This window comes from Heterocephalus glaber, unplaced genomic scaffold, assembly GCF_053883595.1.
Source record: "Heterocephalus glaber isolate CG9 unplaced genomic scaffold, H.glaber_assembly_v1.0 deba00001531, whole genome shotgun sequence".
NCBI classification, from domain to species: Eukaryota; Metazoa; Chordata; class Mammalia; order Rodentia; family Bathyergidae; genus Heterocephalus; species Heterocephalus glaber.
This window is the reverse complement of record NW_028258329.1, coordinates 2,385,358-2,455,237: the sequence shown is the minus strand read 5'-3', so window position 1 is coordinate 2,455,237 and position 69,880 is coordinate 2,385,358. Positions and strand designations below refer to the sequence as shown.

At 39.4% G+C, this 69,880-nt stretch overlaps 1 long non-coding RNA gene across 2 annotated transcripts; it reads left to right on the top strand.

Annotated features, from left to right (window-relative positions):
* The first annotated feature begins 18,884 nt into the window (after window positions 1–18,884).
* LOC106009997 (uncharacterized) lies at window positions 18,885–53,521 on the top strand. 2 transcript variants are annotated; one of them, XR_002397439.2, is made up of 3 exons: window positions 18,885–19,698; window positions 35,586–35,735; window positions 48,873–53,521. It is a non-coding gene; the product is annotated as an uncharacterized LOC106009997 (long non-coding RNA). The 2 variants fall into 2 exon arrangements; XR_002397438.2 differs by having other exon boundaries at window positions 48,869–53,521.
* The last annotated feature ends 16,359 nt before the right edge of the window (window positions 53,522–69,880 follow it).

Genomic DNA, 69,880 nt, shown 5'->3' with positions numbered 1-69,880 from the left:
GGCCATAAAGAGGCTGCACCATTGCCTATGTTGTCTCCACCTTTGCTGCTGATATGCACACTGCCTGTGTTCATGCAGGTGATCTGCCAGAATGTGACAGCAGACTATTTCGAGGCAAATTCAGACAATGAAATCAGTGACATGGCCGCTTCTAGGGAAGCAGCAGTCAGGATGATTTCTGAAAAACAAAACCATACATGGTAAAGTGAATAAAATGGGATAAGTCACAATAGTTCAAAAATATCGAAGAGTGGGCCAGGGATGTAGCTCCGTGGTTCTGCCACCTGCCTTGCAACTGCAAGGACCTGAGCTCCATCCTCAGGACCAAAAAAAAAATATTGAAGAGTAAATGTTTGAGCTGAGTCTTTGGGAACAAGGACATTTTTATGTGGTCTAAAAGGGCAAAACGTCCAGCAGCAATAAGAAGGTGTAGAGAAGACAAGAAGCACATGATCCTTCAGGGGTCTGCACAGTGGCTGGACAATGGGGAGACAGAGAAGAGACTGAGGTGGCAGCCGGGGTCCATGTTCATGAGAAGGGAAGAGAGGAAAATAAGAAAAGTTAATCTCCCGTGTCAGTCCCTACGTGGAGTAAGAGCAGTGATAGTTTACGCTCAAAGTAAGGATTTAGGGGAAGAGTTTGAAATATTTATTAATATATATTGAGCATCAGAATAAAGGATTATCTCTGTCTACTGCACATACGGGCGCACGAGGGAGCCCACTGACAGACATTCATATTCTGAGATTTCAGTCCTGGGGCATTCAGAAAATCCAATGGAAACGTAAAATGGAACCTGAAGAGCTGTACTCGGAACTCACACAAAAGTTTCAGCCCTGGAATGGGACAGACAAGGGTGGTCTCTTGGAGGAGGGCCATAGAGGGTGTTCTCAAGAGCGAGGAGCAGGGCTGGGGATTAAGCTCAGTGGTACCGCGCCTGCCTTGCAAGCACAAGGTCCGGAGTTCGAGTCCCGGTACCAGAAAAAACAAAAAAGAGCGAGGAGCAGTGGGCAAGTGGGGGGAGGGGTGCATCTGGGGCACAGGCCTGGCAGTGAGAAGAGGTCAGCAGCTTTAGAGCACATTCATTGCTGAGGATGGCAGAGCAAGGACCCTGGGCAGGAGAGAGAGCAGGCTGCGTGGCAGAGGACTGCACCCTAAGCTGAGGAATGTTGAGTGTCTGGATCGATGTTTATAATGGTGCCCCAGCCTCTGGAAGACAGTCAGAGTGCATAAAGACAGCCTCGGCCTTGGGCTGGGCCCAGGGAAATTTCAAGGGGGCTCGGGTCTGGGAAAGAGTGAGGCTGGTGAAGGCGGGGAAACCGTACGATCACAGACAGGCTCAGGGATCCCGGGGGCTCCTGTGCACATTCATGTAGCCATCCCTCTGACCTCCAGCCTAGTGCAGGCTCCTATCTCCTTAGGCAATTTACAGGTGTAGGTGAAATCCCTGATCAGAAATGCTAAGATGGAAGCAGCAGAGCAGAGCATGCTATGTGTGGGCCTTGATCCAGGGTATGTGTTCCTCCACGGATAGACACAGGTTCACGCTTCCGTACCTACATAGCCTCTTACATGTTACTGCTTATTCTCATATAATCTTTTTTTTTTGGTATCAGGGATCGAACTCCGGACCTTGCACTTGCGAGACAGGCGGGGTGCTGCTGAGCTAAATCCCCAGCCCTATTCTCATATAATTTTGATGGCTTTCTCATGTGCATCATAGCGGGTCATATCCACCTTCATTTGTGCACGTGTTTTGTTTTACACTATGTATGTAGCAAGAGTGGCTGCTGTAGTTTGGATCTGGGGTGTCCCCCCAAATTCCCATGCATTGACACAGCCCCAGGTTGAAAAAGTAGTAGAAAACTTCAAGAGGTGGGGCCTGCTGGGCCCCTGTTCCTGGGGGCACGCTCTTGAAGGGGGCAATAGGGCCCAGCCTGTCCTCTTGTTTATATGTCTCAGCCATGAGGTGGACAGGCTTTGCTCCATTGTGCTCTGTGGCCATGGTGTGTGGCCCCAGTGCGGGCTCAGAGCAATTGGTCATGGGCTGAAACCTTCAAAATCTATGCTAAAATAAACATTATCTGTTTAAGTGGATTATCTCAGTTATTTATTGTACTAGTGGTTTATTATCTGAGATACCCTCACCTAATAAATAAGGTTTTTAACTTGCATGCAGTTAATTTCTCTCTTTGCATAATAAAGTTATTTACAACTTGAAAAACTGTATCATGTACTCACTGAGTGTGATAGCATAGAATCATGCAGAATAATTTCCCTCCCCTAAAAAAATCCACTGTATTTCAAATGTTTGACCTTCTTCTCCTCCCAGAATCTGTTAATCAGAATTCTCTTTATGGTGTCTGTATTTTGACTTTTCCAGAGTATCGTATAAACTGAATTGCCTATCATTTCTGTCTTAGTCACTGTGTTAGTTACTTTTCTCAATGCTGAGACAAAATGCCCAATACCCAAAGTTAAAGGAGGAAAGATTTATTCTGCCTCACAGTTTGTAGAGGTTTCAGTTTATGGTTGGCTGCCTCCCAAGTAGGCTGGCATGGCAGAAGAGAAACAATTCCTCCAGACAGATGGCAGAAGATGAGTATAGCAACCCCAAGACCCAGTAATCTTCCAAACAAACACCAGAGGCTTTGGGTGACATTTAGACCTATACCACAACTTGCTCTCTTTTTATCTGTCACTTGTATTAAAAACCATTCTTTCAGCTAAGGCCACAGAGATTATATACATGTTCTCTGGTATGATATTTTTAAAGTTTACCTCTTACATTTAGGTTTATGATCCATTTCGAGTTAATTATATAGATCGTATCAGGAAGGAGTCTACTCTGCATTGGATACTGACTTGCCCAAGCAACATTTATTGGGAAATACATTTTTTTTTCAAACTGATTCATTTGGCAACTTTTTAAATGCAGTTCACCATAAATACAGTGGTAATTTCTACAATTCTTGGATATTCCGTTCTATTGATCTACGTATCTTTCCGTATGCCAGTTCCACTGCATCTTGATTCTTGTAATTTGTAGGAAGTTTTAAATCAGGAAGTATGAGTTTATTATTCCCTGTTACTTATTTGCAAGATTGTTTTGACTCTTCTAGGCCTTTTGTATTTCCATGTGGATTTTTTTTTTTTTTTTTTTGGTACCAGGGATCAAACTTGAGTCCTTCTGCTTGTGAGGCAGGCGACGGAACCACTGAGCTAAATCCCTGGCCCACCATGTGGATTTTTAAACCACCTTACCAATACAGTATTGGCAAAAAAAATAAAAAGTTAGCTGGGCCTTTGTTAGGGATTGTGCTGACTCTATAGATACATTTGGGAATTATGGCCATTCTTAATAATATTAAACTTTCTACTCCATTAACATGGATTTTTCTCCATTACTGAGTATTTAAAACTTTAAAATACATTTTGTAGATTTCAGTGTACATTGGTACGCAAATTTTGATAATTTTCTGAGTATTATTTTATACTAAGGCTATTTTATTTATTTATTTATTTATTTATTTATTTTTGGTACCAGGGATCAAACTCAGGTCCTTGCGCTTGCAAGGCAGGTGATGGAACAACTGAGCTAAATCCCTGCCCTACAGCTATTTTAAAAATAATAGTTTTCTGAGTTTCATTTTTGGTTTGAAAATTGCTGGTGTATACAAATCCAATTGATATTCTATATCGACCTTATCACTACAATCTAGTTAAACATCTGTTATTTCTAATCATATTTTAGTAGAATCATTAATTTTCTCTATACACAAGATATTGTCATTTGGAAAGATATCTGTTTGCTTTTCAGTTTGGATGTTGTGTTTTTTTCTGTCATAAGTCCCCTGACTTTATTTTCTAGGAAAAAGTTTAATAAAAGTGGCAAAAATGGACATCCCTGTCTTGTTATTTTTCCCAGGGAAACGTCCAGAACTTTTCTATAAAATGTAAGATGTTAATCTGCATTTGTCATGATCAAACTTTTTATTGTTTTTATAAAGTTCCCTTCTAAACTGGGCACAATTATGCATACTTATATTCCCAGACACTCAAGGGGCTGAGGCAGGAGAATCCTCAGTCAAACTGAGCAACTTGGAAAAAAAAAAACCCTATCTCAAAATGAAACAAAAAAGCAAAAATTTAAAAATCTCCCTTGTTTGTCTAATTTAATAGGATTTTGTTGGTGTTTTTGTCATGTATCAGCTTTGGATTTGTCAAATGTTTTTTCTTCATCTCATCTGATGCTCGTGTGTTTTGTGTTCTTTATTATGTCAGGGCATTACAAGAATTGTTTTCATATGCTACAAAACTTGCATTTTTGTGATAAAAACTCCTGACCATAGTGAACAATGCATTTTTTAATGTCACCAGTTTGTTTTGTTACTATTTCCCCTAAGAATTTCTGCCTCTGGATTCATAAGGCATCTTAGAGTGTCATGTGTTTTTCTTGTTATATCTTTGTCTAGCTGCAGTGTCTGGGTAAACTGACAGAGGATCTATTGGGAAGTGCTATTTTCCCTCTGCTTATTTTGGGTTCTTTTTTTGGGGGGGGTGGTACCAGAGATCGAACTCAGGACCTTCAGCTTGCAAGCAGGTGGCAGCACCACTGAGCTAAATCCCCGGCCCCTCTGCTTTTTTCTGATTTTTTTTGTTTTGTTTTTACTGATGTTGTTGTACTGTTTGTTTATTTTGGTTTTCTTTCATTTTTGTTTTTGTGTGTTTGTGAGGGTTTTTGTTTTTTTGGTTTTTTTGGTACCGGGGATTGAACTCGGGTCTTTGCACTTGCACAGCAGGTGGCAAAACCACGGAGCTAAATCCCCTGCCCTGTGTGTTTGTGTTTTGAAAGCATTTTGAAGAAAAAATAGTAGTTCTTTAGAGATCTGGAATGATTGTCTCTTCTCTGTTTCTATGAATATAAACATTCTAACCACAACCACACCAACAAATTTCATAGACTGTCCTCCTCTTTCTTTTCATCATCTTCTTACCATTATTCAGCAACCAGCTTGAGTCTCTGTAACCTCTTTTTCAAATATAGGTACCTGTATCGCCATGTCCTCAAAATCCCACTCCCAAACATTCCCAGGTCATGTATCTTCAGGATCCCACTAAAGACATTTTGGGATACAAGAAATATAAGCATTAGAAGCCAATATTTAAAACCACCATGGACAAGAAACATCATTCATATTTCTGCATTCAAGAGTTTATTCCTTGTATAGGAGCAATGTCTTAAAGTTTTCAAAAGATGACTATCTGTTCAAGACTTTGAAGGAAACTGACAATTAAGTTCTTTTCCTTCTCTGGATCCCACTTGAATTATTTGGGACAGTAGTTGCTTCTGTTACCAAGCCCCAAAATAACAAAATCAGTATTCACATTTGTCCATAATGGACAAGGTGTAAAAACAATGTAATCATGATGGTTTAGGAAATTCCCTTATCATTAAAGATCTTGATAGCAAATGTTATAATATAGATCTTGAATGTCCCCAAAGACCATGGGTTAAAGACTTAGATCCTGGCCTGTGGTACAGCTCAGAAAGAGTAAAAACTTTAAGAGCTGGGAGACTGGTAGGGCAAAGTTAGGTCCCTGGGATTGTGCCTTTGAATCAGATATGTTCCAGGACCACAGGAAGTGGATGTGATCCAGGGTGAAGAAGGGCTCTTCTGCAGAAGAAATTGCCAGAAAGAACAAACAGCTGCAAATACACAGGCAACAGTGCTCCCAGCTGTTGTGGCTTTAAGTCCTTGAGGTCCTCCAGGTTATGTGGGACCCTGACCACTTCATTTCTCTCTCTTGACTACCATGAGGAAAGGGCTTCCTCCAGCACATATTCCCTCCATGGTTTGCTGCTTCTCCTCATGTCAAAATTAATACCAACTGACCATGAATTTAAACCTCTGACCATGAGCCAAAATAATCTGTTCCTCTTCTAAAGATTGTCCATCTTGGGCCAGAGAAGTAGCTCAGTGGTACTGTGCCTGTCTGGCAAGTATAAGATCCCGAGTTGGATCCCCAGTACAAAAAACAAATTTTTTTTCCATCTGCCAGGCGTGGTGATGCACACCTGTGACCCCAGTACTCAGGGGGATGAGGCAGGAGAATCACCAGATGTTTGAGGGCAGCCTGGGCCACATAGTGAGTTCAAGGCCAACCTGAACTACATAGCGAGACCTTTCCTCAAAGAAAAAACTATATTTTTTTAAATTGTTCATCTTAGCCGGGGATATTGCTCAGTGGTTCCAGCACCTGCCTCCCAAGTGCAAGGTCCCGAGTTTGATCCTCAGTACCAAAAAAAAAGAAAAAAAAATTGTTTATCTTAGGTTTTTGGGTTTTTTTGTTTGTTTGGTTGGGGTTTTTTGTTTTTTTGTTTTGGTACTGGTGATTGAACTCAGGACCTTGCACTTGCAAGGCGGGTGCGGTGCCACTGAGCTAAATCCCCAGCCCTATCTTAGGTATCTTTTGGAGTAAAGGACACTGACTATCATAGAAAATTGGGACTGAGAAATGGGATCATTGCTGTGACTATATCTGAGATAAAGTAGAGAAAACTTTCTACAGTAATTGGCTTGAGGGAGTTTGGAAAAGCATGCAGAAGTGGGCTATAAAATCTCCAGAATGCCAGGCATGGTAGTGCACATCTATAATCCCGGCTTGTAGGACGGCCTGGCAGGAGGATTGCTGTGAGTTTGAGGACAGCCTAGGCCACATAGTGAGTTCAAGATCAGCCTGGACTGCACAGTGAGATCTGTCTCAAAAAACTAAAAGGCCCCGAGTTCAATCCCCGGTACAAAAAACCCCACAAAAACTAAAAAGCACTGTAAGTGAAACTTTACGGGCATCTTTGGTGAAGACTCAGAAGACCAGAATTCATATAGAAATGTTGTCAGTAGAGGGTATGTTCTTAGGGTTTCAGATGCAAGTGAATACTCTATTGGAAACAGACCTAGAGGCCGTTCCTATTATACATTGGCAAATCATTTCAATGCAATATACTCATGTTCTGAGGCTCTGTGGGAGGTCAAGATTAAAGACAGTGGAGGAATTGTCCAGGCAACCAGGATTCAGGTAGTGGAATGAGTCTTAACAGCTGCTTTTAGCTAGATTTACAGTGAGAGTCAGCAACAAAGAAGATCAGTGTGGAAAAATTTGAACATCTTGGTTTGGCCAAAAAAAGTGCTGCCATGGAGAGGGTAGTGGCCAGACATTAACACCTTTAAAATGAAGCCGAGAACTTTGCGACATGAGAACAGGAAAGCTGCCCTAAGCAGATCTCAGATATCATCAGCAAGACGCCACTCAGAGCAGACTCAAAGGTGGAAAAGAACAAACTTACTTCAAGACTTCCTTTGAGAAGAAAGCCCAGTGGTGCTGTCTTGTACCCCTGTGTCTCCCAGATTTGCTACTTAGCCTTCAGCTATCAAAGCACTCAGAGGCTCTTGCAACCCTGTTTCCAACAAGCTCAGGTATAGCTAGAGCTCAGGCCATGAGCAGATCTTGGTGTCATGCACATGACGCTGACTTTGCAGGCATATCAAATGCTAGAGTTATGGTGTCATAGAACCTTAAACGGAGGTTTCAAAGAAACCCTGTGAGTCCAGACAGTGTGCATTAGGGCCAGAGTTCCTGCAAGCAGGCATTGAGAGAGCAATGCGTGAAGCTATGAGACTGAAGCTAAAGGTGCATTGGAGACCCCAGGAATTCAGAGCTGCCAGGAACATAGGATGGATAAAAACGGAAACTGCAGACAAAGAGCAGAGGCAGCCTGGAGAATGCCTAGGCAGTACAGGCTGCAGTCAAGAAGGCCGTAGTTCAAAGGCTGCCCACGTCCTTGGGCAGCCTCATTCCAACACAGTGTACCAAGGAGGTGCGACGTGGAGCACTGGTGTTTACTTTTCACAGGAATTGGTCTTGCTTTGGTCTGATTCTTCTTTCTTATACCCTTACTGCACCCTTTCAGAAAGGTAAAATTAATTGTATTTTGGAATTATATTATTGTTCTTTTGGTTTTCATACGAGCGCACAGGTAGGAGTTTGTGTTACACTTGAGAGGAGAATTGGGCCATGGACTTTTGACCAATGCTGGAACTTTTAAGAACTGGAGGATTCTTAGAGAAGGACTAGATTCACTTGTTTATGAGATGAACCTGAGCCTCTGGGATTTAGAGAATGAATGTGACAGTTCGAATTCTTTCCCCCCCATTAAGTTCATTGGTACATTTTAGGTATAAAATACAGTTATATTCATCATTGGGATCTTGTACCATTACATGATGTATCTTGGTTCTTATTTTTTTCCCCTTCCCCTGCCCTCCCTTCACCCTCTCCACCCTTCCCTATTTACAAAGACTTTGCTTCCATTTTTTCCTTTTCTCATATTTTTTCTTTTCCCTTCTTTCCTTTCCCCTACCCCTCCCACTTCCCCTGCTCCTTTAGACCTTTTCTTCCTATTACACAATATCAATTATACATTTTTTAAATTTCAATATCAAGATCTAGGAGACATTACCACAGATTTTACAGAATTTAAAAGGATATAGAAAGTATATTACAAAAATCTTTTTTGAAATAAATTTGACAACTTCTAAGAAGTACCTTGGAAGAATTAATGAAACTAACTCTGGAGAAAATATAAAATTTGAATAGCACCTACTAAAGAAAGTATATTCCTAGCTTGAAAACCTACCTATATGACAACAACAGGCTCATATACATTTTAACTGATGAATTATATCAAATATTTAAAGCATAAAAAAGAAGGAACACTTCTCCCCTACTTTTTTTTTTTTTGGGAACTGGGGATCGAACTCAGGTCCTTGCGCTTGTGTAGCAGGCGGTGAAACCACTGAGCTAAATCCCCTGTGGAAAAAAAAAAGGAACACTTCTCCCCTAGTTTTAGGAAATCAACATTGTGCTAATCCTAAAACTGGATGAAGATAATAGAAGAAAAAGGTATGAACATAGATAGAAATTTGTTTAGCAAAACAAACTATTAGAAGTCAGATCTGGCAGTACGTAGAAAGTGATTTTATTCCAGGGAAAGACCCAACCCAAAAAGAGAACTACAGGCCAATCTCCCTAATGAACATAGATGCAAACGTCCTCAACAAGATACTGGCAAACAGAATACAGAGAGTCATCAAGAAGATCATACACCCTGACCAAGTTGGATTTATCCCAGGGATGCAAGGATGGTTCAATATTCATAAATCCATAAATGTAATACACTATATTAACAAAGTCAAGGACAAAAACCATATGATCTTCTCAATAGATGCAGAAAAGGCATTTGACAAAATCCAATGCCCATTCATGATAAAAACCCTACAGAAAATTGGCATGGAAGGTCTTTATCTCAACCTGATTAAGGCTATCTATGAAAAACCAACAGCCAAAATCATACTAAATGGTCAAAAACTGAAAATTTTCATACTAAAATCAGGAACAAGACAAGGATGCCCACTATCACCACTCCTGTTCAATATAGTTCTGGAAACATTAGCCACAACAATTAGAAAAGAGAAAGAAATACAAGGAATAAAGATAGGAAAGAAAGAAGTTAAATTGTCATTAGTTGCTGATGATATGATACTTTACATGGAAAACCCAAAAAACTCTGCCAAAGGACTTCTAGACTTAATTGACAGATTCAGTAGAGTAGCTGGATATAAGGTAGGCACTCAAAAAGCAATAGCCTTCTTATACCCAAATAGCAGACTCACTGAGAGAGAAATTAGGGCAACAATTTCTTTCACAATAGCACCCAAAAAAATGAAATATCTAGGAATCAATCTAACAAAGGAAGCAAAAGACCTCTACACTGAAAACTACAGAACCCTGAAAAAGGAGATTGAGGAGGATATAAGAAAATGCAAAGACATCCCTTGTTCCGGGGTAGAAGAACAAATATAGTGAAAATGGCCATACTTCCAAAACTTCTATATAGATTCAATGCAATGCTGATTGAAATTCCAACAATATACTTCACAGAACTAGAGAAAACAATCCAAAATTCATCTGGAACCAGAAGAGACCTAGAAGAGCAAAAGCAATTCTAGGGAACAGAGACATGGCTGGGGGTATCACAATCTCCAACTTGAAACTATACTACAAAGCTACTGTGATAAAAACAGCATGGTACTGGCAAAAAAAAAACAGACCCAAGGATCAGTGGGATAGATTAGAAGATGCAGAAACAACTTCACACGTACTCAGCCACCTAATCTTTGACAAAGGAGCCAACCACCCTCACTGGAGGCAAGAAAGCCTATTTAATAAATAGTGTTGGAAAAACTGGATTTCAACCTCCCAGAGATTAAAACTAGACCCATACCTATCACCATGCACTAAACTAAGATCGAAGTGGATTAAAGACCTAAATATTAAGATGGAAACACTAACCTTGCTGGAAGGTAAGTTAGGTAGAACTCTTGAAGACATTGGCATAGGAAAAGACTTTATGAACAAAACCTCAGTAGCACAGGAACTAGCACAAAGACTCAACAACTGGGATCTCATCTTATTGAAAAGCTTCTGCACTGCAAGACAAACCACCAACAGAGCTAAGAGACAACTGACAATGTGGGAAAAAAAAATTTAGCAGCTGTACCTCAGAAAAAGAAATACTATCTAGAATATATAAAGAACTGAAAAAAATAGACCACTCAAATTCAAAGACCCAATTCAAAAATGGGCATCTGAAATGAACAGACATTTCTCAGAAAAGAAGTAAAAGCACCAAAGAAACATATGAAAAAATGTTCAACATCACTGGTCATTTGAGAGATGCAGATGAAAACAACACTGAGATTCCACCTCACCCCAGAAAGAATGGCTGCTATCAAGAAATCAACCAATAACAAATGCTGGTGGGGGTGTGGAGAGAAAGAAACCCTTCTCCATTGTTGATGGGAGTGCAGACTGGTGCGACCACTATGGAAATCACTGTGGAAATACCTCAAAGAACTAGGGCTGGAGGTCCCATTTGACCCAGCTACTCCCCTACTGGGTATCTTCCCAAAAGAATTAAAAGAATCATACCACAGAGATATATGTGCATCCATGTTTATAGCGGCATAGTTCATAATAGCTAAAGCTTGGAAACAGCTCAAGTGCCCATCAACTGGAAACTGGATGAAGAAGATGTGGTTTTTTTAATAAAATGGAGTACTACTCAGCCATAAAGAACAAAAACTAGAGTCATTTATAGCTAAATGGATGCATATTGAGGCTATACTCTTAGGTGAAATAAATAGGACACATACGTGTAAATACTGAATAGTTTCTCTAATGTGGGAAACTGAGAGTGTAAATAAGGATTAAAAGGATTAATAACAAATAAGTGACGCTTTGAAATAGGAAAAGGTCCAAAGAGGTCGGGGTGGTGGGAGGGAATGGGAAAAGGAAAGAAGGGAAAGGAAAAGTCATGAGAAAAGAAAAAAAAATGGAAACGAAGTCTATGTAAATAGGGAAGGGTGGAAGGGGTGAGGGGTGCACAGGTAATTGGGGGAAAAAATGAAAACGAAGATACAACATGTACAGGTACAAGCACCCAATGATAAATGTAAATGTACTGTATACCTAAAATGTACCAATAAAAGAATTTAAGGGGAAAAAAAAAGAAAGTGGTTTTATTATAGAGATAGCAGTGTTGGTTCAACATTGGAAGATACACACTCAAAAGTCACCATTTTAACAGAGGAAAGAAAAAAGCCATATGATCCTATCACTAGTTGGAGAAAAAATATTGGACTAAATTCTACAGCTGTTCATGGTAAAAGCTATCAGGAGACTAGAAGTAGAACAGAACCTTCTCAACAGGTCAAAGTCATGTACTCCATACTTCCAGAAAAAATGCTTTATATGAATGGAGACAATACAATGCTTTCTCCCTAAGGTGGGGAACAAAGGCAGATACGCTTACTCTTTATCTGTCCATTAAACTTTGAAACCTAGGCCCCACCAAAATAGTCTGGCAATAAAATAACACAATTAGGATAGGATTGGCAAGGTAGAAGCACAATCTTTATATGTAGATGAAATGATCATCTACAGAGAAAATACTAAGAAATCTCTAGGATCCCCTAGAACTTGTATTTGAATTTAGCGGGAGTAGAAAACACAAGGTATATATAAAAATTCAGGTCTATGTATACTTGTTATAAATGAAGAATTGGATATTGAAATTTAAAAGTTATGTAGGAGTACAAAGGACCTAGAAAAGTAAAAAGAAAAAGAAAAAAAAACAATGCTGGAAGATGTTGACTACCTACTTTTAAGACTTCCTCTAAAGCTACAGTAATCAAGACAGTTCTGGTGTAAGGAAAGACATATAGATCATTGGAATAAAACAGAGAATCTAGAAATAGAACCACACATATATGGTCCACTGAGTTTTGAAAGATTATTTAACATTAACATTTTATAGAATATAAACTCAATTCAAGAGCAGAGGAAAAGATAGTGTTTTCAGCAAATGGCAGTAGAATACCTGGTATCCATATATAAAAAATTAACCTCAACCTTTTATTTCCATACATAAAAATAACTTGAAAGGATCTATGAAGCTAAATATGAAAGAGTAAAACTATAAAACTTTAAGAAGAAATTATAAGGGAAAATGTTTATGAATTTAGGGTAGGCAAGAACTTCCTAGGATACAAGAAAACATGATGTATAAGAGAAAAAAATTGATAAATGAGATTCCATCAAAATTTAGAATTTTAAATGACGTCATTAAAATGAAAAGTAGTCCTTAAACAGACCATATTTACAATGCATATAGCTTAGGACCAGAATACATAAAGAACTGTAACAGCTCATTAATAGACAACCCAATTAAAAAATAGACACAAGAAGATGATAAATAGCCAGTACTGCACAAGGAAAGGTGTGCAACCCTAGAATCAGAAAAATACTAACCAGTACAATAATAAGATTGAATTATACACTCATTAGGGAGATGAAGTTAAGAGTTTTAAAAGCCTTGTCATGACTTTTTCTTTTTGTTGGATTCTCCCACTTTGCATTTAATTTGTCATGCTCAATGGATTCATTCTGCTGGGCTTCCTAGGGTTGTGATCCTCCTTGTCTTTTCCTAGGGTATTGTCTAAAATTATTTGGAGTGCTGGTTTGGTATTCATGAAGTTCCTAAGGTGCTCTTTATCATCAAAGTGTCTTATTTCTCCATCAATTTTGAAAGATAATTTTTCAGGGTACATCAATCTGGGTTGGAGGCTGTTTTCCTTTAGGGTTTGCAATACATCACTCCAAGCTCTTCTTGCCTTGAGGGTTTGCATTGAGAAGTCTGCTGTGATTCTGATGGGCTTTCCTTTGCATGTGATTTGTTTCTTTTCTCTCACTGCTTGTAGAATTTTGTTCTGTTGGATTTCTGGAATCCTAACTATTATATGCCTATGTGTAGATGTTTTTTTAATCAAGGCTAGTTGGAGTCCTTTATGGCTCACTTATCTGTGTGCCAAGTTCTTTTCCCCTGCTTTGGGAGTTTTCTCCCATCACTTCTGTGAAGAGTTTTTTTATGTCTTCTGCACTATCTCTTGTTTCTTCATTGACTCCAGTCAGTCTTATGTTATTCTTCTTTGCATCGTCTAGCAGCTGCTGGATTGATTTCTTGTGGTCCCTTACAATTTTAAAGCAATTTTTCTTTTCCTCCTCACTAATTGCAATCTTATCTTCTATATCTGAAATTCAGTCCTCACATTTCTTCATTCTGCTGTGTAGACTTTCAATGGAGTTTTTAATCTTCTGGAAATCTGTTTGTATCTGTTTTATGAATTCCATTTGTTTCCTATGTTGGGATTCCATCATGTTCCGCAGCTCCTCTACTTTTTTCTGTCCTCTCTAGATTTATTAATCATGTCTTGCCCCATGAGCAAAATCTTTGCTGTTATCTGAGTAATTATTTCTGATTTCATTTTTCCCAGATCCCCTTTTGTTGCCAGTTCAGAGAGTCCAGGTGGTTGAGTATCAGAGTGTTCCATCTCATTTCCCTTTGGGGTTGCTGTAGGTGATCTGGAAGTCTGTTTTTGAGGCTTGCTTGTGTGTCTTCTCATTTCCACTGGGGGCGGGGGGTGCTACTTGTGCCCGCACTGCTCACCTTCTCTGCCCTGGGAGGGGTGGAATGGCGGCCAGGGAGCCTCCTCCTGGGCACTGGGATTGGCTCACCTCCTCTCAACAGTTCGAATTCTGAACGTCCCCAAAGGCCCATGTGCTGAGGAAACCTTGGTGCGCAGCCCATGATTGAGTCTGAAGTCAGTGAAAGGTTTAAGAGGCTGTCATCATTCGTGGAAGATAGGTTAGGGCACGTAGTTGAAGAGGTCATCAAGACCCTGGCACTCTCTCTTTCCTTTCAGTTCTTGGTGACCACTGAGTGAGTCCGTTCATCACCACATGCTTACAACCTTATGTCCTGCCTCTTTTCAGGCCCCAGTCTGACATGACTGACCACAGACTGAAAACTCTGAAACCATGAGTGAAAATAAGTATTTCCCCCTCAAAAGCATGTCATTGCAGGTATTGTGTTACAGTGACAGAAAGGTGACTCCTGTACCAGTTTTTTGCCAATTAAGGAAACTGAGTGATTCAAAATATATTCTGTCTTATGGCCCAAATGCTCATCAACTGGAAACTGAATACAGAAGATGGGTTTTTTTATAGAATGGAGTACTACTCAGCCATAAAGAGTGACAAACTAGAGACATTTATAGCTAAATGGATGCATATTGAGGCCATACTCTTAAGTGAAATAAATAGGACACACATGTATAAATACTGAATAGTATCTCTGGTGTGAGAATCTGAAAGTGTAAATAAGGATTAAAATGATTAAAATGAGTAATTGATCATTTGAAATAGGAAAAGGTCCAAAGGGGTAGGTGGAGCTGGAGGGGAAGGGGAAAGGAAAGAAGGGAAAGGAAAATTTATGAGAAAAGGAAAAAATGGAGACAAAGTCTTTGTAAATAGGGAAGGGTGGAGGGGGTGAAGGGAGCACAGGGAATGGAGAGAAAATAAGGACCAAGATACATCATGTACAAGTACAAGCACTCAATGATAAATGTAAATGTATTGTATACCTAAAATGTTCCAATAAAAGAAAATTTAAGGAAAAAATATGTATATATTCTGTCCTGCTTAAGAAGCCCCATCCCTCTATGAAGAGCTTTTTTTCCTACATTACATTCTTTATATCCTATTAAGTTCTATTTGTTTCCAAGTGCAATACCCACTTGGAATTCATTTTTGTGTAGTGTGAGATTAAAGACAAATTTGATACCTTCCAGTGGATGTCATGGAACATTGACTAAAAAAGCACCCTACCCCAGTGACCAGTCTTATCAACTACAGTGGACCCTTGACTTATGAACTTGATCAGTTCCCAAGGGCTGGTTGTAACTCAAGTTGGTTGTAAGTCAATACAGCTGAGAGCTGGATGTTTACCTGGGTACACGTATAGGTAACAAGAGGCAGATGAATCTTCCATCAACCTAATAAGCCCAAGTTATTCGTATGTCCGGTGGTCATAAATTGAGGGTCCACTGTGTTTGCTTATATATACACAGGTCAATTTTAGATCTCTCTTCTTTTTTATTCATTAGTTTCTCTACCTTTGTAAAAATCTTGCATCAGGCACCTGGAAGGAAGCTCCCCCACTGCCATCCCAGGCTCCTAGGGCAGTGAAGCTCAGCTGGTCCCAGCACCCGGAAGGAGGCTCCCCGCCTCCATCACAGGCTCCCAGGGCACAGAGGGTGAGCCGGTCCCAGCACCCAGAAGGAAGTTCCCTGGCCACCATCCCAAGATTCTAGGGCAGAGAAGGTGAGCCAGACCCAGAACCTGGAAGGAAGCTCCCCCGCCGCCACCCCAAGCTCCTAGGGCAGAGAAGGTGAGCCGCACGGGAGTGAGAAGCAGTCCCACCCCTTACCCCCTTGGAAATGAGAAGACATGTAAACAAGCCTCAAAAACAGACTTCTGGATCACCTACAGCAATCCCAAAGGGAAACGAGATGGAACAATCTGATACTCAAACACCTGGACTCTCTGAACTGGCAACAAAAGAGGATCTGGGAAAAATGAAATCAGAAATAATTACTCAGATAACAGCAAAGATTTTGCTCATGGTGCAAGACATGATTAATAAATCTAGAGAGGACACAGATTAAAAAAATAGAGGATCTGAGGAATATGATGGAATCCCAACATAGGAAACAAATAGAGTCCATGAAACAGATACAAACAGATTTCCAAGAGATTAAAAACTCCATCGAAAGTCTGCGCAGCAGAATGAACCAATGTGAGGACTGAGTTTCAGATATAGAAGATAAGATTGCAATTAGTGAGGAGGAAAAGAAAAATTGCTTTAAAATTGTAAGGGACCACAAGAAATCAATCCAGCAGCTGCTAGACGATGCAAAGAAGAATAACATAAAACTGATTGGAGTCAATGAAGAAAGAGGAGAGAGTGCAGATGACATAAAAAAAAACTCTTCACAGAAGTGATGGCAGAAAACTTCCCAAGCAGGGGTAAAGAACTTGACATACAGATAAGTGAGGCATATAGGACTCCAGCTAGCCTTAATCAAAAACCATCTACACACAGACATATAATAGTTAGGATTCCAGAAATCCAACAGAAGAATAAAATTCTACAAGCAGTGAGAGAAAAGAAACAAATCACATGCAAAGGAAAGCCCATCAGAATCACAGCAGACTTCTCAATGCAAACCCTCAAGGCAAGAAGAGCTTGGAGTGATGTATTGCAAACCCTAAAGGAAAACAGCCTCCAACCCAGACTGATGTACCCTGCAAAACTATCTTTCAAAATTGATGGAGAAATAAGATACTTTGATGATAAAGAGCACCTTAGGAATACCCTAGGAAAAGACAATAAGGATCACAACCCCAGGAAACTCAGCAGAATGAATCCATTGGGCATGACAAATTACACGCAAAGGGGGAGAATCCAACAAAAAGAAAATTCATGATAAGGCTTTTAAAACTTTTGACTTCATCTCCCTAATGAGTGTATAATTCAATCTTATTATTGTACTGACTAGTATTTTTCTGACTCTAAAATTGCACACCATTCCTTGTGCTATATTGGGTATCTATCATCTTCTTATGTCTACATTTTAATTGGGTTGTCTATTAATGAGCTGTAAGAATTCTTTATATATTCTGCTCATAGGTGATAGGCATTGTAAACATGGTCTGTTTAAGGACTACTTTTCATTTTAATGATGTCATTTAAAGTTCTAAATTTTGATGGACTCTCATTTATCAATTTTTTCTTTTATATATCATTTTTTTGTATCCTAGGTAGTTCTTGCCTACCCGGAATTCATAAATATTTTCCCTTATAATTTCTTCTTAAAGTTTTATACTTTTAGGCTTTCTTATTTAGGTTCATAGATCCTTTCAAGTTATTTTTATGTATGGAAATAAAGGGTTGAGGTTAATTTTTTATATACAGATACTAGGTGTTCTAGTGCCATTTTATGAAGACACTATCTCTTCCTCGGCTCTTGAATTGAGTTTATATTCTATAAAATGTTAATGTTAAATAATCTTTCAAAACTCAGTGGACCATATATGTGTGGTTCTATTTCTAGATTCTCTGTTTTATTCCAATGATCTATATGTCTTTCCTTACACCAACACTGCCTTGATTACTGTAGCTTTAGAAGAAGTCTTAAAATTGGGTGCTAAACATCTTCCAACACTGTTTTTGTTTTTGTTTTTGTTTTTGGCTTTCCTTGGGTCCTTTGTACTCCTACATAACTTTTAAATTTCAATATCCAATTCTTCATTTCTAACAAGTATACACAGACCTGAATTTTTATATATATCTTGTGTTTTCTAATCTTGCTAGATTCAAGTAAAAGTTCTAGGGGCTCCTAGAGATTTCTTAGTATTTTCTCTGTAGATGATCATTTCATCTACATATAAAGATTTTGCTTCTGCCTTGCCAGTCCTATCCTAGTTGTGCCATTTTATTGCCAGACTATTTTGATGGGGACTAGGTTTCAAAGTTCAATGGACAGATAAAGAGTAAGCATATCTGCCCTTGTTCCTCACCTTAAGGAGAAAGCATTGTATCTTCTTCATTGATACAAGGCATTCTCGCTAGAAGTAGGGAGTACATGACTTTGATCTGTTGAGAAGGTTCTGTTCTACTTCTAGTCTCCTGATAGCTTTTACCATGAACAGCTATAAAATTTCGTCCAATACTTTTTCTCCAACTAGTGACAGGATCATATGGCTTTTTCCTTTCCTCTGTTAAAATGATGACTTTTGGGGGTGGATCTTCCAATGCTGAACCAACACTGCCATCCCTATAACAAAACCACTTTCTACATCCTGCCAGATCTGACTTCTAATAGTTTGTTTTGTTAAACAAATTTCTATCTATGTTCATACTTTTTTCTTCTGTTATCTTTATCCAGTTTTAGGATTAGCACAATGTTGAGTTCCTAAAATGAGGGGAGAAGTGTTCCTTCTTTTTTCTTCTTTAATTATTTGATATAATTTATCAGTTAAAATGTATATGAGCCTGTTGTTGTCATATAGGTAGGTTTTCAAGCTAGGAATATACTGTCTTTAACAGATGCTATTCAAATTTTATATTTACTCCAGAGTTAGTTACATTAATTTGTCTTCCAAGTTACTTCTTAGAAGTTGTCAAATTTATTTCAAAGAAGATTTTTGTGATATACTTTCTATATCCTTTTAAATTCTGTAAAATCTGTGGTAATGTCTCCTAGATCTTAATATTGTAATTTTAAAAATGTATAACTGATATTGTGTAACAGGAAGTGAAGGTCTAAAAGAGCAGGGGAATTGGGAGGGGTAGAGGAAGGGAAAAAAGGGAAAGGAAAAAAATATGAGAAGAGGAAAAAAATGGAAACAAGGTCTTTGCAAATAGGGAAGGGTGGAGGGGGTGAAGGGAGGGCAAGGGAAGGGGAAAAAAAATAAGAACCAAGAGACTCATGTAATGGTACAAGATCCCAATGATGAATATAACTGTATTGTATACCTAAAATGTACCAATAAAGTTAATGGGGAAAATAAATCTTACATCGTCCTAATTAATGACTTCAATTAACACAAAAATAGTCTCTATAGAAACCTTTCTCTTATCCAATATGATGTTCGTTAATGAAGAAGGAAAAGTGGAAACCAGCATGCCTCGCTTGTATTCTCAACTGTAGCTTCGTAATGGAAGAGGAAGGTTTACAAGTTACAGCGTTGCCTTCATGCTTATGTTCCTAATGGCTTTACGACTCAGGTAAGCCACCCAAAACTCCTCACAGCTTTCATTTTTAGCACATCCTCGGTGGATTTCATTAGATGGCTCGGCTGCTCTTTCACCTTCCTGCTTTCCTGATCCTGCCGCCTGCGACCACCAGAAGCGGCAGGAACCTGTAGACTGGGCCCTCGGTACCTCGCGCGGATGCCCTGGAAGGAAGTCCTCCTCCTCTGGCCCCGCCCACCGAGGCGGACGCGCCCGGGCTGCAGAGTGCTGAGCCCGGCCTTGGGGTCCGCTTCTCCCCAACAGCTGCTCCCTGCCCTCTCTGAGGTCTCGCCGACTGCAGCCCTTTTGTGTCAGAACGAATTTTCTGCACAGTCATTCCGCTCGCTGACCAGCAACATGTTATCCCTGCGGCCTGCCTGGTAAATTTGTTCTTGCTTTTTAAAAAACGTATTAGCTTACAAATGTCTTAAATCCATATGCATTTTTCTCTCTTTCTTTCTCTTTCTCTTTCTTTCTCTGTCTTCCTACATTTTTTCATCACATAGTTATCATCTACAGCCAACGTCATTTGCCGTTATGTATTAATGAATGCCATTCATCTCCCTTTTCAAAGTGCATCATTGATCATTTTTTCCAAGAATCTTTTCATTTATTTTCATCCTCTCAAGAATCACTCCTTACTGATGAAATTGGAAAATCACTTCCCCTAGGAAAGGCGGGTGTTATGTACATTCTCTGTTTTATGGATATTCAGAAATTTCCTCTAATATATCTCTGCTTGAAAAGGAGAGACTGATGGAGTTTTTTCTGGGAGCTGTAAGGCAAAATTTATTCTTTCTCATGATTAAAGGGAGCTATGAATATTGTCATCATGGGGCTTTGTTTCTTCTCATTGGGAAAGGTTACAAAGGCATTATTTGTATTCAAAGAACACTGAGGTTTCCATTCTGATGTTCAGACATCTGTCACTTTGTTCATCTACTTTTTTATTTCCTCCTTGACCAAAAGCTACAGACCCTGGGTGGAGTCCATGATTCCTTCCACCTTGTTTTTGTAAATGTCTGCGTAACGTTTCCTTCTGATGGATCATAATACAACCATGGATTATTTTCTCACTCTGATGTATAATTACTAAAATTGTTTTTATTTTTCAGTGGTATAAAAATCTAACTCAAAATACAGATATACTTCCTCAGGCAATGTAAATTTTCTATTTGATCTAGGAAAGAAATTGCAGCTAATATTTTTTTTCAACCATGTAACATAATTTTACTACAAGGTTTTTTTGTGTGATTTTAGATTTTTGTTTTTTGACTTATTCAGTAATGTACCCACCTTCCTATTACTCGGCTCAGCTGTTGCTGTCCATTGTCTCAGGCTGAACTTTGCAGATGGTGTGGACATTTGTGTGTGAGAATGTGTTGATGGCCCTGGCCAGTGAAGATGGAATATCTCCCAGCTTGGGTTGAATGGGGAATTTCTCTCATGAAAACACGAAGAGCTACAAAAGCTTGACAATGGAGAAACAATTCAGGGCTCCAAATAGACTAGGATTTGTGCGGGCCTGTCTTGTCCATGGCACTTCTGCTAGCATGACTGCTGAGAGAAGGAAGGTTCTTACGGGGTGCATTTCTAAGACTCAGTCGTGTATTTCTCATATGCAAATAATGAAATACTCAAAGTCATGGTTCAAGAAGTATTGTGGGAGATATATGTTCAAGATTTATGAATGGTGACCCATCAGCACACCAAAAGCACTGACAATTCTTGCCTACTTTTAACTTCAAATTAAGAGATAGATTTTTACACAGCCCTACAGTAAGCTTTCCTACAATAAGGAAGCCCTCAGGGTCTTCCAAAATGTATCCAGAGAATTTCAGGACCATATATTGGCTAAAAATTATCTTTTATCTTCATCCAATTAGATATTAAGTCGTGGCATAGATAACCTTAATTTTACTGCATATAAGAACACTCTCATACTCTATACAAAGTATATAGGATATAGTATTTATATAATGGAGAAAGGCAAAAGCAGCTTCAAATTATATGAAGAATGGAGGTTTTCTGGAGAAACAAGTAAAGGAGATAAACCTTATTTCTTCTTCATGTAGCAGTAACTATTTTGCTCTTGTTTAATTAAATATTTAATGGTAATTTTTTAAATACAGAGCTTTTCAAGCTATAAATAGACACCACCTTAAAATTTTCAGCAAGAAAGATATCAAAAGATATCAAGTCAAAAATTGAGAAATTAGACAGAGATGCATACTAATATTTGCTCTTATAATAAGAAACTTCTACTTGAATTATTTCAGATTTAGTAAGCTTATCAACCAAATGTTACCCCCCAAAATCATAGGAACACAAGTTTGATTCCAGCTTGTGTGGTTCAAACTCCTAACACACATCCTGTCCCCCATCCCTAATGGGAAGCCCTTCACCCAGAAGTTGGATGTGAAGTGAAGGATTACGTGTTTTTTGTAGTAAGGAACAAGATGAAAGCACTGAAAAAAGTTTTCAATCATACGACTTTTCTGTGTATTTTAGTTTTTACTGCTTGGCTGTTCCCATAGTTCTGGGACCCATGTCTTAGTGGAAAAATAATGGCACATGGTGTCTTTTATGCAAGTGGCTGGCATGAATCCTCTTTTACTCTTGACACTAGGCTTGGAGAATGGCTTGATGAGTTTAGGCTGCCTTGTTCTCCATAATTTAGGTTCCAGCTTCTCAACATATTGTGTTCCTAGGAAGATAACCTAAGATTTTGATGGTGGATTATAAGTTAAATATTTTCCAAAAAAGTATTTGCCAACTCAATAACTGTACGAAATTACCCTATATTAGCATGCCTTTAGTTAATCATGCCAAAGTCAGTAGCTCCTCCTTTTGCTGGGAGGTCATCTTTGTGAACCATTAAACAATAACCCAGTTTGGGATCCAGTTTTCTGTGCTGTATTTTATGCTCTGGATAGTATTAAGTTATCGGTATGCATTCCAAAGTCCTGTTCAATATCTGTTGTTTGTTTTCACTGTCTTTAGAGTATTATTCATTTGCTTCAGCTATGTTGAATTTAATTTGCTCTATGTTTCAGTTTCCTGAAGTAGACTTTTACATGACTGATTTTTAGATTTATTCTTTTCTGCTATATACATACAATGCTATAAATTTCACTGTAAGCTCCCTTATAACATTCCACAAATTTTGATAAGCTGTAACTTTTCACTTTTTAAAAATATATCCTCAGTTTTCTTCTAGTCATGTGTTACTGAGGTGCATGTTATTTAATCTTCCAAATGTTGTAGTTACCTTTTTTTTTTGCTTGATTGTTTAATTTCACTGTAGTGTGAGAGCATATATTGTATAATTTCAATCTTTTACATTTGTTATGTTAACTTTTATGGACCAGAATGTGGTCATCGTGGTGACTGGTCCACATGGGTTTGATAACAATGTGAATTCTGCCAGGTTTGGTGACAACAGTTTATAATCTCAGCCATAGGAAGCCGAGGCAGGATTTTGAGCTCAAGATCTGCTTGGGCAAAATACGAACTTCAAGAACTACCTTGCTTGGAAGGCCCTAATAAAAATAGAATGTGTTTTCTACTCATTGTTGAACAAAGTAGTATGTAGGTGTGAATTTCGTTCACTTGATTGGTGGTGTGCTCTTGAGTTCAATTGTGTCTTTTTTTATTACTGAACATTATAAAGGGGTTCGTTTTGGTCTTTTATACATGTGTATAACATACTTTGGTTATTTTCTATTTACGGTTAGGAGTGTTGAAGTCTTCAACTATATTTGTGGATTCATCTGTTTTCTCTTCAATTTTTTTTCTTTTTTTTTCCGGTACCAGAGATCAAACTCAGGACCTTGTGCTTGAGAGGCAGGTGCAGTGCCACTGAGCTGAATCCCCAGCCCTCTCCTCAATTTTAATCTGTAACTGATCCACAAAAAGCATTAAAGTTAGAGTACCATTTAATATTCAATACATGTGTACATTGAATAATATTTAAATTAGCTTACACATATATATTTATCATTTTCTGGGGTGACAACTTCCAAAATCCTGTCTTCTACCTTTGTAAATGCCCGGTTCGTTGACTTACAGTCGTACTGTGCGGTAGCTTCCCAGAGCTGTTGCTCCTAGGTTAGTAGCCATTGATCAGCCTTTCTTTTCCCTCGCTAACACCCCCCTATCCTTGGCCTCTGGCAAGCACCATTCTGCTCTCACCTTCTCTGAGCTCATACTTTTAGATTCCACATGTGAATGAAGTCAAGCAGTCCTTGTTTTTCTGTACCTGTCTTATTTCACTTAACATAATGACCTCGTTTCATCAGTGTTTTTGCCAGTGGCATGATTTCACTCATTTGTTTTGCTGAATACTATTCCATTGGTATAGGCACTGCATTTTCTTTATCCATTCTTCAGTTGATAGACACTTAGGCTGATTCTCTATCTTGGCTACCATATACAGTGCTGCAATAAGCATGGAAGTCCAGATGTTCTTTGACATGTTGATTTCATTTCCTGTGGGTGTAAACCCAGTGGTGAGATTACTGAATCATATGGTAGTGCTATTTTTAATCTTTGTAGGAAGCTCAGTATTGTTTTCCATACTGACTGTACTAATTTACATTCTTGCCGACGGCATGCAGGTGTCCCCTTTTCCCGGCATCCTCATTAACACACGTTACTTTTTGTCTCTTTAGTACTAGGCATTCAGATTGGTGTGAGGTGATATTTCAGTGTGGTTCAATTTGCATTTCCCTGTACTTGTCTTTATATTGAAATTAGTGTTTTGTAGACAACATTAAGTAGGATATGGCTTCACTCTGACAATGTGATTATTAAATGGTGTATTTAGGCCACTGACGTTCAAAGTGATTATTAGTAGTTGGGTTCCTAATTACCAAATTTTCTACCCTTTTTAGTTGTTCTTCTTTTTTTTTTTCTTTTGTGCTGCTGGTTGAACCCAGAGCCCTGTGCATGTGAAGAATGTGCTCTATCACTGAGCTACACCCTAGGATTGTCCTTATTTTTGTCTTATATTTGTCTTCTCCCTTTTGTGGCTTTCATTGAGCATGTTATATTCTCTGCTAGGATGTCAGTTACCTTTCTTTTTATTTTACTTTTTATTTTTGGCTTTCTTCATAGGTGTCTTATGGAATAAAAACTTTTATTTTTAAATTTTCAATTATGCTAACAAATAATGGTTTATTGAAAGCAATATACTAGTAATGTATTTTATGGCATATTCTTATGTATATGTCCTGGCGGTGTGTGTCTGGGACTGTGTGTGTGTGTCTGTCTGTCTGTCTGTGTGCTTTTAAATACGTGATATGAGTGACGATAACAGTACAGTTGGCCAAAAGAAAAAATAGGATTATTTTCTTGTTATAAGGTGCTCACATTACTGCCACAGTGATAGAGTACTATTTGAATGGGAGCTTGGAATAATTGTGAATCCCGGCTGTATTGCAAACTGTAAGGCAGGCTGTTGCACCAAGGGCATCAGTTCCTTGCTGGTTCCTAACCACAGGCTGCGTTCAGGTCCATGCTGTGTGGGCTTCTCCACAAGACAGAATGCTTTATCAAAGTCATTAAGGGATAGAGTTCACTAATCCGATAGAAACCCCAATTTCATATAACACAACGCTTCCAAGTGATATTTAATTGCCTTTACAGTATTCTATGATTGATGAGCAAGTCACAGGTTATGTCCATACCCTCAGAAAAGGATTAGAATGCAATGTTGCGTATCCAGCATGATACGGTCATTGAGTGCCATCTTAGACTCTATCTGCAAGATCAGGTCTTCTCCAAACTGCAGTCATTTCTCAGTTTTCACTTATTTTTCATAGCCTTGATCTATTTGAAAAATGCAAGTCATTGTTGGTGGGAGTGCAGACTGGTGCAACCACTGTGGAAATCAGTATGGAGATACCTCAAAGAATTAGGACTGGAAGTCCCATTTGACCCTGCTATTCCACTGCTGGGGATCTTCCCCAAAGAATTAAAAGAATCATACCACAGTGATATATGTGTGCACATGTTCATAGCAGCACAGTTTGTGATAGCTAAAACTTGGAAACAGCCCAAGTGCCCATCAACTGGAGACTGGATAAAGAAAATGTGGTTTTTTTATAAAATGGAGTACTACTCAGCCATAAAAAATGAGAAATTAGAGACATTTATAGCTAAGTGGATGCACATTGAGGCGATACTCTTAAGTCAAATAAATAGGACACACATGTATAAATACTGAATAGCTCTCTGGTGTGAGAAACTGAAAGTGTAAATAAGGACTAAAATGTATGATAGGTAATGTGAAATAGGAAGAAAAGGGGCAAAGAGGAAAGAAGTGGGAAGGCTAGGGGAAAGGATAGAAGGGAATGGGATTAATATGAGAAAATGGAAAAATAGGAACAAAATCTTTGTAAATAGGGAGGAATGGAGTTGTTGAAGGGAGGGCTGGGCAAGGGTGAAAAATAAGAACCAAGAGAGACTATGTAAAGGTGCAAATTTCCAATGATGAATGTCATTATATTGTATACCTAAAATGTACCAATGATTAGAATGAATAATCGATAATGCAAAATAGGAAGAAAAGGTCCAAAGGTGTAGGGGTAGTGGGAGGGGCAGGAGAAAGGAAAGAAGGGAAAGGAAAAATGCTGAGAAATGGAAAAAATGGAAATAAAGTCTTTGTAAATAGGGAAGGGAGGGCTAGGAATGGGGAAAAAATAAGAACAAAGATGCATCATGTAAAGGTACAATTCCCAATGAGAAATGAAATTGTGTTGTATACCTAAAATGTACCAATAAAAGAATTTAACAAAAAAAAAAAAAGAAAGAAAGAAAAATGCAAGTCAGGTATATTGTAGAATGTCCCACAATAAGGATTTTTTTCAGATGGTTTTCGTAATAATACTAATGATACACATTAATTTATGCATTCTCAGTTATCTGAGTTTGAAATCAAGAAAAAAATGAAAATTATATTATGTAGAATAAAGAAGTTGAGAAAATATTTTAAAAATAAGGGAGTGGCAAATAGTAAATTCAAAATAATAGTACCTTCATTAAATAAGAATGGTAACAGAATTGGCTAGGTACACTCAGGAAGCATCCAAAACATGGGTAGGGTTTAAGCTGAAAAGGGACATGCCAAAAAGTAAACTTTTAAAACACGTATTTCCCCATATAACTTCTTCCATTTCTGTGAGGTATGTCACAATCAATGACACAATCAATGAAGCAATAGTACAATTAACATCACTAACAACCCTGTTTGGTTCAGATGTCTCAGTTTTCACTTAGCTATTTTCTATTCTAGTATCCTATTCCAGAGACCACACCACACATAGATTTCCTGTCTGCTTAGGATCCTAAATTTGTGTGTTTCTCAGATTTATTAATTTTTTTGACATTGACATCTTAATGTCATTAGAATTATTATAGAAAATTATTAGTTAAATTATGAATTTTAAGCTACATTTATATTACTTTATTTGTACTGTTGCTTATGTTGTTTGAATCTAGACTTTTGTAAGGTCTCTCAATTGAATCATTTACCATTTTGAAATATACATATCAAGTGTCATTTTAGTTTCTTTTTGTTTGGTGTGTTGCTTGACATTGAGCATATTCTCAGCTAAAGCCTATTATCTACTGTTTCTTCAAGGATTCCTAATTTCTTTTACTAGCAAATGGAATTGCAAATGAAGTTCTGGACACCTGGGCAGTTCTTGCTACTAGGGCATCTGTTAATTTGAAGCATTGACAACCAGCAGGGCAAAGAAAATCATATGTGTATCCTGACTCACACACATATTATCTATCTATATCTATATCTATATATATAATATATATATGTTAATATTATGTATATATCTACATTAAAGTAAATATGAATTCCTACTAATTTCCCCAGAACCACATGATATAATCCAGTACCACATCAAATCAGTGTACTGATCATTATGTGCTATCTCCTATTCTAATAGTGAGGAAGTTGTCCCTAGTTCCTTAAACATCAAGTTCAAACTACATGTACAATGGCTTCTGAATTGTTAAATTGGTGAAAGAAATATAACAAATAAATTACAGTTCTTACTTACAAATCCTTTGCTTTAGACTTGAAATCTCCTATTATTTTCTAACTTACTGAGTACATCACCACTGCCTTCACTGAGGTTATTTCTTGTATTTATTTTGCCTGCATTCCTCCCTGGAGTCCTCTACCTATGAAATTTTTTAAAATTTAACACACATATATGTTAACTCTTTGCATTATATAAAGTATTATAGGGTTTCAAAAGCAGTGCCATGCACACACTATTATGTAGAATATTTTTACTGCCTTAAAGAAAACCAACTCCACACAAGGATTGTAAACATTGTGGACTACAAACATACACAAAAATAAAAAAGTAAGGGGATCAACAGATGGAGGAAGGGAGGAGGGAGGGAAGGGAAAGGGACTTAAAAAAGGAATTAAGCTGTGTTATGTACATGTGCCAGCTTCCCTCAAGAAATGTAAACATTATGTACTGCACACTGTATTAATAAACTAAATTTAAAAGGAAGAAATTCTCTCTCTCCTCCTCCCTCCTTCCCAATCCCTCAGAAACCACCAATCTGTTAACGATCTCTTGTCCTACCAGACAATCATGTAAGTTGAATTACATACTCTAAAAGATCAATTTGGCTTAGTTCACTTAAAAATAAATCTCAAAAGGCATTTTTTAATTTTTTCACTATAATGAAAAGATAAATTTTTCAAGAGATTATGTTTACCCTGATCTAAACATTGCAAAACATATATAGTACATGTATAAAAACACAGCATGCTGCCCTATAGATCTGTGTAATTTTGTTTCCACCAGTTAACAAAGTAATAGTGATAGATAAGTTAATAAGTAAATAATTAACCCTGTAATTTTGTAAAGTGTCTTTTATAGAAGTCTAGATTTGAATTTACCTAAAAATTAAAGTCACTAACCACTTTTTCATATGCTCATCAGAAAACTGTGCAATTCTTTTTGTTTATTAAAAAAAGCACTCATTTTTAATTGGGACACTTTTTTTTTATACCGGGGATCAAACTCGGGACCTTGCACTTGTGAGGTAATTGGGATACTTTAATTCTTTCCTTTTTTCTTGAGTTTTAAGAACCTTTTATATATTCTGGACAGCATTCCCTTATCAGCTACATGAGTAGCAACTATTTTCTTCCATTCCTTAGATGTCTTTTGAATCAAAAGAATGTTGAGCATTTTAAACATTTTAAAAAAATTTTTGCTGAACATCAGTGAATCTATTCAGTCTTCTATCACCTGTGCTTTGGTGTCATATCTTCAAAATCAATGTTTAACCTGAGGCCTGTGTCCTATTCTACTGGTTCTGTAATTGTAGCTGCTATGTTTCCATCTGTGATGCATTCTGTTTCAGCCATGTATGTTCTCTGAGACACAAGTCCACCTTACACGTGAATGCCAACTTCTCCCAGCCACATGCCTTGACACCCTTGAGAAATCAGCTGAACATACACAGATTAATTTTGAACACTAACTTCTATTCCATTAACTACTATATCTGTCCTCATACAACTACTGCAAAGTTTCAATTACTGTAATGTTTCAGTGTTTTGCAATCAGATAAATCAAATTTGTTCTTTTTTCAAGATTGTTGTGTTTGTTCTAAATGTCATATGATTCTATATACATTTACACATCAATTTGCTAATCACTGCTTCCAAAAAAGCAAGAGATTTCCATACCACAAGTCAATATAAATCTGCTGGGCAGCAATAGAGTTGAATCCAGGAACCATGTCTACACAGCCTACAAAAACATGGATGAAACTATTGGGAATAAATCCATTGACACATTGAGCTTACATGCTCCATCTCCTGCAATTATAGGAGTGATATAAGACAAATGCACATACAAATGCACTCTACAAGCAAGGAATAGAAGGATATGATGCTTAATCTGTCGCTGTTGAATTCAGTTGTACCGAACGTGTTAGCATGCCTTTTCTGTGGCGCAGAAACTGACCTTTAACTGTCTCTGAAATCTGTGTGGAAGCCTTTCTTGGACCCATGGAGAAAGGCTTGTCTCCCAGTAATTATGGTGCTCCAGTTTAGATCCTGAATGTCCCCAAAGCCCCCGCATTGAAAGCGTGGCACCATTGGGAGGTGGAGCCTAGGGGAAGAAGTTAGGGCACGGACAACATGCCATCAGAGCAGCTGTGGAACCCAGCACCATCTGCTCTGTACTTAGGTTCCTGTCTGTTGCAGGGTGAGCACTTGCACTCCACCTTGTGCTCCCATAGTGACCTACTGTGTCGGCAAATGCCCAGAGACACTGAAGCTACTGACAGTGGACTGAACCTTTCCTAATTTTAAACTGATTTTATCAGGTATTTTATTACAGTGAGGGAAATCTAACACAGGCGATTTCCCCCAAACCTTTAATTTTTCTAGCAAGAGGGCAATTGAAGCAACATTTAGGCCTGAAGTGAGTAAGGGAATGGCAGTTCTCCTTTCCAGCATGAAGACATGCTGACCAGAGGTGTGCCCAAGGTGGCAGCGAGGTCCACACCCAGGCTGAGCTGAGCCAAACTCAGAGCCCTGTGATGCCACGGGCATCCAAGGTGACCTGCTCTTTGCTTTGTGTGGAGATGGTGACCGGGGTGAATTCCATATTGAATGGCAAGACCCAACAGTTTGGAAAGAAGCCCTTTTCAAGCTGTATGATGAAGCAAGGTGGAACTCGGAGTAGGTCCTCCTTCCAATGGGTGATTTAAGAACTTTCCCCGAACACTCACTCATATCTTCTAGCTGCAGAACCAGTTCCAGAGTGGCTATTCCAGTTGCAGGGACTTCCAGGAAAGTTCATAAGGAGTGATACTCTTAACAGTAGTGTGGACTTACAGTACCCTGAGGGCAGCAGCTCACCTCAGACATTCCCTGTGTGAGCAGCTGAGGTGTATGGGCTGAAGATGAGATTTGAAGGCACTGACTTTTTTATCCCAGTGGTCATCTACTACCTTTGGGTGTCGGGAGAGAAGAGGGTATGAGACCACTGGGCCTCCAGTAATGCCTCATGCAAACCCAATGAAGTCCTTCAAGTTCTGCACAGAAGCTTCATTGGTCCCTCTTGGGAAAAGTTCCCTCCACTGCCTTTCACGAGCCATCTTTGAGTACCTTCAGCTCAGCATTCACTGTTTTATTACTGAAATGTTCTCATCCCTGGTAAGCCCCCTTCATTGGAGGTCATCAGGCCTCAAGATGCTCTGCAAGGTTTTGAGGATGTGGTATTCAGTCATCTGTTGCTGTGGAGATAGGTGAGGAAACGGTGCGCCATGAACTAGAAGCTATGGAGACTCAGGCACCAGCACACACTGCATCTTCACCATGGAGATGGTGGAAGGAACATGGGCCCTTCTCAGAGCTACACTGGGAGGTTGAGATGCCCACCTATGCATTTTCTATGTGCTTTCATAATTATAAAACATTGCTGACCAAAAACTCATATATAGGTATCACTGGGAAGCAAGGTTCACACCATAAAGTAGTAACACCATGAAGAACCAGGAACACACTCTGATTTTTTGTGTCTCTCATGGAAGACTTTGGACAAGACACATAGGTCACTGTATAGCGTATAGGTACAGTTCATTGCCAAATGATAGATTTTTCAGAGCTAGAGAGAGAACACACCTTCAAGCATGAAAGTGGGCAGGTGCCAAGGTGGCAAATGCATTGAATATGGTCTCAGGTTATGTTTCTGTAATTAACTGGGTCTTTCAAGAAATAGTCTTTCCTACTTCAGAGGTTATTATTCTTTTAAAAGGAAAATGGGCTTTTTTGACCTAGTAGGTCCTGTGTTTTTCTTAGGTGAATGTTTACCACTCATTTTGTTTTGAGACCGTGAGATCTTTCCAGCCCCTCGCCTATGGTCTGGACTTTGTAGTGGCCTCGGGCCTTAAAAACATACTCAGAGGGTGTTACACTCTCTCAAGCGGAAGTGTGAGTCTATAAGCTTCTGTAACTGTTATCTATAGCTAGCGATTAAAAAAGCTTTTCAAATAGACCCCAGCTGCCTGTCTTCTGACCTGCTAATGTCTAACTAACATTCTAGGTCTAGTTTCAGAAAGTACACCCTGTCCCTTGGCCATGAAGTTATTTTCCTAAATTAGGTTATGAGTAGTGCATTAAATTGTTTTTGCATTTAGGTTTATAAACCACCATGAATTGATTTTGGTGTAATATGAAATCAGAGGTCAATTTAATTCCCCTCCATGGATATCCAATTTCTAGAACATTAATAGAAAAATCCTTCCCTTACACATTATCTTTCCTGTACATTTCTGACTTATCTTGAAACTCAAAGGGCTTCTGGGAAGACCAGAATGGTGGACCATGTCAAATGGGCTCATTTGGTGTATATGTACTGTTTATTAATTACATACTACAGGTGCTTTTGTGAAATGAGCAGAGTGCAGCTGACTTAAAGAAAGCCTTCTTGGGATGTTTGTTTGATCACCTCATAAACTTTTTTTTTGGTACGGGAGATCGAACTCAGGACCTTGCGCTTGCGAGGCAGGCGGCAGAACCACTGAGCTAAATCCCTGGCCCTATCTCATAAGCTTTTTATGTGACAAACACTTATAGAAATCTCAGCCCTTCACCTTGAAGGTGCAGTCCTCTCTTGGAACTTGTCCACTGCTCTCTCGCAGTGTTGCCAATAAACTCTTTACTTTCCTATACTTCTTGAACGTTTGGTACGTTTTTTGCTGCCTGTGGTACCAGCCTTCCACAAGCCACACCTCACATGGCAGTGGCCAGACTCCAAAAATGTTATTACATAGCAGGAAAGCATACTGCCAACAGCTTGTGCTTGGTGAGGAACCTGGCTATCTCTGCTTCTTTTATGGTAAGACCCCCAATTTTATTCCCCTGTACTTCAACTAGACATTCTTCAAACACCATACTGGAAAAGATGCCTTGATAACTCACCTGTGATCCGGCGATAGTTGACAGTAAAACTTTCACATTTACTTCTGTGCGGGCAATGGCCTCAAGCCATGGCCCATGATAGCAAGTGTCGACCTCCAAAACCAACTAATTACCATATGGTGTTTACTGCAATGGCAAGATTTCTGTTTTGTTGTTTTACTTTGTTTTGTATTGTTTTACATCACTGGGGGTCAAAACCACGGGCCTCCTGTATAATAGGCATGTGCTGACCTCAGGGCTGCGTTCTCCACACCTGGCATACCAAGGTTTTAAAGTAAATTATGAGACTCAAGTGCTCTTCCCCATGAAAATCATATAAGGGTGATGTCAAAGATAAAGCTGAAGATGAGCTAAAGTGGTGATAACAGATTATAATCAGTAGTAACTATTGCCATAGGAAGAAGGGGGCAACATGACTAAACTCGACCTTGCCTGTACTGAGGGGAATTATTTTTAAAAGGAGGGTAAGTGAGTGGACAGAGGGCAGATGGGAAGCAGGGCCTTAGAAGCATGAAATTCAAAAGTTATAAAGTTGGTCTGTGCAGGTGGGATTGGGCCCACCTTGGGATGGAGGTTGAGGCATGAGCTGAACTCAACTTTCATTTGCACAGATGTGAAGTCATTTTTAAAAAAATAATAAAGAGGGCCGAGGATTTAGCTCAGTGGTTTCGCCGCCTGCTGTGCAAGCACGAGGACCCGAGTTCGATCCCCGGTACCAAAAAAAAAATAAAAATGAAAATAAAGAAGTAAGTGGAGAGAAGGAGGAATGGGGTCTTAGTAGAGTCAGGGAAATAAGAAATTACAAAGGGTTGCATTATATTTTATATCTAGACGTTCCCCCAAAGCCACATACACTCATAAGTGGGGCTTTGGGGAGGTGATTGGATCATGGGAACGTGATATCATTAGTAGATTAGCCGACTGAAAAGTTTATAGCTAAATGTGATGTTGTGAGAGAAGCTTAGTCAAAAGAGGTGGTCGCTGGAGTGTGGCCTGGAGGGGTGTATCTCTCTCCCTTCTCTCTTGATCTCTTTGTGCTTTCTGTCTGCCATGGCATGAGCAGTCTCTCCTGCCGCTCTGCCAAGCCACCCTGTCTTGGAGCCAGCTGACTGTGGACTGAACCATGTACAAACTGTGAGCCAAAGTAAACCTCTCCTCCTTTAACCTGAGGATGTATTTTGTCCCAGCAATTAGGAAAATAAGACAAATGTTAGTACCAAAGAAGTGGGGTCATTGCTGTGATGCTACCTGACCATGTGGTTCAGAAGCTTTTGGAAATGGTTCACGGGAGATGTTTTGAAAGATTTGGAGAGTTCAGCTGGAGAAGCAGCCCTCGAATGCTAAGAACTGAGCTTGACGGAAGATTCTGGTCAGAGCTCAGAAAGGCAAAATGCTGATAGTAACATAGCTGGTAAATACCGGGCATAGGAGGTTTCAGATGGAAACGAGGACTCCATTGCTAGTTGAACTCCAGGTCATGTGCGTTATGCTCTGGCAAAAGGAAAAAAAATCTACATTTTCTTCCTGTCCTGAGACATTGTGAAAGGCTGAGGTTAAGAGCAGCAGACTAATTTATCTGCTGGAGGAAATTTTAGGACAGTCTCACGTTGAGGTGATGGTATGGCTACTGTTGGGGGTGTTTAGCCAGCTCTACTTTGAGAATCAAGAAAAAAGAAAAACAAAAAAAGCGTAGCTGAATGATTTTAAAAGTTTTCAGTTTGGCCAGAAAGGAAGCTTTGGTAAATGTGGGGCCTGCAAAGAAGGAGCAGAGGAAAGCTGGGTTGCTAAAAAGATTAACATTTTTAAAAAGCCAAGTGGATTGCAACAGGATGATAGGAAAAATGCCTTCAGGAACTATGAGCACTCTCTCTGCCATGCCTGCCCTTTGCAGGTGCAAACTTGCAAAGGTTAAAGATTTTGCTTTGAGAACAGAGCCTAGGGCACTCTTTTGGAAAAGGCCGCCTAAAGAATCGACTCCCTGGGATTCGGTTCACCATGCTCAGCCACCCAGCCACTTGAAGGCTGTACAGGCTTGATGCAGAAGGGCTCACCTACTGCTCCAGCGGGCAGAGACCTCGGCGTCAGGCACACAATGCTCTTTCTAGGCACATGCAGAATGCGAGAGTTGTGGCGTCAAGCAGGCTTCCACCAAGATTTCAGACGAAGGCCTGGAAGGCCAGGCAGTGTGCTCCTGAGAGGGCGGGGTGTGAAGCTGTGGGAGTGAAACGAAAAGCACAATTGGAGACCGTAGAATTTTGGAAGAGCCAAGGACATAGAACCTCTGAGGAGAGACACAAAGAAAGAACAAAGCTGGCCCAAGAGGGCGGCCATGTGGGCTACAACCAGCCACAGTGCCATAGGGGTGGGGCCTGTGCAGCTCACGTCATATCACAGCTTGCCCTGGGTGCTGGATATGGAGTTACGGACAGGATGTAATGTTTGCTCTGCTGGGTTTCAGTCTTGCTTTGGTCTCACTATTTTCTACCCCTCTCTTTCTTCCTTTTGTAATGGGAAGGTTCACCCTATGTCTCTGTACACTGGAAGTGTTTAACTTTCCTTTTATTTTTACAGGGGCTCACAAAAGAGTTTGCCTTAAAATCTCAAAGAAGACTTTGCACTTGGGCTTTTCAGCAGTGCTAAACTGTTAGGAGTTTGGCGACTCTTGGAGACGGACTGAATGTATTTTACATAAACAGATGCGCAGGAGTCTTGGGGGCCTGGAACAGAATGTTACCATTTATATCTGGATGTCACTCCAAAGCCCCATGTGCTCAGAGGTGGGGTTTTGGGGGTGATCGGGTCATATGTACAGGATCCTGAGGCCGGGGACTTAGCTCAGTGGCTGAGCTCACAAGCGCAAGGTCCTGAGTTCAATCCCCCGTACCAAAAAAAAGTACATATGTACATGATACTCCTCAGATTGGCCACTGACGAGTTTCTAGATCAATGTTACATTGGGGGGTGAAGTCTGATAGGAGAAGGCAGATCGCTGGGTAGGGGAATGGACTACAAGGGCACATCTCCCTGCCTCCTCTCTTGATCTCTTTGTGCTTCCTGTCTGCCCTGCCATGAGCACTCTCTCTGCCGTGCCACCCTGCCGTGCCACTTGGAGCCAGCCAACTATGGACTAAAACCACTACAAAGCGTGAGCCAAAATAAACCTCTCCTCTTTCAACTTGTAGGCTTGAGGTAATTTGGCCTAGCCACGAGGAAAGTAACTAAGACAGCTGGCCTATGTAAAAGGGCGTGGGTCAGTTGTGTCTGTTTTCACCCTGTTAGGAGACACTGGGAAACAGATCCTGTTCTTCCAGATACTACATGTGAAAGAATGGCCTCCATCTCCCTGCAGAAGATACTCTAGAGTTGAAACAGAAGCATACACATTTCCAAGGAACAGACGAAGGACTCCCAGTCGTAAACCCTTTTCTTGTAAGTCCCTAAGGAACCGTTGGAGTGGGAGGCTATTCTTGGGTGTTACTTGCAGCAATAGATTCTTTTAGCGACTTTGAGTCATTCTTAGAGTGGCAGCCTTGAGTTATTAGAAACTGTTCTTGGCTATTTTAATGTGGTGGAAGGGGACTGAGTAAAATAAATTTTTTAGAAAGTCTGTATGTTTTATAATCTATGGTTAAAACCTACTCTAGAAAATTCAGAGGAGCCAAGCTACAGTCCCCAAAGAGAGAATCATTGTCAGCATCAAAGACAATATAGAATACCGAATTTATTATGAAATCTCATGGACTCTGAATAACCAAAGCAGTCAAAATAAATGAAGTAAGGGATCTCATGCTTTCTGGCTTCAAAATGTATTACAAAGCTTCAGGAATTAAAACAATGTGGTTTTAATAAAGCCAGGTAAAAAACCAATACCCCAGAATGGACACCCCAGGAATAAATCCTCACACACATTCTTAAATGACTGCCACATTTGAAAATATATCATAAAGATGTACACTTAAGAACAATGATTGGCCAGGGATTTAGCTCAGTGGTTCTGATGTGCCTGCCTTGCAAGCACAAGGTCCCGAGTTTGATCCCTGGTACCAAAAAAAAAAAAGAAAAGAAAAGAAGAATGCTTGGGGGTTTTTCCCCTAAGCCATGAATCCAGGACCTCAAGCATACTAGGTAAACACTCTACCAATGAGTTCATTCACACTTTTTTCACATTTTTTGAAAAATTGATAAACTCAGTATACTTCCTCCATGGAAATTTATTGTGTGTGTGTGTGTGTGTGTGTGTGTGTGTGTTTTGTAGTACTGGAGATTGAACCCAGGGCAACTACCATTGAGATACATCCACAGGCTTTTTATTTATTTAATTATATTTTTTATTTCGAGACAGAATTTCACTAAGGTTCCCAGGCTGACATTAAACTTGCAACCCTCCTGCCTCATCCTCCTAAGTAGCTAGGATTACATGCACAACTTGCATCACCTCCTACAGACACACATCTTTCAAGGAATCGGTGACCTCCATGAAATACAGGTAAACTCCCTAATCAAGGCTGAATGAGTCTTCTCAAAGCCTTTAGCTAACCTGCAAGTCAACACCCCTTTTTGTGATTATAGTACTACCACTTAGAGGAATTTGTTTACCTTTGTAGTTAAACCGCTGAAACTACAAGTAAAGACACACAGATACTGAACACTGCTTTCATACTACATCACTGTCCAGTTTGGTGTTATAATCTTTCCTTTCTTTCTTTGCTTTTCCTTTTCCTAGTTCTGGAAATTGAGCGAAGAGCCTTGCCCAGGCTCTACCACTGAGCTACACTTGCACTCCGGGGGTCACAACCCTAAATCAAAGCTGGTAAATGCTATTTGCTTGTTGAGGAAAATACCAGGAAAAAAAAACTAAGTCTTCCTGAATCTTTAGAATATCCTTTCCTCACATAATAAACACAGCTAGCTGCCTTACTAAATGTGGCATGGGAGGTTGCTTTATCAACTTATTGGTCCTTTGAAGGAAAAACTAAGACACACCCTAGCATGCGACATACACAAGTTCTGTCCACTTATACTGAGAGTGCACTGCTATTGTGCAGAGAAATTAATTCGTTCCACCTTACCTTCCTTACATAATATATTGAATCTTTAAATATAAGCATGTGAGTAGGAACTACTTTAGGGTTTCTTTGCCATTTCTGTAAACAATAATGTAAATAACCATAATGTTGTGAAAATGCCAATGCGTTAAATTTGTAGATTTGCCACATAAAATGCACGATTCCCAGTTAAATTTGAAACGTAAGTAAACCACATCACTGTTTTGTCCATTAGTATTTTAGTAGCATATAGTAACTGTGTATATTCATGGGGTGCGGTGTAAATATGTAGTACATTATACAGTGTGTAATGATCTAGTGAGAATAATTAGCCTTCCCAGTTCCAGAAACAATAATCATTTCTTTGTACTGAGAATTTTCAAACTCCTGTCTTCTAGTTCTTTATGAAATGTATAACAAACTGGTGAAATATAGTCACCCTATTATGCTATAGAATATTATAATTTATTCATTCTAGTTTACTATATTTTGGTACTCTGGCTGCTCCGCTACCTTCCCTAACCTCTAGTGACCACTGCTCTACTCTCTCTTTTTGAGAGATCAACACCTTTGCTTCCACATATGAAATAAGACATGGTATTTGTCTTTCTGCGCTGGGCTACATTCCTATCAAGGGAAGCTGTTGTAGTCTCAGCATCCACATGAATGATATCTTATTTGTACCTATGAAACAGCAAGCTATTGCCATGGTCTTTGTTCCCATGTTGAGGAACCTTTAATAGTCCAGTCATCTGGTGCTATTTTCTTGACCAAAGAGCTAGGCTATTAGGGAAAATCACAAGTCAGTGAAAATGCAGCAGGATGCAATTTTTGGTCTGGATGGCCTGTATAGCCATCACCTCTCCAAGGGGTTTGTCCCGTTGAGCAGAATGCCCATGCTTCATCTCAGTCAGAGACAACGGCAATCACTGGTCATCCCAGCTGACCCCATTGTTCTCAGTGAACATCTCAGATGTCCCTGAATTCTGGGCTCCAAGTAGCCCCAGGAAGAGACAAAGCACACTCTGTGGGTCCCATGTTCTCTTCTGAGAAGCTTACCATTTGTTCATGAAGCACTTGCTTTTGGCCAGGCCACATATTTATGCCCAATTTCCATTTGATAATGCAACTCAGTTACATCTTCCCATTTTTATTAGTGGGATTTGTGAGCACCCAAGTGAGAATGGGAAGTAAGGATTCCAGAGTCACCTGTGATGCTCCCCCCGAGACAACAGTCAGACCTCACCTGTCCAGTGGCAAGCAAGGAGCAGGCCTTCAAAAGAGGCGTGTGTCTGTCAGCTGCCTCGGGTACTTCTATGCACAAGATCGAAGAGCACAGTGTACACTGGGGACCATTCTCCACTGCCACAGATTCCATTCAACATGCATGGTGCTGTGCACCACTGAACTTTCATCAAGGTATCAGTTTTTAAAAGTTTTAAAGACGGTGCCTCAGCTACACCTTGTTCAACAGCTTCCAAAGCCTATTGCTGCAAAGAACTCAGTTGATGTTGCCGGCTTTGCTAGTTACCTTAACTACAGGGCTCAACAGAACACACTGACGGATAAATGCTGTTTTCTAGACCCAACGATGCCTATTAGCTCTTTGCTCCACTTTTTTTTTTCCAGTACCAGGGATTGAACTCAGGACTTTGTGCTTGCCAGACAGGCACAGCACCACTGAGCTACATCCCCGGCTACTCAACTGTTTAATAGTTAGTGCCTCCAGAATTAAAGATTTTTGCTTGGGAATCAGGTGCAATGGCAACTCTCTAAAGTATCAGCTGCTTTCAAGGCTGAGGCAGGAGAATCATTTAATCCCAGGATTTCACGGCCAGTCTGAGAAACAGTGCATCTCAAGAAAACGTTTTTGGGAGAGACTTGAGATACATATTTAGTTTCTTGGCTGAGTGTCTTTGATATCCAGTTGTACCAGAAGCCTTTCTGACCAGCTCAACTGGATAGTTACAGAAACAGTGTGGAATGCAATGTTCTTATATAGCAAGTATGCCTTTGTGTTAATAAAATATAGTCAGCCCTTGTTTCCACTAGCTCTGGGTAGGTGGAGTGCACCAATTATGGATCAAAAATATTCAAAAAAATATTTGCACCTCTGTTGCACATATATGACCCTTTTTGTCATTTTCCCTACATGATACCGTACAACAGTGATTTACATACAATTTACACTGCATTAGGCATTCAAAGTAATCTACAAAGAATCTGAAGCATGGGGAAATGTATATATGCTCTGTGTAAATACTACACCCTTTATTCAAGATTTCAGCTTCTCCCAATTTTCATATTATTGGGTTGTCCTAGATGACTATAGTGAGCTCTTTTCCATGTGATATGTAATGCCTCTTTGGATAAGTGCCCAGCAGGGAGTTAAACAGCTTAGGTGGCAAGCAGAAGTGGAAATGCCCCACTTTCATGACTCATTCCTAGCTGGGAGGGGACACACCACCTCAGTCATTGATGGTATTCTATGGCACAAAGAGTCAAAATTTCAATGCGAAGCACTTGGCAGTTAAAATCACCGTAGTCACTGTCATCTTTGATGCCCAAAGGCCCCTCCTACAAATAGATAACCACTATAAGCAAGAAAAACCCAACAGGTTACTGCTTTTATCCTACACTTCCCAATATCTTCCCAGTATCTTTAGTTTTTATTGCCATGTGGATGCCAGGACCCAAGAACCTAATAAAAGTTTGCATTCCATCCCTGCTTTTCTTCTAAGAGAAGGGGAATTGTTATATTGCTCAGGCTGGCCCTGAACTCCTAAGCTCAATGATTCTACTGCGGCAACCTCTAAGTAGCTGGATCTACAGGTATGTGATATTGTACCCAGCACCCCCATCTTGAGAATAGTATAGTCCTGTTGGCCTCAGGTGCTGGCTGGGCATCCTTGGCTCCATTCCTAAGTGTGCTATTCAGTCTGAGCCACTTGGGTCTGCATTTTCCCTTTATCAAATAAACACACCAGCCAGACTGCTTAGAAGTTCTCAGGACTTCCTCTATAAGTGTACTTAAGCTAGCAAGTATTCACATCTGTGGAAGCCAAAATTGCACATTTTGGTTCCACATCAAGCCTCAGGGGCTGTGTGAGTACTCACTTCCCAAACTATGAGACCCTGACAATAAATAATGTGTAAGTTCTCAAAAACCAGGAAGGGTGCACAGTCCGTTTCCATGTCCCTTTCCTTCTGCCTCAGTCTATTAGCAAGAAGCCAAGTCCTGATGCAATGAGAAACCAACCCCTCTCTTCCTTGATCCTCACTTCTTTATGCCCTTGATGAAAGGATTCAGTCAAGACACACAAGCCATGAAGAAACAAAAGTAGCATTTATTATAAAGCATATAAAGCAAGAATCACACTGTCCCACCAAAGCTTGAAGGTCGGCAGTGCCACAAAGGCATCTGCACCGAGTGCAAGATTGGATACATTTTCGTGTACACAAAGATAATTCCTGGTGTTTACAGAAATGGGATAATCACAATGCTTATCAACATTTTATTTAGACTTTACTTTAAAATCTCAACATGCATTTCTGCTCCTTTTAGATGTTCACTGTTTCCTTGGAGGCAGCCAGGAATATCAGGAGGAACGTGCACAATGTATAACATTAAGATGTCATTGTGCTCTGTGGGATCACTTTAGGTCTGAGACCTAACAAATGATTATAAATGTATTATATATTGGAACTTTTCTGTAATTAACCAGCGATGCATGCTATTTTGGAAGCCCCCCCTTATCCCTCAGGCCTACTAACTATCTGCCTAACATTCCCCTCTCAAGAGTTGGGACCCTAAAATCATTTAAGGTATTGGGACGCCGAGTCATTCCAGCTACTTCCTGCTGAGTGTGGGCAACGAGCAGAAATATTTAGGGTCCAGACTCTTGCTGACTTTCAGGTCCAGGGGGTGTAGTGGGGGGTCCAATGTACATCACTGGGTTAACAGGGGACAGAACTATCTGCAAAAACATTGACTGTAAGTAAGAAGAAATAAAGTTTAGAAGACACTCTACAAAACATGGTCCAAATAAAAGAAGTACAAGAACAAAGCTTGTAACAGTTATTAACCATTTCCATCCAGATGTTTTAAAGAGACATGTCCACATCCTTTCCCCAAAGCTAGGTTTAGGTTGCGATGTAGCCTGGACTGGTCTTCCTTGTTCCACTAAGCCCGACTGATTAGCTATATACACACAGCATTCAGCTTCGAGGACTGCACAAGCCCCACCTTTTGCTGCTGTCAAAGCATCAAGGGCCATCTGATGTTGTAGTGCTGCCTTCCTCATAAGTTGGACTTCAACGTTTAACAAAGAGATCTGTTTGGCTGTGTCATTAAGGGCTTTATTAAGATGGCGAGTCAGGGATTCTATGTGCCAAATAACATCCCTTAATCCCACAGAGCGAACGTAATTAGAGGACAGATCTCGGGTCCTTCTGCGTCGTAACACAGGGAGGTTGGCCGGTTTATCAAGAGTTTTCATCCATCGGCCTTGCATCCAAGGAAAACCCAAAGTGCATCGACCAATCCACCCAGGGGGCAGCCAGGGCCACAGATTGGTACCACAAAGCCACTGGGTGCCATTAGGGGCAGCCCAACGTACTCCAGGTCGCGAGGACCAATCAGTAGCAAACCAATCCTCTGCTTGTAAAATGATAGTATGCTGGCACTGGTCAGAGTGAATCCAGCCCAAGTATGTAGAAGCATTGGCCCAGGCAAAACGTGAATGGTTGCGCTGTTCCCAACAAAGTGGAGCCACCTGGCCAAGCTGTCCCATAGTGGGAGTGAGCCATATATATTCATCCCGTATTTGAAAATACCCGTCTTTGTAGCGATGATTTTTATCTCTGATCATAGGGAGGGTCCTATCTTTTGTAAGAAAAGGCTCAGGAAATCTCTGAATGATGGCATCAGTTACTCTCTTTGAAAAGTGTTTTCCATGCCCCTCCTGGTTCAAGGTCAAATTGATGGGCCACTGGTATACGTCTGAACGAGTGGCTGTACGTAATACCATAGACTCATCTTGTTCCTCACGTATATAAGATTGTAGTTTGTTCCAGTCATTGCCCTGAAGTGGTGAAACCCACCATGGAACTCCTTCAGTGCGAGAAATGGGGAGTAGCCCACATATCCAGCAATTATCATGCCTTGTATCCTGGGCATATTGTTTGGCCCAGTAAAGAAAGGAATTGGACTCTTCTTTCGTATGGCCAATTTGGGACAAAAAGCCCATCAGGAGTAAAAGATAAAACATAGTTAAGCAAGGGATGGAAGTTGAATTTCTTTTGACCTGTTTTATAAGGGCCATTTTGGCACCACCAGGTAAGCCTGTATCCCTTACAAGCACCAGTGGGCAGAAGTGTCAGAAAGGTTATGATTAGAAAAATACCCACGGTGCAGGTAGCTCTCTGTTGGAAGGTAGGGTAGGGAAGTTAAGTATTTACTTAACTGAAATGGACTTGAATGGGTACTCTAAGTCTCCCAGCAGTTTGCTTTGCTGGGATGATGGTAGCTCTGGAGGATCTTCTTTCTCCCTTCCGATGTTTGACTCAATAATGATGAATCCAGTTGGCAATGCCTGGAATGTTGGAGAAGAAAGACGTACAGAGAATGAGTCCTTCTGAAGAGGAGTTAATCACTGGCCTTGTAGGCCTCCCCAGTATGTTTCAATGAGAACTAATATTCCAGATTGATAGGACTTTGAAGGCTCACGGCAATACCTATAATCGATATTCTTGTATTGTCTGTTGGAATATATAAGAAAGGTCAACTCTGTAGCACTTCAAATGGGAGTTTGGTCAGTCTCCACCACAGTGACTTAGCTGGGGGTCAGGGGACACAGGAGGCGATCCATCCCCAGTTGGCACATTTTGGGGGTGGCATTATTGGCCAAAAGGAAAATTGTATTGTAACAATTTGCTCCATTTTAACATGGCAAAAATGCGAGTACATCAAAATACGAATGTTACATCCACAGTTAATTATGCTCTTAAAATGTTATCTCAAGGGCTGGCGATGTAGCTCAGTGGCGCCTGGCCTACCTGGCAAGCATAAGATCCTGAGTTTGATCCACAGTACTGAAAAAGAAAAAAATGTTATCTCATTTTTCACAAATGCAATCTTTGCATCTTTGCAAGTTATCCAAGTTTTTCCCTATCTGTCATTTTAATTTTCTACTTAAATAGGTTAACACATTCAGACATGTTGGAGGCGGGAAATTGAAGGCCTGGCCCAAGAGGCACAGTCTCTAGGCCCCTCACCACCACTGCTGAGCGTTGTGTCCTTGTAACCAACAGGGGACTGAGAATGCCACCAAACCTTTCAGAGACCCCGTGCCCAAAATGCACCGCCAAACCCACTTGTTTCTCCCAAAGTACCAACACTGAAACTCATCCTGAATACTGCACTTTTAATTTAGAAAAAACAACTCATACATTCAAAGCAAAACACAAGAACAGAGCTTTCCATAACCAAACATCCCACTGCGGCACGCGTGCCATAGATTCTCCAACCCTGACCTAGTGTGTATCTTATCACACATCTGTAAGGACAAGGGCTGACACTAATTTCCCAAAGCATAAAGTGATATAAACTGCCTAATATATACCAAAACAGTATAGCAGTCTTTGAATTCATTGGCATCTAACGGGACTTAAGCAATGCTCTATACAGAATCAAAACCATTCTCAAAGCAGAATTATCAAAGTAAGGTTAGCAAAACTCTTAACAGTATTCCATTTTTTTAATCAAAAGCACCCTTACCCCCCTACCACCAACAACATGGCAGAAGAGACAACAAAAAATGTGAAAGCCTAGGAATAAATACCTGTAAATACAAATTCATCAGCCTGAGATATCACAGAGTATAAATTATCTTACCCGAGACACAAAGTCTCCGATGCGTCAGGATAATTCCAAGCCCGCAGAGTGTTGCAGCCTATTGTAAAGGCAAGAAAATACAGGTTTACAGTCTTAACCCAAGAGAGGGAGAGAGAGGAAGAGAGAATATGAGAGAATGAGGGCAGGAAATCAACTCTTACCACTTGGTAAATTAGTGATCCAAGTCAGCACCAAAAAGGCGCTCCCGGCGCTCCCAGGAAGCCGGGCCCTGATACAGTAAGGGAACAGCCCCTTGCTTCCCTTCTCCTTTCTCTGTGCCCTTGAGAAAGGAAGGATGCAGGCAACAGATAGGATGTGCAAAAGCATCGGTCGGTCGTATTTATTCTAAAGTAGATAAAGGAGGAGTCACACCATCAAGGAAGAAGGCGGTCCTTGCCACAAAGCCATCCGTGCCGAGCACAAGTTTGGATTCATTTTTATGTGCGCAGAGGGTACTAGGATAATTATGATGCTTATCAACATTTTTACCTAGAAGTTACTTTGGAATTGCAAAATGTCTGTTTCTTTCAGATGGTCAGTTTTTCCTTAGGGGCTTTAATCAAGTAAAGAATTTGCAAAAGAGAATTTGAGAAAGATAAGTTCTTCATTTAAACCAGGTCCCAGCCCAAGGCAGGAGGGTCTTTAAAAATATTTCCCTTCCTGATATCACTGGGCTATAGGCTAGGGGAGCCAGAAGTGGAATATGGTCTTAATTTAGATTGCCAAGTATCAGAACAAATGTGCACAATATATAACCTTAAGACTTCACTGTGCTTTGTGGGGTCACTTGGAGCCTGAGACCTAATAAATAATTATAAATGTATTGTACATTGAAGTCTTTCTGTGATTAACTGACAAGCCATGCTGTTTTGGAACAACACCCCCCCCCCATTCCTCTGCCCTGCTGAAGTCCAACTAGTTGGCTAACAATTCTATGCAGTCAGCTCATTCACATCCATGAGTGCTGAGGAGACAGGTGTCCTTCTTTTGACCCATGTTTCCCTATAATTCATTTGCCTGCACACCCAGATCCCATGTTTCCAGGAGGATGCCTGCACCCTAGACAGGGTATAGAGGGGCTTGCTGTTCGCACTTCTCCATAAAGTGATGGTTGTGTCAGACCAGACCTTGTTCAGTACACCAATTTTTTGAAGTAGCTTCACTAATAACCAGTCCCAAGAGAGAATTCCACTGTGTGGAAGATAACACAGAGTATCATGCTGATGACCACCAAGAACAGGGCTCCAAACCATTCTGCATCCCACACTGAAGTTTCACCAGTTGCCCGCATCTGGCAAGACAAAATACACCCACACCCAACATTTTAAATTTATTAGGTCTGCTGCAGATAGGCTGCAAGAGACAATGACAGCTTCCTCTCTGAGAAAGATCTATTATGAGACAGTAGCCAAGGCTAAACCAACCCCTCCCTGCAGCTGCTCAGGGTAGATAGTCTTCACTACAAATGCCCTGCTTGACTGCGAATGCCCATTTTACTATAATTAAAGAGGCCCAAGAGGCTCCCTGCCCTAGGCTTTGAAGGACAACCTGCTTTCAGGAGATAGAGGAACAAATCTCATGCTGTTCAGAGGAGTCCTTCCATACCTCAGATCCTACACTGCCTCCCCGATATACGATATATATGTCTCCAGAAAACTGCATCATCAGCCCAGAGAGTTCCCCAGGGCCCAGTGCGCAATCCCCTGCTCCACTCTGCCTGCCAATGATGATGTACCTAGGACGGCTTGACAGTTACCGATCTCGTCTACTCTAATAGCTTTGCCTTAACCAGGATGTAAGATAAATGAGACTGTTCCATGTGCAGTGTCTTCTATCTGATGTTTCTTTACTTACAATACTGTGTTTGAGGTTTTTTTCATGTTATTTCATTCATCAGTACTTTGTACCTTTGTAATGCTGAATTCTAGTCTACTGAAAGAATATACCACAATTTGCTCATGTTTTCTTGCCACTTAATGAGTATTTGGGTTGATTCCAATGTGGGCTACTGTGCACATGGCTTCTACACAAATGTGATTTCGAGCCCCGAGGATTTAGCTCAGTGGTTCCACCGCCTGCCTCGAAAGCGCAAGGTCCCGAGTTCAATTCCCGGTACCAAAAAAAAAAAAAAAAAGCTTCCAAGAAGAATGCAGTTTCATTTCTCAGAGGCATACTTAAGAGAATAGGTGACTGTGTGGAACAATAAATATACAATCCATTTTACAAAGAATCTGACAAACCATTTTCCATTCCTTCCAGCAAAATGTGAGAGCTCCGTTTGCTATTAGCAGTGTGCGTCTGTGTGCATGATTTTACGTATTGCATGCGTATGTGATTTTATATATATTATGTATGTGATCAGTGCTGGGATCTAACTAGGGCATTGTGCGTGCTTGGTGAGCCTACTAAGTTTTCTCACCAATCCTGTGTTGTTTTGTTTTTTAAGATAGGGGTCTCACTATGTAGTTCAGGCTGGCCTTAAGCTCACTGTGTAGCTCATGCTGGCCTTGAACTCACAGCAATCCTCCTGCCTCAGCCTCCCAAGTGCTGGGATTACAGGCTTGCGCTGCAATGCCCAGCTCCCAGGTGTATGTATTTTTTTATTTTAATTTCCCTAATAGTGTACACTAGCATCTGATTGTGGCTTTAATGCGTATCTCTGTACTGACAATGGTACTGGACATATTTTCATGGGCTTATTTGCCACTTACCCGTTCTTTACATGTCACTGTCCCCATTCTGAATACTGAAAGTAATGCTTTATTAACATTATTAGTAGCACATATGCTCAGACACATGCACTTTTAGACCCTATCAAACATGTTTTGAAAATATTTTCTCTGGGCCTGTTGCATATCATTTTACTTAAAAAGTCTTTAGAAGAGAACCAATTATTTTTTAGCTAGATTAAATATAATTTATCCATTTTTTTCTTTAGTGGTTCCTATCTATGAAATATTTGCTTAACCCAAGCTCATCAGGATTAACTGCTATATTTTCTTTAGAAGACTTATCTCTTCAGATTTGCCATTTTTATATCTTTGATAAATTTTGAATTGTTGGGCATAATGCAAAATTAGAATCAGCATTTTATTTTTTTTGCTTTGTTTTCTTTTACACGTGAATGCTCAGTAATTCTAGCACCAATCCTAACTGCAATCTTCTCCCTATTAAACTTCTTGGACATAGTAGCCAAAAATCTATTGAACATATAAATATAAGTCTATTTCTGAAAGCAACATTATTCTATTTCTCCAAATGTTTGTATTTACACTAATACCATATTAACTAAAATTGCTTTATATTAATCAAAGAGAGAGATGGTAGGTGCCACGCCTTATGCTTTTTCTAAATTGGTTTGGCTCTTTGAATTCATTTATTTTTCATACAAATTTTAGAATTTTACTTTCTCATGTAAATTTATTAAAATTATAATGGGATGTTCATTGGGGATTGTACTAAATGTATAACTAACAGATAAGGGGTTTTTTTTGTTTTTTGTTTTTTGTTTTTGCTACTGGGGATCGAACTTGGGTCCTTGAGCTTGCGCAGCAGGTGGTGAAACCACTGAGCTAAATCCCCGGTCCTAAATGTATAAATAAATGTGTAAAAACTATAATGGAAATATTAGGCTTCTAATCCATGCAGTTGGTATATCTCCATATTTAGACCATCTTAATTAATCTGACCAGTGTTTTCTAACTTCCAAGTAAAATTTTGCATATATTTTCACAGATTTTTTTTCCCAAATGTATCTTGGTTTTTGACACTATTATAAAATATATTTTTACTTCAATACTCAGTTACTCATTGTTGTTATATGAAAAGATAATGATGTTAATATATTCATTTTTGCAAGCTATGAAAACTGAGTTACAATGAGGTGGTATGTACATTGCTACACGTAAGGAATAGCCAAAGGAATAGACTAATTTATCCCTTATTCTAGACATCAGCCAAGCAGAAGTCCCATCAAGTAAGCGATATAATCAGACTTGAGTGGTAGAGATATAACTCAGTGGTAAAGTGCTTGCATACTCAAGACTCTGAATTCCATCCCAGCACCACCAAAAAATATTGGATTTAGAGATGCTATAGTACAGAATGTGCATTATTCTGTGCAATCCACAAGAAGCATGGAAATATGTGTGAAAATTGCATTTAAATGGTCCTTGAAGGTTCCTTGGAAGAAGCAATTTCTGATTGAATACAAAAAGAATAAACAGCTGATAACACACAAGGAAAATTAGGAAAGTCCAAGAAAGGATGAGTATTTAGGTAGAGACCAGGACATAACAGAGACTTCACGAGGAGCTTATAAAGTAGTTTATCCCTTGTCAAAGTTTTCAGATTTTAGAGTTTTTGTGATTGTATTCAGCAGCTACTGTGGGAAGGTCTGATTACTTCAGAACACAGCTGGCATAACTATAAAACGAGAATGTGAGGGCCTTCTATATTTGAAGAAAAAGCATGAGGTTGATGGGCAGACACTGTACAGGCAAAAGAAAAGTAGTGGCTGGGGAAAATGAGAGACTGCTAAGGTCCAAGAAAAGTGGCCACAAAAATAGTTAGGGTTATCAAGGTAATTTTTGTTTTTGTTTTTTGTTTCTGTTTTTGCCTAGTTAGACCTCCCTGTGAAAGATGCTGGATCCTCAGAAGAAGACAGTTCTGTTCCATCACAGGTTGCTTTCACTCCTTAAACTCACACCACAGAACTCCATGCCACACTGTTTGTGATGACCAGTGACCCCTATGTCCACAGCGCCATCTAGCATCCAACAAAACCGAGGCCCACAGACGAGCAAGGGTTCTGCAAAAAGATGGAGGTTCAAGAGCGAGGACTTACTGTGTTCATTTGAGCAAGATGTTTTTCAAGTATTTATTTCAAAAACTGAAACATACAGCTGCTGTAGGGATAATATAAGTCATGATTCCATGCAAAGACACAGGGAAGACTGGTCTATGCCTACTTTTCCTGTGGATTCCCACAGATTTGCAAAATGAATGTACACAAGCATCCTACACTTATAGTCACATCTACAGTTCATATCGGTGAAGCTAGGTCAGTTGACTGTACAAGGTCTTACATTTACCCTTGAGCAACTATGTTAATACAATTTTGCTCCTCAGTCACAGGGTAGATTTTTAAATAAATGGAATGTCTTAGACTAAAGGTCACATTTCCCAGTGTGACAAAGCTGCACCAACAGCAGACATAGATCTGGGTGGGCCTCACGGTCCATAGGAAGGGTGCCGTTTCCCAGCGCCCACGGTGTGCAGTGAGGAGGTCATGTGGTGTGCGCTCTGCTGTAGCCAGCAGGGCGAAGGCCCTGGTGCAGGCCAAGCTGCAGTGAGTGTTGCCCTGCACTGCAGGGTTTCTTTTTGTGGGCTCTGGTCAGCTCTAGTCTCCCTTAAAGCGATCCCTGGAAATTTCCTATTAGACACTTGCATTTCGAAGACTAACGTGTAACCTAAGGTAAAGAAATTTCCTCTTCGGGCTTCCTGTCATTTTGGTTCTTGTTCTTTAACATTCTGTTTATTTTGTTTTGTGCTGTTTTGCTTTCCCCAGAAAACCACTTATAGTATTTTACACTTTCTCCTTGTTTGTATTCATAAAAACATTAGCCCAAAACCATAATTTCATACCCTTCCCTTTCAATATTAATGATATTTATTCATCTTTCTAAAGGTCATCCGTGAAATTCAAATATTTTTCAGTGATGTTGAACTTATTGAATGTCATTTTAAAAACAGATCACTGTTTTATTGTCTTTAAATTTGTCAATTGATTCTCATTTTATTGTTCTTACTTTTCAAAACAAACAAAAACTGTCTAGGAGAGGACTTGTGGCCGTACCAAGATGAATGTTCTCCAGTCTCTACATCCAATTTTAAATTACTGTTTCTAATTTAAAGGTTGTATAATGCTTAAAATTTTTCACAATTTGTCTTAAAATGGCTTTTTTATATATCCTGACTTTCCCTGGCTACTGCATCACACTAGTCCTTACTTTAAACTGATCATACAATCCCAAAATTGTCTTTCAAATTGATCCTACCTCTTTGTCACATATGCTACTCTCCTAATTCTGGATTTTCTTTTGCTTTTCTTAGAAAAATATTCTCCAGACTCCTTAACGCAGAGGTCAGCTTTTTTTCTTTTTTCTTTTTGGAAAGAGCCCCTTGTATTGTAAGCTTTGCGGGCCAGTTGGTCTCTCCGGCAGAGAGGCACCTCTGAGGTTGAGCCTGACAGTAACCATGGATTTTATGTAAATGAAGAGGCCTGGGGAGACCCAAATAATGCTTTATTTACTACTGCAGGGTTTAAGAGAACAAGGTAATCTCTGAAACTGCAGCTCAGTCCACTCCTTGATCACAGAAACAAGCTGTTAAAGATACAACCACAAAAGTCACAGAGATTTTCTCTTTGTTGTTAAGTGTTTTGATTTTACCATCAGTTCATAGTTTTGATGAATTTTTTAAAGCAGTGTTAGGAAAGGTAAAAGGGGGAACCTCCATATAAAAACACTAAACTTACAGGCCAGGGATTTAGCTCAGTGGTGCCACGTCTGCCTTGTAAGCACAAGGTCCGAGTTCAGTCTACGGTACAAAAAAAAAAAAAAACACTAATTTTTTTATTTGATGCTGTTATCATGTTTTTATATTTCTATATACTTGTAGTGACATTGAATATCCTATTTTTTTTAAAAAAAGAGGAGGGCTAGAGATGTAGCTCAGTGATAGAGTGAATTGGCACGAACAGTTTACCTTCTAATACTGATCTCAATCACTAAAAATTGGAATGCATTACCAATATTAAAGCATTGGCAACATTTTTTTATATATCCTTATCAAATATGTTAATGTGTGTCCCTACATGTTGTATTTTCTGTCTTTTCTTTTTTTGGTACCGGGGATTGAACTTGGGTCCTTGCACTTGAGAGGCAGGTTTTCTGTCTCTGATTTGAAAGAATGTTAGTGATACTTGTTAAAGCATGGTCAGTACCACCATCATCACATAGATACTGGGACTATGATAATGAGAGGTTTTTTATATCTCTCATTATATTTCTTGTACTCATGAAATCTTTTTTTTGTTTTGGCGGTATCAGGAATTAAACTCATGGCCTTGCACTGAACTCATGGCCTTGCATTTTCGTTGCAGGCGCGGCACCACTGAGCTAAATCCCTGGCCCTGTGAAATCTTATATAACCTTTACTGTGTCTAAAGAATTTACAAACATTAACTTATTTACTAAGTAGCATAGAGAGTGAAAATCTTTCCTATTCCTGTTTTCCAAAAATGACCATGCTTATTCATTTGAGATATTTTATGTAGCTTGTTTTATTTTCCTTGGCATATATTTTGAAAGTTGTTTCCGTCATTCCTTCCAATAGCATGTTTTCTTTCCTTCCTTATTTTTTAAAAAATGAGAAAGCTACTTTGTCTATGATGTCCTCATATGTATTGAGATATATTCTCATCAAAGTTGAAATTAATTTTCTTAAAAATAAATGTGGCTTTGCCAACTGATTCTTAAGAAGTACCTGGAAATTTTGCTAATCACCTTTTATGTCTTTTTTTTTCCCCCAGTACTGGGGATCGAACTCAGGACCTTGAGCTTGCGAGGCGGGCAGGGCACCACTGAGCTAAATCCCCGGCCCTACATCTATTTAATACACTTAAATAAATGTGAACATCTTTTATTCCTCAACAGCCCCTCCATCACATTCTCAAATAAAAGAAGAAAGGAAAGAAAGACATTTGAGGGCTTCTGAAAAGTGGTAGCACTTCTGCCACTGACTCACAGGATGCAGGTCTCCTCTGGCAATCTGGGCCTTAGCATGGAACAGCTCCGGCTGCTCTACAGATTTCTACTTTGTCATCCTAGCTCAGAAATGGAAGAGGCCTCTCTAACCATTCTTTCTTGCTCAGAGGTCCCCTGTATCTCTGCCAAATCTCTGATAATGATAGCTTGTGTTTCAACATGGAAGCCTGAAACAGCTTTTATCGAGCCATCTTGCCTAGTCTTAAAGTGTTGCTCAGATTTGGCTGGAAACTAGGTAAAAAAAAGAATTCAAAGTGAGAGGAATAGTTAAGATCTTGGAAAGCCATTAATCCATGAAATGATAAACAGCTTTCCCCTTAGGGACATGGTCAGAATTTCAAATAATAAATATCTTTGTTGATCCCTTAGATAACACAAATGATGTTTGTATCATGTCTGAGTGCTTTCTTCAAGCTCTTCCCAAGGTTTCCAATAAGAAGCATCTTTTTGCAATAAGAATTTTTCCTTGTAGGGTACACTGTCTAAATGCCAAGCAGTTACTTTTCTTTACAAGATTCACTGTGGTTAATCATCATGCTCTAAAGAGAACAGACAACTACAGAACACTGAGGGAAGGTTGGAAATTTTTTTTTTTTTAACCAAGAGGCTACCTGCTAGAGGTGCATGATTCCAAGTATAGGCTGTCAGGGCTGATGGGTCTAACTTGTGCATGATTTAAATGGCAGACTGTGTGGTCCCGTGGCCCTGGTAACAGATTCTGAAAGTCGAGTGGGGCCTCAGCTCCCCATGAGAACTTGAAAGGTAAAATAAACGGTGATGTTTCTGGCATGTTTTGAGGGTGGGCTCAGCCTTGCCTAGGAACCTAGTGAGAAGCTGTAACACACCTTTTGGATTTTGGCTTCGTGTTTGGTTAAGGGATACAGGGCTGCTGCTGGTTTTATACAACTTGGAGGGTATGCGATATAGCAGTGGACTGAGAAAAGAAAAACATGGTTTGTTCATTTGTGCAGGGGCCCATCCCTATCTGCTTGAAATACCATTTTATTCTAAATCTCCATAAACCTTATACCTGTTGATAGGCTTTGAATATATGGGCTCAGGAGAAACTATTAAAATTACTGTAATGGGATAGAATATTTAAGCCTTTGTTATTTTTTTCTTCAAAATATCTTCTTTTAAATTAGGGTATGTTTGTAGTACATGATAGGTACTGATAAAGTAATAAAATATCTTGATCATTTTCAATGCCTTATTCTAGACTCACCACTCCTCCAAAATTTTATATGCTTTGGACTATGTCAAAAATTGCAAATAGAGGGCTGGGGATTTAGCTCAGTGGTTTTGCCACCTGCCCCGCAAGTGCAAGGACCCTAGTTTGATCCCCGGTAGCAAAAAAAAAAAAATTGCAAATAGTAACTAATTCTCTAAATAGTACAGAAATTAAAACTTTATTGTTCCTAGTCCTCAAAATTGACCATGCTTAGCCATTTGAGATATTTTATATAGCTTCTTTTCCTTAAAAAATATATATTTTAAAAATTTTTTGTCAACAATTCTTCTAGGATCATTTTTGTTTGTTTGTTTTGGGTACCAGTGATCGAACTCGGGTCCTTGCGTTTGCACAGCAGGCGGTGACATTTTTGTTATATTTATTTTTAATTTAAATTTAGTTTTGGCTGATACATAAAGCATCAAAATATTCATATGATGGAATAGTGAAAACAAGATACACAGTGGAATAGCAAGACTGGGCTTAGCTCAAAAACACTAGTTGGAAATTATAGCCAAGGATCAATGGAGGAGGCCTGTGGTTGAGAAATTACCATGAGGTAACAACAGGTGTTAGGCAGATTCTGCCTGAACTGACATAACAGGATTCTTGCTGGGGAGTCTTGCTGAAAAAGGCAAAAGGGATCATTCCTCACCACCAGGGAAGAAGGTGGAAGTTCCACAAGCTGATCATCACACAAGAGAATAGAGGAGAATGAGGAGATATGGGGAGGGTCTTACTCAAATGGTCCTAAAGACAGCTGAGGAAACTGATTAAACTTTGGTTGAGCAAAGAATCTTTCCCAGGTGTTAAAATCTATTATACAGCATATGTAAGAGGAATTCCAAGTTCAACTAATACTTAGCAGTTATTTTATGTCAAGTATTGTTCTCAAATAGAAAATATAGGTCAGTGTGTTCTAGGAATTTAACTGTTTGCATGGGAAAAGAATGGTAAATATGGCCCAGATGTAGCTCAGCAGCACAGTACCTGCTTGGCAAGTGTGAGGTCCTGAGTTCGATCCCGAGTACAAAAAAAAGAATGGCAAATAAGTTTATAATCTTAAAGCAGCAATTAGTGTTGGAGTATGAACACAACCCCGCTCCTCTGCCTGCAGAGATCATGTTTTTCACCCTTATTCTGAAATGAACACCATCACATACCTTTTCTGTTTGCTAGTGGCCTAAAGGTCAAATACTGTCCCCCAGATGCTAGTGTGTTGTTGCAAATTACCCGGTTGTCAGACTCCACAAATCCTTACTCTGCAGTATAAACGCACATTACCAACAGCAAGCACTTGTTGAGGAACCTGGGATATTAAATGCTAATACCCACCCCCTTGCTCTACTATTCCAAGCTTCACTCCCCTGCATTTCATCAGGACATTATTTAAACAGCACACTGAAAAAATGTCTTGATTATGCACCCATGGCCTGTCTCTAATTGACAATAACATCACCAGATTTATTTACGTACGGGCAATGGCATTAAGCTAAGGCCAGAGACAGTGATAGCCTCCAAAATCACCTAACCCATGATACAGCGATTACTGAAGGACCAGGGTTTGGTGTTGTTTTTGTTGTTCTTTCTTTTTGCATCCCTGTGGATCAAAAAAACATGCTCCAGGTCTGGGGATTTAGCTCAGTGGCACCACGCCTGCCCCGTAAGCACAAGGTCCTGAGTTCAGTCCCCAGTACAAAAAAAAAAAAATCAAAAAAAGGTGCTCTGCACATGCTAAGCAACCACTCTAACACTGGGCTACATCCCTCACATCTAAAATACAAAGATTTTAAAGGAAAACATGAGAACCAAGTGCTTTCCTTCATAAAACCTTACTAGATAATGGTGTTGTCAAAGATTTTTAAAAGCCAGACACTAGCTGAAGAGGCAAAGACAGCGACAGCTTTTAAGTAGTCATAATAGAAAGAAAGACCCAGCATGACTGAATTCAACTTGCTTTTTACAGAGATGAATTGTATTTTGAAGGGAGAAGCAGAGATAGAGGGAGCAGGTCAGAAGTAGTGCCTTGCAAGAATGGAGCTCAGAACTTACAAAGGCCTAGTGAATGCACATGTGAGTGAGTCTACTGTGGGCAAGAGGGTTAGGTGTGAACTGAATTCAACTTTGATTTGCACAGATGTGAATGGGCTTTCTAAAAGAATGAAGGCAAAGGGGTATAAGAGGTGGACCAGGGCCCTAATAGAGACAGAGAAGTGTGAAATTTCAAAGGGTTCCTCAAAGTAAAAGTGGTTAGGCGAGCTGTGTCTGCTGGTATCCTATTAAGGAAGTTAGGACTCTGTCTCTCCACAAACACTGGGAAACTGAGATCCCAGTCTTGCTGCTGATTACATTTCAAAGGAATGGCTTTCAAGTCCTTGAGAAATATACTAGAGTTGAAAGAGAAGAACATACATCTAAAAGAACAGAGGAAAGATTCATAATTGTGAGTCCATTCCTGGTAAGTTCCCTTAGGAAGGGTTGGAGTGAGGGCTATACTTAGGTGTCAGGTACAAAAATAAGTTCTTATAGCGAGCTTGACTCATTGTAGAGTTGCAGTCTTGAGCTATTGGATTGAGTCAAATAAATTAGTTAGAAAGTCTGTAGATTCAGTATCAAAGACAATAAATTTATTATGAAGTCTCACTGACTCTGAATAATCAAAGTAGGAGTTGTCATACTTCCTGATTTCAAAACTTACTACAAAGCTACACGAATTAAAGCAATGTGATTTTTTTATATGGCCAGGTGTATGGATCAATAGAATTGAATATACATCCCAGAAATAAATCTTGTCATATACACTCACATGATTTCCACATTTTTCAAAATATCCAAGATGCCATAGAGGTGTATACATGAGAACGGTGATTCTTATTTTATTTTATTTTTTGCAGTGCCAAACTTAGGACCTCATGCATGCTAGATGAGCACCTTTCCTGGTCCATGCATAGATTAGTCACTCATACTGATCACCAGTTTTCTCCTATGTCTTTGAAATTTTGATAAATTCAAGAGACCCACTCCATATAAAATTATTTGTACCAGCATACAAACTTATTTTCTTTCTGGAACAAGGAATTGGATACAAAGGTAGTATACCCTGGATCTATATCCTTGCAGTTTTCATTTATTCATTTATTTGTATTTTGAGATAGGATTTCACTGTTTCTAAGACTGACCTTGATGATGATCTACATGAAACACAAATTAAACTTCCTAATCTAGGATGACTGAATTTTTCAAAGTTTTCAGGTCCATTAAAAGTAAAGTCTTTGGGGAAAAAAAATTTTACCAGCAGTTTCTCAGACAAAGGTCTACTATCTAGAATATATAAAGAACTGAAAAAATTCAGACCCTCCAAATTCAAAGACCCAATTCAAAAATGGACATCTGAAATGAACAGACATTTCTCAGACAAAGAAGTAAAAGCAGCAAAGAAACATATGAAAAAAATGTTCGACATCACTGGTCATTCGAGAGATGCAGATGAAAACAACACTGAGATTCCACCTCACCCCAGTAAGAATGGCTGCTATCAAGAAATCAACCAATAACAAATGCCGGCAAGGCTGTGGGGAAAGAGGAACCCTGCTCCACTGCTGGTGGGAGTGTAGACTGGTGCAACCACTGTGGAAATCAGTATGGAGATACCTCAAAGAACTAGGACTAGAGGTCCCATTTGACCCAGCTATTCCCCTACTGGGTATCTTCCCAAAAGAATTAAAAGAATTATAGCACAGAGATATATGTGTACCCATGTTTATAGCAGCACAGTTCATAATAGCTAAAGTTTGGAAACAGCCCAAGTGCCCATCAACTGGAAACTGGATAAAGAAAATGTGCTATTTTTATAAAATGGAGTACTATTCAGCCATAAAGAATGAGAAACTAGAGACATTTATAGCTAAATGGATGCATATTGAGGCGATACTCTTAAGTGAAATAAATAGGACACACATATGTAAATACCAAATAGTTTCTGTGGTGTGAGAAACTGAAAGTGTAAATAAGGATTAAAATGATTAAAATGAATAATTGATCATTTGAAATAGGAAGAAAAGGTCCAAAGGGATAGGGGAAGTGGGAGGTGAAGGGGAAAGGAAAGAAGGGAAAGGAAAATTTATAAGAAAAGGAAAAAATGGAAACAAAGTCTTTGTAAATAGGGAAGGGTGGAGGGGGTGAAAGGAGGACAGGGAATGGGGAGAAAATAAGAACCAAGATGCATCATGTACAGGTACAAGCTCCCAATGATAAATGTAAATGTATTGTGTACCTGAAATGTACCAATAAAAGAATTTAAGGGGAAAAAAATAAAGTCTTTTCATAGTTATAGGAATCCCATTAGAAGGATGTGTTTTGTAACTGCTGATATTATAAAGATAAACAAATACTAAACACTATTTATGTAGTGCATTTTTTCTTCAGTTCAATGTCATAACCTTTCCTTTACTTATGTGTTCATTTCTTCCAGTCCTGGGAACTGAACCAAGAGCTTGCCCATGCTAGGCTTGAGCTCTACTACTGAGATACACTTGTAGCCCAAGGGCCATAGTCTTAAGTCCAGACAGATATTGCATTCAATATTTGATGTGAATACCAGACAAAAAGAAAACAAGAACTAAATCTTTCTGAAGGTTTTGAATATTGTTTATTCCCATAATAAATACTGTAGCTAGCTCCTTCATAGCAAGTCATGGGAAGTTGCTGTAAAACTTTATTGAGGGTCAGGGATTTAGCTCAGTGGTGCAGCTCCTGCCTGGCAAGCACAAGGTCCTGAGTTTGATTACCAGTACCAGGGAAAAAAACTTTATTGATTCTTTGAAAGAACAAAAAAGACATTTGAAAATAAATTTAAACATAAGACACTCGTGAATGCAGTTCAGTTACAGTGAGGTTGCATTTCCCTTCTGTGCCAAATGAGGTAAGATTATGTGCTGAGAAATTTATTCCTTGTACTTTGCCTTTCCTAAGTAATATGATATTCAAGCATTAAATATATTTCTGTCTATTGGAGCCATTTTAGTGTTTCTCTGCCATTTCTGTAATCAATAATGTAAATAACTATATAGAAATGCAAACTAGTTAGATTTGTAGATTTGCCACATAAAATTCCCAGATAAATTTGAAATATAAGTAAATCACAATGATTATTTTGGTCAAAAATATATTTACTGACATATACCAATTGTACATATTTATGAGGTATAATGTAAACATGCAGTACATCTATGAAGTATGTTATGATCAAGTAAGAGAAATTAGCCATTCCATTCCTTGAAATATTTACCATTTCTTTATATTAGAAAATTTCACATTCATCACTTCTAGTTATATTACATGTGCAATAAATTTTGGTACATTATAGTCAGTCTGCTATGCTATAGAACATTAAAATCCATTCATTCATGGTTACTGCATTTCAGTACCTGTTATTCAACCTCTATCTCCTTGCCTAGCCTTGTTAACCTCTAATGATCTCCACTGTACCCTATCTTTTTTAGAAATCAATATAAGTGCTCAACAACCAGGAGACAGAAAATCAGATCCCTTGATTCCAGGTCCCTTTCTCTCTGCCTCAGTCCATGTAGTCAGCTCATTCACATTAGAGAGGCAAAGTGACTCATGTTTCTGTTGTCACCATCCTTCTGTGTAATTCATCAATCTCTATGCCCAGATCCCTTGCCCCCAAGGCTATTGTCCCTGTGCTAGGCTGGATAAGAGGCCATTCTGCTTTTCACATTTCTAGAAAGTGCTGATTGTGTCAGACCAGACCCTGTTCAGTGCACCAGTGTCTTGAAGTAGCTTCACTAATTACCAATCCCAAGGGAGAACTTCCGCTGTGTGGAAGATAAAAAAGATTGGCACAATGACAACCACCAAGAACAGCAATCCAAACTCTTCTGCCCTCCATACTTCATGATGTAGTTTATGAATTGCCTGAGTCTTGTGAGGTGAAATGAGCTCATATACAACAATTTATTTAAAGCAGATTTATTGCAGATAGGGAGCCAAAGTATTGTCCAAAAGTTTGTTCTATTTTGTATTCCCAATAGCAAAACATTAGAATTCCACTTGCCTCATTCCATACTCACCAACTTTGTTATTGGCAGTGTGTGTGTGTGTGTGTGTGTGTGTGTGTGTGTACACATGTGTTCCTAGGGCTGGGGATTTAGCTCATTGGTTTTGCTGCCTGCTGCACATATGTGTTCATGTTATAGTATATATAGTATAGTTGTGTGGGGTCCTGGGGATCAAACCAGGGCCTTATGCATGCTAGGTAAGCATACCGAGCAGTACACTGAGTCCTGTATTTTTTGATTTAGCTACTAGAGTAGAAGTATAGTGGCATCAGATTATGACTTTAATGCATTTTTTTTGGTACTGGGGATCGAACTCAGGACCTTGCGCTTGTGAGGCAGGCGGTGGAACCACTGAGCTAATTCCCCAGCCCTTAATGCATATTTTTTAATGACAATGGTACTAGACATATTTTCTTAAGACTTTTTGCCATCCATACTAAAGAGGAAAGGGCCAGGGGATTTAGCTCAATGGTTTCGCTGCCTGCTGTGCAAGCGCAAGGACCCAAGTTTGATCCCTGGTACCAAAAAAAAAACATACTAAAGAAGAAAGAAGTGTCACTCTTCTGTTAAAAACTGTGTGGAATGCTACATTAGTGTCATTGTGAATAAGCATAGTTATAAATGCTTTATAAAATAACCCTATCAGTTATGTCTAGGAAATATTTTCTCTAAGCCTATGATATCTCTTATTTTTTAATGTCATTCAAAAAGTATCATTGCTTTATTTTGATTAAGTATAATTTTTCTTTTCTTTTCTTTTGTGGTTTATAACATTTATTTCCTAGCTATGAAATATTTTTTAACCGAAGCAAACGAAAATTTCCTGCTATGTTTTAATTAAAAGCTCTGTGGGGTCAGGGATTTAGCTCAGTGGTGCTGCCACCTGCCTTGCAAGTGCAAGGTCCTGAGTTCGATCCCCGGAACCCAAAAAAAAGCTCTGTGTCTTCAGATTTGACATTTGAATCTATAATAAATTTTTGTTTGTTTTTTATTATGTTTGTTTATGTGGGTGCTCAATAATTCTATCACCATTTGTTGTAACTGCTATTATTTCCCCCATATTTTTTTTGCAATATTAACAATCTGCTGACCATGCAAATATAAGTATACTTCTAAATGCTACACTGTTCTGGTTATCTAAATGTCTATTCTTCCACCAGTCTCACACTATATTGATTAATCTTTGAGCATCATGGTATGTGTCAACCAGCATTGTTCCTAGTTTGTTTGGGGTTTTTTTTGGTACAAATCAAACTCAGAACCTCATGCTTGAGAGGCAGATGGTGGAAACACTGAGCTAAATCCTTGGCTTGTTCCTCATTTTCTAAATTGGTTACTCCTTACAAAACACTTTACTGTCTCATATACAGTTGAGAGTTTCATTTTCCATATAGATATAAAATTTTATAATGGGATATTCATTAGAGATTGTAGCAAACTGTGAAAGATGACCTAGTAATATTGAGCCGTTCAATCCATGCAGTTGGTGTATCTCTACATTAAACCATTAGACTTTTTAATTATTCTGATCCATGTTGTCTAATCCAAATACAAATTTTGCACATTGGGCTGGGGATTTAGCTCAGTGGTTCTGCCACCTGCCTCACAAGTGCAAGGTCCTGAATTTGATCCCCGGTACCAAAAAAAAAATTTTTTTGCACATGTTTTTCCAGATTTATTCATAAGTACATCATGATTCCTGAAGCTATTGTAAAATGCATTTTAACTACAGTGCCCAATTATTCATATTGTTTTGTGGAACAATGATTTTGACACATTCATTTTTTTCAAGCTAAGAAAACTGAGTGGCAACCATATGGTAGGTACTTTGCTACATATAAGGGGTAGCTAAATACACAGTAGAAACAGATTTATCTCTATTCAAGACCTCAGGCCTGGGCATCGTGGCACACACCTGTAGTCCCAGCACTTGGAGGCTGAGGCAGAAGGATCCCCTCAAGTTTCAGGCCAGCCTGTGCTACTTAGTGAGCTCAGGGCAAGCTTGAACTACATGGCAAGATCCTGACTCAAAAAAAAAAAAAAAGACCTTAGCCAACCATAGATTTGATTAAATAGGCAATATAAATCAGACTTGAGTGCTAGAGATGCAGCTCAGTGCTAGAATACTTGTATGTGAATTCCATCACAACACCATGGGATAAAATCAGATTTTGAGATTCTATTGTGCAGAATATGCATTACTGTGTGAAATTTAAAATAACCATGCAAGTGGCCATGCAGAGTGCATTTAAATGAGTATTGAAAGTTCCTTAGAGGAGGCATTTTCTGATGGAATAAAGAAACAGTAAGTAGCTGAAGATCATGCAAATTGAAAGTAGGAATGACAAAGAAAGAATGAGTATTCATTCAGATACAAAGCAGGGCATGTAAAGAAGCCAAAAAACAAGATACTCCACACAGAGTGTATGAGGTATCTTATTCATTTTCAGTATGTTCAGGTTTTATAGTTTTTGCAGTTGTATACAGCAACTGTAAGAGCCTGGTTAAATAAAAACACAGCTGGTAGAATTTTAAAAGCAGAATGATGGGCCCGGAGATTTAGCTCAGTGGTTTCGCCGCCTGCTGCGCAAGCGCAAGGACCCGAGTCCGATCCCCGGTACCAAAAAAAAAAAAAAAAAAAAAAAGCAGAATGATGGAGTTTTGTATATTTGAAAAAAACAAAAACAAAAACATGGCGTTGTTAGACATACAGGCAAAAGAAAAGTATTAGTTGAGGAAAATCTGAGACAGCTAAGATCCAAGAAAGGTGGCCGCAAAAAGTGTTAGGATTATCAAGAACTTTCTTTTGGTCTAGTAGACCTCCCTGTGAAAGAGGCTGAATTAGACCATAACCCTCCTCCTTAGAAGGAAACAATTCAGCTCCATCACAGGTTGCTTTCATTTCTTAAACACATTGCAGAAGTACATGTCACACTATGCCTTTTGAAACCAGTGGCCCCTGTGTCCACAGCGCCATCTAGCATCCGTCAAAACTGGGGCCTAATGACAAATTTAAAGGGGGGGGGTGAGGGGGGGGGTGGAATGGAGCTCCAAGAACAAGGAGTTGCTGTGTTTCGTTTGAGCAAGATTTTTTCAAAATTTATTTATTCATTTTTTTGGTACCGGGGATCGAATTCGGGTCCTAGCGCTTGCGCAACAGGCGACGAAACCACTGAGCTAAATCCCCGGCCCTCAAAATTTATTTCTAAATTGAAACATAATACACAATTGCTGTAGGGGTGTGTAATCCATGATTCCATGTAAAGACACGGGGTAGACTGGCCCATGCCCACTTGGTCTGTCACTCCGTGCACATAAAGCAAAGTTGTAAGGTTGATGTGAATTTTACTAGACTGATTTCATCTACTAACATCGATGTACACAAGTTACCATGGAGACACACGTATTTCATATTTGTAGAACTTGTTCAGTTGACTTTACACAATGTGCTTTTTATCCTCGAGGACCTGTTTCTGGGCGTCTGGACATACACATCATTGTTTTTCCTCCAGTCGCACTACAGATAATGATCGGTATCTCTTAGGCTAAAGGTTATATTTTCAGCAGCATAGTATGGCCGGGCTCATTTGCTCCAGTCTGCACAGCCAGTGAAGCCCTTGCTCTCCCTCGGTTCCAACCAGCGCCGCGGGGACGTGGTAACCGGATGCGGACGGCAGGCCGCAGGAAACGCGCCATTTTCCCGCCCAGCAGAGGCGCCTGCAGTGTTCGGAGGGCGAGTCACGTGATGCGTGCTTGGAAGGCGGCCGGCAGGAGCCAATCTCCCAGTCGCCCGAGAACGCGGAGCGGGCGCTCCTGGCCCGCAGGGTTTCTTTTTTGGCGCCGCGATCCCGCTGGTCGCCTTTCTATCTACCTCTGGAGATTTCCTATCAGTCAAGCTGTAATCTGCTATAAACATTTCTTTCTTGGGCATCCTGTCGTTTTGTTTTTGATCTTTAAAATTGTATTAATCTAGAAATGGGTGACGGTCCCCCCCCCCCCCGCCAAAAGCCCCACGTCGTGTTTCTGCAACACCTGGTACACTTTTTATAAAAACGTTAGCCTGAAACCACAATTGTATACCCATCCTTTTCAGTATTAATGGTGTTCATTTCATGTTTTTAACATTCATCTGAAATATTTAAAGATATTAATCGTACTGGATTTGAGTGTCACTTAAAAATACACTACTGGGTTTTTTTGGGGGGTGTCCTTAAACTTTTCTGTTGATCCTCAATATTTTTCCTTTCCCACATAAAAAAACTTTAATGTGAGATGACTTGTATAGTTTTCAAGTCTCTATGTTCAATTATGAAATGCTACCTTTGGGGGCCGGGGATTTAGCCCAGGGAGACTGCGCCTGCCTCGCAAGAGGAAGGTCCTGAGTTCGATCTCCGATACCAAAAAAATAAAATAAAATACTTCCTGATTTTTAAAAAAGGTACAAGGTTAAAAGAAATTTCACAAGTACGTTTGAAAACAGCTGCCAGACCTTCCTTTTCAAAGCATCCCACTCCAGCTATAACTGATTATACAGTCCCAGGATCCCAGTATTGTTTTTAAATTGATCCTGCCTGCTTGCCTCCTATGCTACTCTCCTGGTTCTAGATATGTTTTCTTCTCTTTTTTTCTCTGTCTTTTACTTAGAAATAATATTCTCCAAACTCCTTAATTTTTCCCTCGTGGGAACCACATATATTTTAAGCTCTTAGCAATTTGGTCTCTCTGCTAGCTCAACATCTCTCGAGGTTGAGCACGAAACCACTTAGATTCTATGTAAATGAAGAGGCTGGGGAAATCCAGTAAAGCTTTATTCACACTGCAGGCTTTGAAAGAACACGGTAATTTGTGATCCTGCAGTTTAGTCAGGTCCCTGCTCACAGAAAACAATACAACCACAAAAGTCGTGGGTGTTTCCTTCTTGTGATGAAGAATTTTTTATATTCCCTCTGTATAAGAGTTTTGTGAGTTTTTTAAGCAATATTCAAGATTAGAGAAATGGAGCCTTCCTATAAAAACAGTAAGGTCTCAAACTTTTTAATTAGATAATACTGTCATTTTTCTATATTCTTGTATGCTTTTACTGATGTTGACTATGTTAACTTTTTAAAAAGAGGAATACATGTTGATGGTAACAAAAAAGAAAGAAAAATGTAGAACATTTCTCTCCTACCCCTTTTCTAGTCATTGAAAATTGAAATGGGCTACCAACCATAAAGCTTTGGAGTTTTCTTACATATGCTTATAAGGCACATTAATGTGTCACTACATTTCTTTTTCTGTCAATGTTTGGAATAAAAGTAGTGATACTTGTTAAAGTATGATTATTTCCATCACTGTAAGGATAGGAACCATACAGTGAGATTTTTATATCTATTACATTTGTTTTACTCAAAAATTTTATGTCTATATGATGTCTGAAGATTTTACAAATATTAACTCATTTACTAAAAAACACGAAAGTGGAAACCCTTTCTACTCATATTCTAATATGGTGATCATTCTTATTCATTTGAGATATAGTATTTTATATAGCTCCTTTTCTTTTCCTTGAACACATATATTTTTAAATTTTTTAACATTCCATCTTGTAGCGTTTTTCTCTTATTATTTAATTTAAATTTATTTTTTAATAGGTACATAAGACATTAAAAGTATACTTACCTATAGCATAATGAAAATGAGATTATAGTAGAGTAGTGAGGTCTGGCTGGGCTCTGAAGTAAAACAGAAGCATGTGAATCCATGAGCATTTATAGATGAGAATTATCATTAGGTAACAAGTGGTAGGGAGATTCTTGCTAAACTACATAGCAGAATTCTTCCTTAGGAGTCTTACTGGCAAAGGCAAGGGTGATCAGTCATCAACACCAAGGGGGAAGGAAGAAAAAATATATCCTTTCCAAATTAATCATTTCAGTATTCATGCTTGCAATTCTTTCAATTTGTGTATATTCTTAGTACATTTTTGAGAATTATCCATTATAATGACACTGATTATATTATTGTTATTTGAATAATATTGCCACTAAACAGATCTTAGTAAACATTTTGTATTTGAACATTTCTATAAATTTCCAGGTACATACCAAGATAAGCCAAGAAGTTGGTTCTGGGCTCATGTTTCATTTTTAATTTCCCTGAAGTTTTAATAATGTGGCTTTTATATCCTAATTTGGAAACACATTGTTTTATCCAAGAGACAAGCAACAGTGTAACTTTAAAATGTACTTAAGAAAACTGCAGTTTCATTTCACGAAGTTATCCTACATTATAGAGCCTTTTTCCTTCTAGGAAATTCACTCCAAAAAAAAATCCCGATGGGTCTAAAAGATACAAGAAGCCTATAAATGAGGCCCATGCTTTCACATGGAAATTGTGCCTCTGCGTTTCTTATACTATACTACAGATTCACAAAGTGTTTGCTGTCATTCTTAGAAACAGCACTGCCAAGTGGGTAGCATATCTCTAAATTTCAAACACATGGAAATGGCATGTATTCTAACACAGCTCCCTAAATGGCATGTGAAAGTAGAAATTCACACAGATCACCTCTCTTGAGCAACCCCAAGACCACCTTAAAAGCCCCAAACCCAGATCACAATGCACCTCTCTCTTGAGGGCCCCCACTCTATTTTCTTAATATGTATTTCATCTCTGCATAATAAAATCTTTCTCAGCCTGTCACTGACATGTCCCGCAATTATTTTCTGTGATGTAAGTCAGTGAACCTAAAACCTACCCCATGGGTTGGGTGCATGGAGGTCACCATCTCCTCTTTGGAGGACTTTCTCAGACCTCATTCAGTTACAAGAACACAATAGAATATATTTACATAAACTTAGAGGGGCAAGACATCACTGAGCATGATAATTTTAAGGGAGGTCATCCTACAATGCAATCATTCATTGATTCAAACACAATTATGAACCAGCTGCAAAATTTGGACTCTGAAAAACAAAGTCAGTTTGTTTGTTTGTTTGGTTGGTTGGTTGGTTGGTTTTGAGGCAGGGTCTCACTATGTAACTCAGGCTGGCCTTGAACTCACTATGTAGCCCAGGCTGGCCTCAAGCTTACAGTGATCCTCTGGCCTCAGCCTCCCGAGTGCTGGGATTACAGACAAAATTGATTTTAATGGATAAACATTTAGAATTCAAAAGTTCCTAAAAATGTGTATATTTTTTATGGAATTGACTATATCCACACTATTCAGTCAATTACAAATTAACATATACTCAATGTACCTCTTATGTGTACATACCTTATCCTCTATCCATTCTTATCCCCAAATTTATAGTGACAATTGTGTATTCTAATGCATGTGCCTTTGTAATTGGCACTACTACAGACAACTGTCATTCCTCAGACTAATCATCTCCTCAAGGGGATAATCCTGAGGCCACTGCAACACTTCCTGACCTACAGAAAGCATTCTATGAAATTTGCCCTACTATTTCAATTATGATGACAGTGTGGTTTGCAAAATTTTGTCTTCTCTCTAATCAGCTCTTCAAACTACACAAAATGTAATGAATGGCTTTTAAAACCTTTTTGAAAGTTTCTTAGAATTACTTGCATGGCTATAATGTTGAAGAAAGTGTATAGAAAAAAGAAGCAGTAAGCTGACTGCAATCAAATTACATGAATGATGAGAATTATATTGTGAAGTTTTTTTCTAAGTTACTACTTTATTGAAATTTTAATAACTTATCCAGATATATAAATACATGTTTTGCTTTACTGGGTTTCATGGGAGGTTGTGAATGTAAAATTCTCTAATGTAGACAGGACAAGTCTGTACATATCCCAGGTTGTTCCCAATTCCAACTTTCACGGGATACCACTATCAATATCTTAGTTTGATTATTTTCTAAAGATCTACTATGGTTATAAAATATTTATTTGGTTTCTTTGTGTGGATGGGTGTGTGTGTGCATACACACATTTGACAATAGTGGTAAGGAAAACTATTCCAGACCGAACTCTGATGGCATGACGTGTGTGTCAGAACTCTGTATCATTGCTTTTGTTTGAGAAAAGGCTTGTGTCATGTACTACTATTTTAACCATTAAATAAGTGAAACTAAGGATGTATTTTTTTAAATAACTGTTGTGGAATTGTGAAAGCCTCATAGAGCTATTATAAGAACAATCAAGGGCCAGGGATTTAGCTCCGTGGTGCTGCTGCCTGCCTCACCAAGTGCAAGGTCCTGAGTTTGATCCCTGATATGAAAAAAAAAAAAGGAACAATTGAAACTCATCTTTCAGATCATGGGGACTACATTCGATCTCAATGATGGATAAAGGTCTTAAATCTGGTCTTTTTCTCAGACAAACTAGTCTGATATGTATTCTGTGAATATGGATTTCACAAAGGTCACCTGTTTAACTCTTTCTCTCATAGGCTAGCTCAGAAGTAGATTTTGTATTTCGAACTCACTTTCATGTACCTGAAACCCAAGAAACATTGAGGAGGGACAGATACTATGTCTGCTGTTTGTTGTTTGTTTTAGAGTTTTGTCCTGCTCTACTAGTTATTAAATATGACATACAGAACAGGGCTTAGACATTAAGACTTCTCCATATATTCTTCCCAGAGTCCTGGCTTATAGGGAAAAGCTTGATGTCCTCAAATTTTCCCAGGAACATATCTCTCATGGACACAACACTGCACAGGTTAGTGGGCAATCCAAGTCATACTGTGGAAATATCTTTACTTCATTTAAAAAAGAATTACAGCCGAGTGTGGTGGCACACACCTGTAATCCCGGCACTTGGGAGGATGAGGCAGGAGGATCACTGTAAGTTGCAAGCCAGCCTGGGCTATATAAGGACAGCCTGAACTACATAGGGAGACCCTGTTTCAAGAAAAAAAATTACAAAGTTTAAGCCTCTGAACTTAACCAATTTCTAGGGCCTAAACCATTTCATTGATAATGCAGAATAGCAGGGAAAAAATCACCTGGATAGACAGAATGTTTAATTTCTTTTTTTAGGTTAAGTATGACAGGTGGTGCCCAGAAAGGCTACTCCAGGGTGGACTGTCTCACATGAAAGAACTATTGCATTATAGGCCTTTGTGATTTAGTCACTGAGGCTATTGCACTGTGAACTAAATGCTCCAACTATTAAGTTGGGAGTAGACTCTTGTGCTACAGATTCTGGAGATGTGAACAGTGAGTGAAACTGCATTATCTGATGAACAACATGTAGCACAGGGTTCCTTCTGTCTCTAGCTAAGCCAGAGTGCAGACAGGTGGTGCTGGACCTGCAAGATGCTGGACTAAAGTGGAAGAGCCGCCTGTCTGCCTTGCTTGACGATGATCCTGTAACCCGGAAACTTGACTCCTTATTGCTCTGTGTGCCAGTGAATAACCACATTCCCAATCTAAACAGGTAAGCTCTGCCTCTTGTAGTGAAGGAAGAAAGAAAGATAACTAACCATTTGCTAAAGAAATGGACATTTGCTGAAGATGAGGATACAGGAAAGAAGGCTTTTCGGTAACCAACTTTAGAAACGGCCCCTGAAAGAGTCACCTTAAGAAGCCTTATTGGATTCTCCTTCATTCAGAGAAAATTATGATCTGCTCTGAACAACACAAAACTATACCATTGTTATCATAACAAGCAACACCGGGGATTTAGCTCAGTGGTTCTGCTGCCTGCTTCGCAAGCACAAGGACCTGAGTTTGATCCCCGGTACAAAAAAAAAAACAAGCAATATGCTACTCAGATGTAGTAAAATGTTAATTGAAGATAGAATACTGGTCCAGTCAAGGCTTCAAGTATGCAGCTCCCTGCTCATCTCCATTTCCCATGTTTTAGGTGTCATCATCACCTTTATGTCAAGATGAGTAACGCACAATATTTTTGTCTTCAGTAATTAAGGGAAAGGTAAAAAGGCCAAGGACAGATCTTCTTTTATGTGTATGTTCTTGCTTATTCTCAAAGATCTTCCATATTTATGATATTGAATACATCACTCCTTGGAACAACTGTGTCATATTACTGCCCCGTATGTAAAGAAGGCTGGGCTGGGGCCAGGGATTTAGCTCAGTGGTTCCATCGCTTGCCTTGCAAGCACAAGGACCTGAGTTCAATCCCTGGTACCAAAGAAAAAAAAAAAGAAGGCTGGGCTTTTCATGGTTTCCTTTTCTGAAGACTGAAAGAGAGGAAGAATCTCAGATGAAAAAAGATGCCATGGTGTCTGGGGAGGATTTAGCACCTACAGGAAGAAACCAGTGCCTCTTGCTGTGTGCTGCTGTCGCTGTAATGTGGCCAGTGCTGAGACAAGAAGGGGCGGCCACCACGCTGCATCAGTGTGAAAGTCTCCTAAAACCATCGAGTGTAAGATCTGTGGCCTGGATTTTTTGTTGTTGTTTTTGTTACGTAGCAGGGATCCAACTGGGGACCTTGCACTTGCGAGGCAGGCGGCAGCACCACTGAGCTAAATCCCCGGCCCTGGTATGATTTATTTTGTTGGCACATTTATTTCTC